This window comes from Urocitellus parryii, chromosome 15, assembly GCF_045843805.1.
Source record: "Urocitellus parryii isolate mUroPar1 chromosome 15, mUroPar1.hap1, whole genome shotgun sequence".
In the NCBI taxonomy this organism is placed as follows: Eukaryota; Metazoa; Chordata; class Mammalia; order Rodentia; family Sciuridae; genus Urocitellus; species Urocitellus parryii.
In genome coordinates, this window is record NC_135545.1 from 34,318,911 (window position 1) to 34,390,999 (window position 72,089).

At 43.8% G+C, this 72,089-nt stretch overlaps 1 protein-coding gene across 1 annotated transcript; it reads left to right on the forward strand.

The window, feature by feature from the left end:
- The first annotated feature begins 37,600 nt into the window (after nt 1–37,600).
- Nucleotides 37,601–44,728, forward strand: Gins3 (GINS complex subunit 3). Its single transcript, XM_026395708.2, has 3 exons — nt 37,601–37,967; nt 40,937–41,170; nt 43,378–44,728. Exons 1-3 carry the CDS (start codon nt 37,782–37,784, stop codon nt 43,606–43,608), a joined length of 651 nt encoding a protein of 216 aa, XP_026251493.1. The 5' UTR covers nt 37,601–37,781; the 3' UTR covers nt 43,609–44,728.
- The last annotated feature ends 27,361 nt before the right edge of the window (nt 44,729–72,089 follow it).

The window sequence follows — 72,089 nt, forward strand, 5'->3', positions numbered from 1 at the left end:
AAAATAAGTCTTAATGATGAGGAAAGAAGGGAATGATTGTCAAAATATGAATTCATAAAACATAGTCCCTGGGGCCTGTTTTGGCAGTAAAGATAATTAAGCTTACGTTTTAAAGGTCAGTTTTAACCAGCTCATGAGGCAAATGGCAATAGTCACATCATCCTGGTCCTCTGTGTCTATGGCAACGGACTTTCTGAGCCTTGATTAAACATACAAGTAGAAGTACTGCATCAGTCCCAGCACCAGCTACAAATCATCCACGTGAGAACAAAGTGGGCGAACCTTATACACCTTTTTAGGAGATTCTGGCCATTTACAGGGAAAACAAGACAAAGCTGCCTGCTAATGAGGCTGGAGCCCTGGTCCCCAGCTCCCTCTGCGGCTTGGTGTAAGAGAAGGATGGATCCCAAGTCAATTATTGGTTTTTGTTCATGGATTAGTCATAAATTGGAGAGCAAAGGTATCCAAAGAAGGTGATTACACTATTTTTTAGAAACATTATTTTTCTCATCACAGAAGTAAAAAAAAAAAAAAAACCAAGACATATTTATTGTGGAAAATTTCTAAAATTCAGACAAATATGAAGAAGAAAAAAGTTGGGCGCTGCGACTTGGGGGAGCTGAGTCAGGAATGAAAGCAAAAATAACCAAAATTGGGGCAGGGGTTATGGCTCAGAGGTAGAGCGCTTGCCTTGAACGTGTGAGGCACTGGGTTTGATTCTTAGCACCACATATGAATAAATGAATAAAAATAAAATAATGCCCATCAACAATTAAAAAACTTTAAAAAAAAAATAACCAAAATGGTTTAGGCCCCATAATGAAAGCACAAGTAACCGGGAGGGGAGCAGACTTTTAATGTATTTTATTCAGCAGCGCAGTCAGCCATCAGAGGGGCTCACTTTTTGGGTCGAAAATGGCCCCCCAGTTACAGGGGTCTGGGTTTTTACAGGTTACAGTGAGAGGTGACTTCATCACTTCAGCAGAATGTGTCAGTTTGGGCATTCAGGAAAAGGGTTGTAAAAATTTTAAACTTGTTCTTACTGGGAAAGGTTGGAGGGTCCAGAGCTCAGCCTTCAGTGCTTATCTTGCTCTCTGGGGGTCATTTTATTGTCACTGGGACAGGATTTATTGAGTGGCTTCATTGTCACTGGGAAAGAATTTACTAGGAAAGGATCAATATTCGCCCTCTTCCCAGGGACTGTCATTTTAGGATTGATGTCCGCCTCCTTCCTAAAGATTGTCTTGTCACTGGGAAGGATTTGTTGTTGGGGAAGGATCAGTGTTTTGCCACCTTCCTCTCTTCCTTCTCCGGGATCACAGAGTCTTGGGAAGTTGTCATTTTCCAAATCCTTCAGGGAGGATCACAGGTAGTTAAGGCCAGCCTGAGACCCTTGGCGAGATCCTGTCTTGAAATGAAATGGAAAGGGTTGGGGATGTAGCTCAGTGATAGAGTACCCCTGGGTTCAATCCCCAGTGCCAAAAAGAAAAGGTGGGGGAGGAAGAAGAGAAAGAGGAGGAGGAGGAGGAAAAGTACTTAAAATCCTAGTTGGGGCATTTCTTTCCTTTTTTCCATATACACATATATTTATTTCATAACATTAGATGTAATCATATAATTTTCTGTCCTGCTTTTTCCCCTTAATAATAGGTTATGGTCTTTTTTCTACATCTTTATTCTTCAAAAGTACAACTTTTAACAATGGAATAAAATTCTACCACCCAAACCTACCGTAAGTTATTCTTTTTTTGTTTGTTTGTTTTTTAGTTATTTATTTATTTATTTTCATGTGGTGCTGAGGATCGAAGCCAGTGCCTCTCGCATGCTAGGCAAGCGCTTTACCTCTGAACCACAACCCCAGCCCCCATAAGTTATTCTTATACTTTAATCTTGTTCAATGCTAAGTATGTTTGTTCTTTTTCTTTCTTTTCTCTCTCCTGGTGCTGGGCATTGAACCAGGGCGTTGTGCATGCTGATAGGTGCTCTACCCCTGAGCTGCACCCCAAGCCCCAAAGTTGGTTGTCTTTATAGCCTCTTAGCATTTCCTGTATAGACAATCTGATTTCTACAGAGGTGGGCTCTTGGCACCTGTGGCATTGATCTCACCCCACTTTGGGACCTCAGCTAAAGCTGAAAGAGAGGCCCATTTTATCATCCTGTTACACAAGTAAAGATAAATTGCAGGAAGTAACTAAGACAAATCAGTAGAAATAGGAATGTAATGGTACACTTCCACCCACTTATTCAGTCCTCATTGGATTAGGCAAAGGGGGGAAAGCAGGGTATTAAAGATAAGGAGAATATAATTACTATATATTCTGAATTCTGACCTTTGGAAAGAATAGGCTTTTTTTTTCAAATGGAAAAAGTTATAAGAGAGTCCATCGATGGATGAATGGGTGAACAAAATGTGGCATATATATAATGGAATAGTATTCAGCCAGGTGCAGTGATACATGTTCCAGCTACTTGGGAAGCTGAGGCAGGAGGATTACAAGTTAATATAGGCAACTTAGTGAGATCCTGTCTCAAAATAAAAAATAAAAAGGGCTGGGGATGTAGCTCAGAGGTACAGCACCAGCCTAACATGTACAAGGCTCAATCCTCAATACACACACACACACACACACACACACACAACACATGATCTGTCATGTAGAACAAGACTGATGGATCTGGAAGACACTATGCTAAACAAAATAAGACAATTGCAGAAGGACAAATGCTGTTCGACTCCACTTACATGACAAACAAGAAAACGGTGGTTGCCCAAGCCTGGGGGAGATGGGAATAAAGAATTGTTAATCCAGAAGATGAGAAGATCTGCTATTTGACAGTGTGCCCATAGATAATAATACTTTACTGAATACTTAAAAACCTGAGAGGGAACAAGGATGTGGGGGGGAAGGAACACTCATTCATTTCATACATCGATGATGGAATTGCAAATTGGTGCAGCCACTCTAAAAAGCAGTATGGAGATTCCTTAGAAAACTTGGAATGGAACAACCATTTGACCCAGCTATCCCACTCCTTGGTCTATACCCAAAGGACTTAAAATCAGCATACTACAGTGACACAGCCATATGAATGTCTACAGCAGCTCAATTCACAATAGCTAAACTGTGGGAAGTAATTTGCAATCTTCCTGCCTCAAACTCCCAACATGCTGGGATTATAGGCATGCACCACCATGCCTGGAAGTGTGGCGTTTTTTTTAGCAGATATATTAAGATATAATTCACATGCCAAAAAATTCACCCATGTAAAGTATACAATTCAGTAATTTTTACTAGATCCACATATTTGTTCGAACATCCCCATGATCAATGTTAGAATATTTTTATTGCCATTTCCCCCAATCCCACCCCATCCCCAGCCTCTGGCAACAATGGATCTGCTTTCTATAGCTAGAGATTTGCCTGTTCTGGGTATTTCATATCAATGAAATCATGGGGTCGGGGGAAGGTGGAATGGACAATGACAGCTTAGTAGGTACAAAAGATGGTGGGAAAGTTCTGGAACTAGATAGTGATGGTCACACAATGTCATGAATGTATTAACTCCACTGAATTATACACTTAAAAAGGCCCAAATAGTTAAGTTTAATATAATGGGTATTTTTCCCCCAATAAAATTTTATAAATCCAAACTAAGGAAAACCAGTATTCCTGAAGTCCTTGGACAGGATCATACCTAATTTGAGAATTAGTCATGAATACTTAAGTGGATTATTTTTGTCACATTGTAATTAAGAGAAACAGTAAATATTACCAGCCTAATAACATCCCAAACAGCAAATATTTAAGCATGTTTAATGAAAACAAGGATTAGGCATTTTGTTTTTTCAACAGCAACATATAATAATTCTAACTAAACAAACATATGGAGTTAAAAAACGTTTTAACTATAAACGTGAAATGTGTTGTTGGTGCATTTTAATGGACGCTTGCATGGCTAGGAAAGGCTTGGGATGTCCGATCATGAGGCTGGCTTCATGTGCTCTGTTTATTAACAGATTTAAAAAGAAAGATGCTCCTTCCGCTTTTCTAAGTCCTTCTAATGTCTCACTCAGCTGCATTAAGCCAGGTGGACCTCAGGCCCTGCTTCCTGGCTTCAGGTAAAGCTGTCCTCACCTCAAGTCCAAGCCCTTCTTCAGCCAATAGATGGGGAGAGCGGGTGGTCTCCTCCAGGGGCTGTCAGACCCCAAGGCAATAAGGTTCAGAGAACAGCATCAAACCTCAGAGCCAGCTCAGTGGGGCTACCAGGGCTGGGCTACACTCCTCTGTTTCCAAATGTAGGCACACTGGGACCCGCTTCCGGATGGTTGAGAACTTTTAAAAATGAAATTATTTGAGAATGCTGCAACCAAGCAGTAGGGCAGAGGTTTCTGATCTTGGCTGCACTTTTAGATCATCTGGGTCGTCTAAATCCCTCCACGCCCCCCGCCTTTCTCCCCAGACCAATTGGCACTGGGTGTGAGCCTCGGGCATCACTAGAGCCTTGACGCTCTCCAGGATCCACCGTGCAGAGGCTGGATGGGACGCCGGAGAAGCCTGACGATCGATGGAGAAGTTGGAAACGCCTTCCAGCTGCCAGCCTTGCGGCTTCTCCTCTCTGCAGGAACCACCTGCAGGAAGCCCCGCTGGCGAAGAACCCTTCAGCGGTTCCCTTATGAAAGCGCCGGGCAAGAGATGGATGGAAGAAATACTAGGGGGACGGAGAAACCTCGCTTCCATTCACCACCCACGGCGTCATTTCTTCCGCATTCAGCGCTCGCTCGTTCTTCCGTTCACTCAGCCGGTCCCTGATTCCCTCATTCGCGTCCTTCCCTCGGCCCCGCCAACCCAACGCCACACTGGAGCTTATTGCAACGGTTCCTTCCGCCGGTAGGTGGCGGTCTTGCTTGCAACATTCCGCACGCTTTTGCAAAAAGGGTGGCCTGGCGGGCTGGGGCTGGGGCACGGCGGTAGGGCACTTGCTAGCACGTGTGAGACACTGGGTTTCATTCTCAGCACCACATACAAATTAAAAGAAAAGAAAAGAAAAAAGATCCATCAGCAACCAATAAAATAAAATAAAATAAAGGTAAGCAGGATTTGGAGCTGTAGCTCAATGGCAGAGCACTTGCCTAGCACGAGTGAGGCACTGGGTTCTATCCTTACCACCACATAAAAATAAATAAATAAAATAAAGGTATTGTGTCCAACTACAACTAAAGAATAAATATACTTTTTAAATAATTCAGATAAAAAGTTTCAACGCTGATAATTAGTTGGCACAGAAACTGCCATTTGCAAACAAGAGAAAACGCTGCTCAATAGCAAACGGAGCTGATGGTTGTTTTTAGGAGGAAACGCTGGGGCGGGAGAGGGAAGGGGGCACGACACTGCTTGCTTTTTGTCAACCTATTGAGAATGTTAAAACTTTGATTAAAATCAATATGTGTTTTTCTTTCTTCTCTTAATTGGTGTCAGGTGACTTTTTTCATTTGTCTCACTTCCAACGAGGCAGAGTGGCAGCCTCCCCTTTGGCTCACGGAAATGAACTCTCAAAGCAGATTGGCCTTGCAAGAAAGGGTCTACCTGTGGCTGTCACCATGACTAGATGGCAGTGTTAGAACATTGTTTCTGTTGGGAACTTGTTATTCCAGACACACTCTGGCTTCCTTGCAGCATCTTATAGACCAGAGTGAACCCCCAAAGTATGAGTATAGCCCTTTTCAGCTCTAGTGCCTGCTTTCGCATTAGAGTTCAAAGGTAAGGTTTCATATGTTGGAAATTCTCTGTTGCTAGAAAAACAAATTCTCCAAAACCATTATTTTACAGAGGCTTACGGGTGTCAAGTGGCATAGAGAGGCAGCTGGGGATTAGATTTCAAATCTCTAGATAAGAGAAATAGATTAAGTTGGCAAAGATAAAACTTCACTTGGTAGACAGAATGTTTAAGCCCTATTTATGATAGATTTGAAAATGTTCTCAAAAGTTAGCATTTACCAAGTGTGATGGTGCATCCCTGGAATCCCAGCAACTCAGGAGGCTGAAACAGGAGGATTCCAAGTTCAAGGTCAGCTCCAGCAACTTAGCAAGGCCCTATCTCAAAATAAAAAGCAAAAGAGGGCTGGGATGCAGCTCCGTGGTAGCGTGTTCCAGGGTTCCATCCCCAGAACTATCAAAACCCAAATAAAAAAGTGTTTGTGAGCTTGAATTTTAAATGGAAGTTCAAGGACTTCAAGGCTTCAGAGAAGAAAACTGTAATCACAATGTACTTTGTTTGTTTGTTTTTTGAGACAGGGTCTTGCTCTGTTGCCCAGGCTGACCTCAAACTCCTGGGCTTGGGCAACCCTCCTGCCTCTGCCTCCTGAGCAACTAGGACGACATGAGCACGCACCAGGCTTGTCTGAAAATTGTGATCACAATGATTTTTGAAAGATGGCCAACATGCAACCCTTTCAATTTTCCACAAATGAGGGCTATTCCAAACCTGGAAGGGTGAAAATAGGCATGACTACTCAGGGCACATGTGAGTTCCCAGGAGCACCCGGTCCTGCGACTGCACAGCACTCATGAGGTCACCTCCTAGTGGTGAACAAGAGGAAATGCCTAGAGGGAGCGCAGCTGTCGAGGGCAGCAACCTGGACACCTGCTTTTCTCACTCAGCCGTTTTTCCAGAGAGAGAATTCTGTCCTACCTACCTGGCAGGGAGGGGCTAGTCTCCAGGCCTGGGGGCACCTTCTCTCCTCAAATCGCCTTTGAATTCCATTTTGCTGCCTCCCAGAAAACCACAGTGACATCTCTGTATTCTAGCCCTGATAGCAGGTGATAGAGAACCAGAGGGAGAAAGGACAGGGTTTGGATGTTTCCACCCTCGGTTTCCAGAAGTGGGGGCAGTTAGGGACTTGCCTGCATCATCTTGGATACCACAGCTGGAGCTAAAGGCAGCAGATCTGATGTTTAATTAGGAGTTTTTCCCACCACATCCCAGGTGACTAAGACCAGCCCAGAGGGACTGTGCACATTGGAAATTGCCTTGGAACTTCTTATGACCCAGTTCCCAGAGAATTCTTTTTTTGGCTACTGACAGACCTTAGTTCCTATGATTGGAAATTAAGAGAATGGCGAGTTTTCAAAAATAGTCTGTTGTTTTTATTTTTCCTCCTATGGCCTTAATGGGTCTAATAAAAGACCTTTTTCAGCATTGCCGTCTGATGCAGTTGATGAAAATGTAGCATTTAGATTAGACATTGTTTCAAAAGCAGAAGTCCCTCCATCTCCACTTTGAAGAACCACCACATTTTTCCAGGTTCGATTCTCTGCTCCTGTCCCTGACAAAGCCTCCCTCCAGTAACCCAGGCAACAGGACTATCTTCCTCCAGCCTCTAGAACTTCCTGTTGTTCAAAACTCCCTCTCCTTCTCTCTCTCCAACATTAAAAATTATATTGAAATTGCTTCCTTTCTCAGCCTAAAGCCTGAGTTCACTATTTTCTCCAGAAACAATCTGTGTTAGTCTCCCTCACATTTATATCATTATCATCTGAAACCTTTGCCATTCTAAGACATAAAAACATAACGTTCATTTTTCCCTTTCAGCAAGAGTTGATAAAAGTTCTTGTTTGTTTTGATACCAGGGATTGAACCCAGGGGCGTCTAAAACACTGAGCCACACCTCCTGCCCCCCCTCCCTTTTTTAATTTTTAATTTTGAGTCTCACTGAGTTGCTTAGGGCCTTGCTAAGATGCTGAAACTGGCTTTGAACTTGCAATCTTGATGCCTCCCAAGCCACTGGGATTATAGGCGTGTGTCACTGTGCCTGGCTGTAAGCTATTTTCTTTCATGAGACATTATAAAACCATTTTTGTTTTCTTTTCTGAAACTGCTGGTTCTTTTCCTTTGTCCATTTTCTCTTGATTTCATTGGACTTCTTAATTTATCAATAGGAGCCCTTTATCAAATAAATAGTTCTTTAAGACTGATCTTGCAGGGCTGGGATTGAGGCTCAGCGGTAGCGTGCTTGCCTAGCACGGGCGGGACCTGGGTTCGATCCTCAGCACCACAAAAAAATAAAGGCATTGTGTTAAAAAAAAAAAAATGATCTTGAAGTATTTCCCCCAATTTGCCATTCTATTCAAATGTTTCTGATAAAAGTACAATATCTTTTTTAAAACATTTTTATTAGTTACTGATGGACCTTTATTTATATATTTGTTTATATGTGGCGCTGAGAATTGAGACCAGTGCCCCACACATGCTAGATTCTTCAATTCAGAGCAATGTCAAGATTTTTCATATCTTTCATTTTTAGACAGTTTCCCACCCCTGGACTGGGCACCCCTGGAACTTTCTCTCTTCTTTCTTAAACTTTTTAACTGTATTATCCATTTGAAGTCGTCCTCTCCTAAGAGATGAGGTGAGTCTGTCAGACACCTACAACACCCACGTCAGTCTTGGGTGCAGCGCTAGGCACGTAGGGAAATTCTGAAAATACTATTGAAAAGGACAATTTCATTACTGGTAAGAATTAACACATGGGGCTGGGGATGTGGCTCAAGTGGTAGCGGGCTCGCCTGGCATGCGTGCGGCCCGGGTTCGATCCTCAGCACCACATACAAACAAAGAATTAACACAATGCTTTTAAATTGCATTAATTTATAAAGTCATTTCTCTCAGAAATCATATATTTTAAAATCTATTTTTTAATTAGCAAATTTTGTTCAAATTTATTTCTATTTTTATAATTTTTTTTGGGGGGTGGTATTGAGGATTGAACCCAGGGCCTTGGGCATGCAAGACAAGCACTCTACCAACTGAGCTATATCCCTAGCCTAAACATTTATTTATTTATTTATTTATTTATTTATTTTTATATGGTGCTGAGAATTGAACCCAGTGCCTCACACATGCTAGCCAAGTGCTCTACCACTGAGCTACAACCCTAGCCCTAACTGTGGTAAAATTACCTAATTTAACATTATTAAGTGTGTAGTTTGGTGACACTGAACACATTTGCATTATTGTGTAACCCTCACTACCATCCCTTTCTACAGCTTTTCGCATCTTGCAAGACTGAAACTCTTAAACTCATTAAACAATTCTGTTTCCTGCCTCCTGACAGGCCCTGGAAGCCTCTATTCCATTTTCTGGCTATAAATGTGTCTCCTCTGGGTGCCTTCTGTTTGTGGGATCGTGTTCTTCCTGCAGCTGACTTATTTCACTTAGCCCCGTGTTCTCAAGATTCATCCATGTTGTAGTATGAAACACAGCTTCCTTTTTAAGACTGAATAATATTCCCCTACATGTATAGACCACATTATTTATCCTCTCATGTGTTGATAGACACTTGAGTGCTTCCACCTTGTGGCGACTGTGTATAATGTTGCCATGAACATTGGAGTACAGTGTCTGTTCCAGTCCCTGCTGCCAGTCTTTTGGGTGTTTACTCAGAAGTAGAATTGCTGGATTCTCACCCACAACCCACGCAGACGGGATGAGCTGGGTTTTAAAAGCTGGCTGCAACATTCAGCTAAGAAAGCAGCGAAAGATCACGCCACAGAGAGAGGAGTTTTTAAACCGGGGTCAGCTTCCAAAGAGTACTGGAAAAGAGAGCGTGAGCCGGGAATCCCTTTATTTTGTAGCAGGAGCATCAGAGGGGGATAAGGTTTCCAGGGTGGAGTCTTGCTAGGAGATGTCTCCTGGTCAGCAGATTGATTGACATCTTGGGAGCCACACCCATCTCAGGTGCTGCGTGGAATCCTAGGCAGAGCTAGAGAGGGAGGCGCACCTGCATCCTGGGGTCAATCCCTGACAGGGACTTGGCAGAGCCAGGCCTGTCCCCTCAAGAGGCTACTATGCACAATACAATCTATACACAGCCCACGGGTAGCTCGTGTCACTGGATCACATGTGTAAGTTTTTTTGAGGAACTCTCATACTGGTTTTCATAACAGCGGCCCATTTTACATTCCCACTGTCATTGCCCGGGTTCCCCTTTCTCCATGGCCTCATCAACACTTGCTGTTTCCTGGGATTTGTGTTTGTTAGTTTGTTTTCCTGCTTGTTTGTTTGTTTCTAAGTAGGAAGTGGCATCTCATTGTGGTTGTGATTTTCGTGAGCACCTTTTCATGTGGGCAGTGGCTATTTGTACATCTTCTTTGGAGAATTCCTATTCAAGTCTCTGACCCATTTTTTAATTTAGTCATGTTTTTTGATTGTTGTCAAGTTATAGAGTCCTTGAAATATTCTGGATCTTAATCTCTTTTCAATAGTTTGGAAATATTCTCTCTCATCCCATGAGAGTTGTCTTTTCACTCTTATCATCAGTATCCTTTGCTGTATAAAAATTTTAAGTTCAACTACTTCAACTTATTATTATTATTATTATTATTATTATTATTATTATTATTATTTTGGTGCCAATGTTTTAGGTGTCATATCCAGAAACAACCTGTCAGTCTGACAATGTAAAACAGTCCCCCAAGCAACCTCTCATCCTAAAATATTAGAAGTTCTACATCATTTTCAAGCAGGAAATGCCAATATTTTGTTTTTTAAACCTGAGATGAATACCTAAAAATGATTTTGATTAGGAATTATATTGCAATTATTGGGGAGTTTGGATATTATCTTTGTGTTGTGCCTTAATGATTAATAAGACATTCTGGGCCCACCAATTACATAGGTTTTTCCAGAATATACGAAAGTATGTGTCCTGAGGCTGAGGCAGGAGGATCACAAATTCAAAGCCAGCCTCAGCAATTCAGCAAGACCCTGTCTCTAAAGAAAATATTTAAAAAGTTGGGGATGTGGCCCTGTGGTTAAGGGCCCCTGGGTTCAATCCCTGCTACCAAAAAAAGAAAAAAATATATATGTGTCCTGACTCTTCTAATCAATAAACTGGATCGACAGGCTCAGTATAGTCTGATTTCACTCCCAGGTGAAAGTCTTTCCTTCTCACAATCCTGGCTTAGGAACAGAAGGGTAGAAAGTCCTACAATTAAATAGGAGGAAAAATGTTGGGCTAGATCATCTCAGTAAAGATGGTTACTCCTGGAATTTTAAGAGGCTAACTAGTATTATAAATTTTATAAATTTTATCTGAAAGGCACTACTGGAACACAATTTATACTTCAGAAAACCAAGAAGGGTTGAGTGACTGACTCCAGGACAGGAAGGCAGGTCTGAAATACGTCCTGATGGCAAATTTGAGCTTATCCTTCTCTCAAGAACATCCAGTCCAATTTCCAGAACATTCTGCTTAATCCAAAAGGTATTTACTTTTGTTACTCATTTATAATATCCATAATGTATCTATGTCTACCCTATGACTTAAAGAAGTTTCTCTTACTTTCCCCCCAAACTTGAAAGCAGCACTTTTCTTTTGTGTGGGCTCATGTAAAAATGTCGAGGTCATATGAATTTTGAGAATTTAAAATATAGACACAGTCTCATATCACCAAAAATATTTGAAGAGCCAAAAATACATTTTTATTATATACTTGTTTGGAATTTTAAAAACTTTTAAAAACCATGTCTTTATATTAAAGTATATTTTGACCTTTCTCAAACTGTAGTTTTGCTGATGTATAGAATAGAGATTGTAATCAAATGTGTCAGTTATACCTAGAGATTCATTTTAGTGAGGAGTTCTGAGCAAACAGTGATAATGGCAATAACATTTCAAGTTATTACTTACGAGATTGGAGATGAAGATTATATTAATATTTTTCCTTTTATGTTGCAACTTAAAGAAAAACAAGCATAATATATTTTCGACCTATAGATGGCAATATTTGTACATCATCATCATCTTTCTTAAAGGAAGGTTATTAGTATTAATCTTTATGCAAAATTTTTTTTCACTTTTTATTATGGAAAATTTCAAGTGTACACTAAAGTAGAGAAAGTATTCTAAGGAACCGCTGTGTTCCTACCACTTCAACAGTTAGTTACCATGACCAGTTTCCTTTCATTAATCCTTGTCCCCTTCCCCTCCATCTTGGTAGTTTTGAAGCAAGTCTACTACAAAACCAAAATAGAAAAAGTTAAGATACCACGTACTGTAAAACTCCTCCAAAGAATTCTAGTGTCACCCATGGAATCCTAAAAAGTAAATAAATTGACAAAAAAGAAACAACCACCCTAAACCTCTCCTGCTCTAAAGATGAAAAGCATCGACGCCCCATCTCCATATGAAAACACTCAGGGCCTATCCCATAATATCAGAAGATTCAGACAGGTACAGTGTATGGGGGTCAAGTGGTTTATATAGGTAGAGTTATTTTAATTTTTAAAAGCGATTGACTACATTACAGAAGTGACAAAATGATGTGACAGAACATATGACATACACCTCTGTCCCTGGGGTTAAAAGAATAGAAGTTTTTGCAAGAGTGACAGTCTGGGTACATAGAGGGAATACGAATAAGCAAGGGGAATGGAAAACTACCGACTTGTTAGAACAAAGCGGTGACAGCGGCTGGCTCTAAAATTAGGAACAGAGCAAGAACCTTTCAGAGCACCACCCAACAATTCACAAAGGCTCAGTCCACCCAGCACCTTTGGGAAAGACCTTAACCGCTAAAAGAATACCTGGCAAGCCACTGCAGGTCAATGATCTGGTGGCTATTCACTTGCCCAAACCTTGCTGCTCACTGAATAAAAGGGCTGCTTCTCTCCAGAGGGCTGCTCTTAAAGGACAGCTCAAATGAAAGCCAAGGACACAGCCACTTGCATCTCTTTAAAGACCTTTCTGTTTATTTTCTGTACTTTGCGAAGCTGACTTCGCAGACAACCTCAAATCCAGCGCATGTAGCTCACATCTTTGTCATACCCGGCAAGCTTCCCTCCAAACTGGAAATTACATGATTACCCAAAGCAGCCTAGAGATATCACAAGAAGATGAATGCTTTTAGGCAGCTGGATAGTAGATTCTTTTTTTTAACCTATCTGCAGCAGAAACTTAGCCAGCTACTTAAAAAAAAAAAAAGATCCCCCATAACAACCTATAAGCAGAACAGTTTTTTTGTCCTGAAGATAAATAGAAGGCAAACTTATGAGCCTAAGACCTTGGTTTTAATCCAGCATCTGCCCGGAATCCAGCTGCCTCTGGGACTTATCTGTCATCTCAGTACATTCCTGTTTCTTTTAAACCACTGGGGGCTGGGAGGCTGGGTATTCTGAAACTGGAAAACAAGAGTCCTCTGATAAGACACTTAGTAACTTGGTATAAGGTACTTAGCATCACATGGGTTAGTTAACCACCACACTAAGTGCTATGTCCCCCCAAATCTCCTGTATTCATGCAGGAATATTCAGAAGTAAAATGATGGGCTTGTGAGAGCTGCACCCTAATCAGTCCATCCTAGTTTGAACAGACTGTTGGAAACCTAGGGTGGTGGGGCGTGGCTGGAAGAAGTGGGTCACTGGGTGTGCCCTGGAAAGGTACCTCTTCCCTGAGGCTCCTTCCTTCCCCTCCCTCTCCCTCACCTTCTCCCTCCCCACATCCTCTCTCTCTCTCCACTTCTTTTTCTTTCGGGCAGAGGGACCAGGGATTGAACTCAGGGGCACTTAACCACTGAGCCACATCCCCAGCCCTATTTTATATTTTATATTTAGACACAGGGTCTCATTGAGTCGCTTAGCTCCTCGCCATTGCTGAGGCTGGCTTTGAACTTAAGATCCAACTGTCTCAGCCTCCAGAGCCGCTGGGATTACAGGTGTGCACCACCCTGCCCAGCTTCTCTCCACTTCTTGATTCGACCATAAGCGGAGCTGCTTTCCTCCCCCATGCTTTATCACCATGATGTTCTTGACTCTCTTGGGTCCAGACCAATGGAGTTGGTGGTTTATGAACTGAGACCTCTGAAAAAAATGAGCCCCAAATAAACTTTTCCTCCTCTAAGTTGTTCTTGTTGGGTATGCTGGCCACAGTGACATAAAAGCTGACAAATACTAAATATCTAACTTAAACTCAGGGATTTATTTAGTCACTGAATAGCCCATAGACCCTGGAGCTATTCTTGATTACTTCTAAGTTAGAACTCTTAAATAATGACTAAAAGCCCTGTTTCACTTCCTCTTCTAGGAAACAGGGAAACGCTATTATGGACACTCCTCATCTTAAGATGGGGTTATGCCCTCATCAACCCATCATAAACTGAAAATATGGCAAGTCAAAATGCACTTACAACACCAACCCTACCAAACATCATAGCTTATTGGCACTGAAGGGCATCGTGATCATGTGGCTGACTGGGAGCTGTGGCTCACTGCCACGGCCTAGCGTTGTAAGAGAGTATCATTCTCATTCTGCATATCACAAGTCTAGGAAAAGATGCAAATTCAAAGTATGGTTTTTAACAAATGTATTCTGTTTTTGCACCATTGTGAAGTCAAAACATAGTCAAAGCATCATAAGTCGGGAACCATCTGTACTTGGATTGATTGGTTTATTTACTTTGGTACTGAGGATTGAACCCAGGGGTGCTTAACCATTTTGCCACATCCCCAGATCTTTCTAAATATTTTATTTAGAGACAGGGTCCCGCTGAGTTGCTAAGTGCTTTGCTAAGATGCTGAGGTTGGCTTTGAACTCATGATCCTCCTGTCTCAGCCTCCCTACCCTCTGGAATTACAGGCGTGCGCCACCATACCTGGCTTGTACTTGGGTTTTTGAAGATTTCTATCACAGCATGATAGCTGCCAAGCGAACAGAGTTAACCTAGTTGTCCATGTTTCTGATTAATTGGTACATGGTGGTATTAATGTGGAGATAGTTGCTGCAAAGAAATGAATGTGTGGATCACATCTACTTTCCAGACCACCCCAAACCAAGGAACCTGAAAGTATTCTTGCATAGTAAGGAAAAGGAGTCCCGACCAAAATGCTGGAACTCTGGGGTAATTAGTAGTTTCCATTATAAGACTCTAAAGGTGTAAAGTACGATGTAGCAGGCTAGGAAGGCAGCACACGGGACAACTTTCGGAATCCCTAAGCAAGGGAGGGACTGGTGAGAAGGATTTTTGTTGGTGGTAAATGAAAGCAGTTAGCCCCTCCCCTTGTCTTTCTTCAGGGAACGAAGATGATTTTCAAATTCCATTATGTCACCTATGATTCATTCCTTAACTTAAAGTTGTGGTCAGCATGGATCAGGGAAAGGCCATTACTGTGAAGGTTAGAACTTCTTGACTTCAACACAATGGACATTTTGAGTAAATAATCCCTCCTCGATGGGCAGCACATTGTAGACTGTTTAGCCACACTCCTGCCCAGAGGCCACTAGATGCCAGGGGCACCCGTCCCCAAGACGAGACAATCAAAAATGCCTCCAGATATCTCTGAGTCTCCTCTGGGGAGCAAATCACCCTCAGTGGAGCACCACTGGTGTACAGGTTCAGCCACTGAAGCAGGACTGTCGTCAAGTTGAAGCAGCTGGTTATATTCAACAAGATTTGGGACACCATCTGGTGTAGCCATTATGAAGATTAATGAAGAATCCATCTACCATGGCTCGTTTGGGAAATTTCTAAAAGTGAAATACAAGCTGATCATCCCACCAAGGTAAAAATAATCAGACTGTGGTATATTCGGTGTGTTTATAAATTGTAAGCAATTTTAGTTCAGTCAAGTTTCTTTTCTTTAAATCATTTTTATAGTGTAGATGACAGCTACAAAACTATAGGGTTTTTTAGATTTATACTTACATGAGAAACCAAAAACAGTCAAATTCCTCCAGACAGTGAGCAGGATGGTGGTGCCAGGGACTGGGGGAGGGGAGAATGGGTAGCTGTTTAATGGGTACAGAGTTTCTATTGTGTAAGATAAAAAGTTCTGGCGCTCAGTGGCCTGAATGTACTTAACACTACTGATCTCACAATGAGTGAGATGGTACATTATTTTTTTTTAATATTTTTTAGTTGTTGATGGACCTTTATTTTATTTATTTTTATGTGGTGCTGAGAATTGAACCCAGTGCCTCATGTATGCTAAGCAAGCACACTACCACTGAGCCACAACCATGGCCCCAAGATGGTACATTCTATGTGTATTTTACCATAATAAAAACAACAAGACAAAAGAGTTCTCCTCATTTTGTAGTAGAGGCAGGTGAACTTTCTCCACACACTTAAACATTCATCTTCTCTCCAGGGTGATAAACCCAGAGAAGGGCTCCGATTGGCCCAGCTTTGGACCTGCCCACGCCTGGACCAATCAGAGATGAACAGGATGAGGGCACCCTGATTTTCCCAGGCTTCAGGAGAGGAGCAAAAAGCAGATAGACGTGTGACCCACCGGATTAACTCTAGGTAGGACTACGGAGCCCACAAATGCCCAACTTCCATTAAAACCATGTACTGGCCAGGGCACAGAAGCATACTCCGAAAAAAGGCTGGGGAGAAGTTCAGGGAAACCGACTGAATAGTCCCATCATAAATATGCTCTAGAGTTTCTGTCTTCACTGTCTCCTATTATTGCTGTCACCATGTGGAAACTGAGCTGGTAACATGCACTCAAGGATGGGGACACCATCTGGTACAGTCATTATGAAGAGTTAAGACTTCTGCAAAGGGAAACCTATGATTTATAAAAACTATGGCTGTGTTGAGTGAGAGCCTGCATCGCATAAGCCTGCAAAGAGGTTGACAGAGCTGGCTTCATGCATCACGCTGTCAATCAAGGCTTCGGGTATTGAGTCCACCCCCATAGGGCTTTGGAATCCATGAACCTGAGTTCACAGCCCAGCTCTGCCACTTTGTAAGGTCACTTCATCCCCGGGGAGCCTCCAGGTCCTTGTGAAAATGAACCCAGATACAGACCCTGTATCTGGCAGAGGAATAAAGACACAGGCAAGTAATTGGAGGTCTCATCATGATGACAGCTGCAGCAAGAAGATGAGACTCACCCAGGTAGACTCCCACCTGCCGGTTCATAAAAACAGGCACGGCAGGCACGGTGGAGACCTGTATAAAGGGAAGAATACAGCCTGGCTCTGATACTAGGTTAATTGGCCTCCCCCTGTGGTAGCTGCTCCTCCATCCTCAGCATCACTGGCTCCCCGCTGCCCAGCCTTTGCTGGGGTCATTCCCCCCACCATCTCTCAACTGACTTTGGTTCTCCGTTATGCAACTTTTCACTACCTCCTTGCTTCTAGTTTATTCGTGGCCATCAATATCTGGTGGCCTCTTGGCAAATCTTTTCGGCTTCTGCATTTGCTACTGAATCTTCTTTTGAACTTCCAGGGAGTCAATCTGATGGCCCCAGTCAATCACTATAACCCTGATCAGGTGGAGCTTTTATGATGGCCCTCTTCTCAGGCAGATAATCTGTGGGTGGGCTGGTTTTCAGTCGGTCCCTCCTCTCTGGTTCAGGCACCAGTGGTGTGGGACTGGAGTTTCATGGTATAGACAGTGGTCAGCTCTGGCTGCTGCCTCTGCACAGGCTAGAACACTGCTATTTTCTAGGAGAGGAGGACTGAGTCTCCAACAGGTACCATCTTGACTAAATTCACTGCCCACAGATACAGTAGGCACTCGGCATGTGCTAGTTCTTATCCTGAGAGCAGCCCCGTGCTGTGTCCCAGCCACTGTACCAGGCACCAGGGAGACCCAGGTGGCAAAGATTAAGTCCCTGCCTCCTTGAGCTCACTAGTGAGCAAGGGAGGCACATTAAGTTAAAAGTTATGGGGGTGGGGAATAAAAATTCAGTAATTAGACAAAGAGGAATGAAGGGAAGGGATGGGGGATAGGAAAAAGAAAGACAGTGGAATGGATCTGCCTGACTTTCCTATGTACATACATGGAAATACCATAGTGAATCCCACCATCATGTACCTCCACAAGAATGGGGTCCTAATTAGAATAAGATATATTCCATGCTCCTATTAACTATGTCAAAATGAATGTTCATTGCCATACATAACCACAAAACAGAAAAATAAATAAAAATCACATTTATTTGTAACATTTCCCCAGAGAAAAATTAGATGGGGCCAGGCAAGGTCAGGAAGGGCATTGAATGCCCTAGGCATTTTCCTGTGGATCCAATCGGGTTTTACAATAAAGAAGAATATTTTAGTATACTCAGGACAACAGTGACCCAGAGCCAGTAATTAGAATGGTGGAATTGACAGACACACAGTCTACTAAAAAAGACCAAAAAGAATACAAGTAAGGGGAAGGAGAAGGCAGCAGGGGAGAAGAGCCCCTAAGAGTGGGATGTAGGGGGCTATTTGGGGTGGAAAATGATAGAAAAGATGGAACATTTTTTAAAAAATAGACTTTATATTTCAGATCAGTTTGAAGAGTTCATGGCAAAATTGAGTGGCAGGTACATATATTTCCCATATATTTCCACTCCTACATCCAGACAGCCCCCAGCAAAGTCCCACACCAGAGCGATACATTTCTACAATTGATGAACCTACATTGACACATCATTACCACGTAGAGTCCAGAGTTTTCATCAGGATTCATTTTTGGTCTTGTGCCTTCTATGTTTTCTGAAAATATATTCACCAATACAGTATCATGTGGAGTAGTTTCAAGACCCTAAAATTTTCTGTGCTCCATCCATTCATCTCAATCTCCCCCACACACACCCCACTGGAAACCAAGGCTCCTTTTCCTTTCTTTGTAGTTTTGCCTTTTCCCAGATGTTACATGGTTAGAACCAGATGGTATGGTTATTTCACTTTCAGATTGGCTGCTTGTTTCTGTGACCTGGTAGAGTGTAAGTGCCCATGGCCGTCCCAGTCCTAGTAGGTTTTGAGGGCTTCACAGGTGGTTGGAATTGGGGTGAACCGAGCAGGCATGAGCCTGGGGGTTAGCACCATGTGGGTCCTATCATAGTCATGGCAATGGGCAAGATCATCTAGGGATGGCAAGTAGACTAGAAAGGAAATGGAAAGAAAGGACAGTATGTCCCTGGGGGAGGGGGGAGAGAGAGAGAGAGAGAGAGAGAGAGAGAGAGAGAGAGAGAGAGAGAGAGAATGAGAGAGGGAAGGAGGGAGGGACGGAGGGAGAAGAAAACGTGTGGTCAGCAAGAGTCTAAAAACTAGTGGTAAAAGGTGAGAGGACCTGGAATTCAAGAGGAGAGAAAATATCAAGAAGAATGGAGGGGCTCAGTGGTAGAGTGCTTGCTTAGCAAATGTGAGGTGCTGGGTTTGATTCTCAGGCACCACATATAAAAATAAATCTAAAGAACAGAAGGTTTTTTTGTTGTTTTTTGAGCAGGGGTACTGGGGATTGAATTTAGGGGCACTCGACCCTTTAGCCACATCCCAGCCCTATTTTGTATTTTATTTAGAGACAGATTCTCATTGAGTTACTTAACCTCTCATTTTTGCTAAGGCTGGCTTTGAACTCGTGATCCTTCTGCCTCAGCCTCCTGAGCAGCTGGGATTACAGGTGTGTGCCTCTGCACCCAGCCTAAAAACAAATTTTTAAAAAGAGGCCCATTGGCAACTGAAAGAAGTTTAATAATAATAATAATAATAATAATAATAATAATAATAGACAAAGAGCATCAGGTGCTGCAGAAAAGCCAGCCCAGGTAAGATCTGAAAAGGCCCAAGATGTCCTGGGTAAGTTTAGTGGCTCCAGGGGAGCAGAGGCTAGACAGCAGGCTGCAGCAGGCAGGGAAGTGAGCGTGGAGCAAGGGTGGACTCCACTTCTGAGACATTTCACTCAGGTGAAAGGAGAGGAGTTAGCAATAGTTAAGGCCATAAGGAGTCAAGGGATAATTTTGAACTCATTGTTATATAGAGAGATGAAAAAAAAAATCAAAGTTCAGAGAGCCCTCCTCAGTTTTATAAAATCAGACATGTCAAGTTAATGGAGCTTCACAAGTGAGTCAGACCCCATTAGAGCACGTTATAGGAACCCGGCTGTGACTCAGATATGCTGACAAAGAGCCACGTGGTGCTATATATTACCAAGCGGTGCCTATGCATTGTCAAACCGTGATTTAAATGATTGCACAGTGGAACACGGCTGGTAGAACAGCCTAGAACTGTGGAGGTTACATTTCCCTTTGTGGAACTTTGGAGACCTGTATTTGATTTAAAAATGCCTTGAGATTTTTGAGCACCAATCCTTAAGTACAGAAAACCTACAACTTTCTTCATATCTAAGGAAAAAGTGACTCATAAATGCATTGGCTCACCTCCATAGAATGTTCTTTTCTGACTCAAGTAATTTTTCTTTTTCTTTCTTCCTAGTACTGGGGATGGAATCTAGGGATTCTTGACACCTGAGCCACATCTCCACTCCTTTTATTTTGAGACAGGCTCTCACTAAGTCGCCCAGGCTGGCCTTAAACTCGTGATCCTCCTGCCTCTGCCTCCTGAGTCACTGGAATTATAGGTATGTATTATCACACCTGGCTTTAAGTAATTAAAAAAAAAGATGGTAGTTAAGAAAATTGAAGAGCAAGACAATGAAACACAACCAACTTGAATCCTGGGTCAACCTCTTATGAGCTATGAGAGTTGGACAAGTTCCTAATTCATAAAATAAGAAAAATAATAGTACCAACCACAGGCACTTATTAGGCAGATGAAATGAGGTCGTGCATATGTGGTGCTTGGCATAGTATGTGGCACCTCATTTGGGTTCAGTGAGCATGAGCCAAAATTGAGCTCTCTGGGGCCAGCAGGTGGACCCTGGTAGGAAGAGAACCACAGGCAAAGAGGCTGAAGGTAACAGTGACTGAGACTCAGCTGGAGAGGAGAGGATGTGGGGAGGAACCCAACAGGAAGTGAGGTAGGGAACATGGGAGCAAGTTATATAGATCTTCCATCAGGAAAAACAATAAAGTAAGACACTAAATGATATCGGTGCTTTATACCTACATATTATACATAGCATGTATTTGAATATACATATACACACATATTATATGCTGCCACTGGAGTCTTTCCTATGTTTTGCTAAACCTTTGACAGAGGTCTTATCTGAGCCACTGTGTACTAAGAGAAAAACTCAACCTCAGGTCTCTGAAAGCTGAAGACAATAGCTTTGGCATGGCTTGATCCTGTACCTCCAGAGGGTCCCAGCCTCGCTGGCCCCATCTCCTAGGTCTGCTTGTCTCTGTGGGCTCCAGGGCTGGCAAGTGTTCCCCTGTGCATGGCCAGCAGTTCAGTTACCTTGACCTTCACAGCATCCCACACTGGAAGAGCATGTTCCTTATCCCAGGTTTGGTCTGATTTAAGTCACACAGCCATCTCTGTACCTCCAACACTGCTGAGGGGGCAGGTTTGTTGATATTCTGACTGGCAGGTCTAAGTTCCTAGCCCCTTCAGGTCAGCCTCACGGAATCCACACGGACTAAATGGAGAAGATGGTTCCCTAAGGAAAAATCAACCATGAGTACATCCTGATTAAGCAAAATGACACAAGTCCTCCATTGCCTCCATCCGTCTTCAAGGTTGGGAGGCACTTCAAAATACGTTATTGATTTGAGAAATTAAAGTCTTAATAAACTCTTGTGCATATATTTAAAAGACCCCACCCGGTGTGGTAATCCCGGTGAGTTGGGAGGCTGAGGCAGAAGGATCACAAGTTCAAAGCCAGCCTCAACAAAGGCGAGGCACTGGGCTGGGGATGTGGCTCAAGCGGTAGCGCGCTCGCCTGGCATGCGTGCGGCCCGGGTTCGATCCTCAGCACCACATACAAACAAAGATGTTGTGTCTGCCGATAACTAAAAAATAAATATTAAAAAAATTCTCTCTCTCTCTCTCTTAAAAAAAAAAAAAAAAAAAAGGCGAGGCACTAAGCAATTCAGTAAGACCCTCTCTAAATAAAATACAAAATAGGGCTTGGGATTTGGATCAGTGGTTGAGTGCTCCTGAGTTCAATCCCTGGTACCTCCCCACCAAAAAAAGGTCCCAAACCCCTAAGGTAGAATTTTTAAACTTAGCACAATTGACATTTTAAGATGGGTGATTCCTGACTATGGCAGTCAGTCCTGTGCCTTGCAGGAGCTTTAGCAGCATCCCTCCCCTCTGCCTGCACAGCTGGCTACCTTCTCCCTCTGTGTAGCAACCACCAATGTCTTCAGACCTTAGCAAATATCTAATATCTTGGGGAACAAAGCCCCCACCCACCCACCCATTGAGAATCACTGCTAGGCTGGGTGATTTTTCCAGTTGTTGTTGTTGTTGTTGTTTTTAAATAATTACACAGAGAGAATACAGTTTTATCAGGTGATTCCAACCATGGAAGGTTTTTCAGAAGTTCATCTAGTTTGGGGAGAGTTGAAGATAGAAATCCTGCAAAGTTGTTCAAGTGAAAAGAGGGTGTCACAAGAACTCAGTGAATCCCCATGAAATCCATAGAATGCTGAATCAGCAAGTCCCCAGGCAGCACCCCGCCCCACCCCCCCAGCCCCCTTCTCAGTCCAGCTCTGTCTCTGTTTCTCCATTCCAGGGTCCAGTGCCAGCTGCAACTGCTCTTGGTGTCTGTTAGTGCAAATATCCAAGGGAGGAATCTGATTGGTCTGGCTTATCTTTCTAAGCCACGCCCATGAGTCCTGCTGTGCTTAGAACAAGGGTCAGCTGGCCAAGTCAGCTGCATCCTGGGCTGAAGGAAAAAGGAATCCTGTGCCTCAGAACAAGGACTGAAACCAGGGAATCTTCGGTGTGTGGGACGTGCTCTGATGCACAGGCATCCCAAAGTACATCTGTATGATGGACAGCTGCAACAAAACATGGGTAACCAATTGTCCTAGGGTTTAAAACTAACTAGGTTTGATTGTTTTGTTGTTGTTTTAGATTTAAAGGTTTTTTTTTTATAATGTTAAAATATACATAACATGGAAGTTCCTACTCTGACCATAACATGGAAGTTCCTACTCTGATGGCTGTCACCACCAGCCATCTCTAGAACATTTTCATCTTTCCAAACTGAAATATTTTTGTCCCAATTCAATTCTCCTCCCTCCCCAGGTTCTGGCAACCACTATCCAACTTTCTGTCTCTATGAACCTGGATACTCCCAGTATGTCACATAAGTGGAATTGGACAGTGTGATTTCACTTAGAATAATGTCCCCACATTTCAACCACATTGAAATATGTGTCAGAATGTCCTCATTTTTGAAGGACAAACAATACTCCATGTTTGTGTGTTTATTTCTTGGTAGACACTTGGGTTAGTTCTACCATTTGATTATTGTGGGTAGAACTGACTCATTTTTTTCCATATTTTAATTGGTGCACTATAGTTTTATATAACAGTAGGATTCATTGTTACATATTTGTATATGCACAGAATATAACAATATAATTTGGCCAGTATCATTCAGCAGAGTTTCCCTTTCCCATTCCTCCTTCCTCAAAATATATTATTTTTTAACACAGAAATTCCTGTGTCCCCCCCAAAAAAAGAAACTCTCAGTGCAGGGCAAACTAGAATAGTTGATCACTCTAGACACAGATCTAGCTGGTGCCCCAGAAACCAGAATCCCAGTGCAAGGAGGCAGTGAAGGGAGTTCTGTCTGCATAGAGCATGATTTTGGTGTTCCAGAAAAGGTGACCCTTTTGCACAATCTCTGAGGTCAGAGCAGGCTAAAGAGAGGAGGCTGTCAGAGGTCCTCAACAGACCATTCAATTCACAGTGACAGAATCCATTACCTAGCCAGGTGTGGTGATGCATCCCTGTGATTCCAGAGGCTCTGGAGGCTGAGGCAGGAGGATTGTGAGTTCAAAGCCAGCCTCAGCAATTTAGTGAGGCTCTAAGCAACTCAGTGAGACCCTCTCTTTAAAAATATTTTTAAAAAACGGGGCTGAAATTAAGGTTTTTGTTTCTCTTTTAAAAGAAAATGGAGACAAAAAAACACAATTAAAAATACAATTTAAAAAGAAAAAAAAAACAACGGGGCTGAGATTGTGACTCAGCACCTGGCACATGTGACAACCTGGGTTCAATCCTTAGCACCACATATAAATAAAAGTAAATAAGTAAGTAAATAAATGAATAAATAAATAAATAAAGGTATTGGTCAACTACAGCTAAAAATATATATTTTTAAATTATATATATGGGCTGAGGTTGTGGCTCAGTGGTTAAGCACCCCTGGGTTCAATCCTTGGTAAATAAAAAAGAAGAAGAAGAATCCATTGCCCAAATGGGACACCAAAGGTAACACTCTCTATATATGCACATGCATGTGTGCATGGACACACATACACACACACACACACACACTCTCTCTCTCTCTCTCTCTCTCTCTCTCTCTCTCTCTCTCTCTCTCTCCAACGCCTAAACCTGGCCTTATTCATAAATACCAAAGTGCATCAAAGATCTGGCTCCTACAAAACTGAGGGGGGTTTTCATTAAAAGGAAACTTTATTTAAAAAAATCATGCATATTCAGTAAATCCAATATCTATTTCTTCCCTGTGTTTTGTGCATTATTTCTTGAATGTGCTAGCTGCCAAAGGTACCACTTTTTAATATATTTTTTTCACACTGCATTATTTGCAAGAAAACAGAATGCTCAGTTTCTGGCATTCGGGTGGTTTTCTGGTATCACTGTCAGTTGAACGGGCAGGGCTTCTGTTTTTCACGGTCTGTAATGCGGCATGTTGTGTGATAAGATCGGGAACAGTAGGTTTTGGGGAGGTGTAATGTTCTATTTGCATGAGTTTCCCAACTGCTAGTGCTGACAGACTTGAACATCTTTCAGGTCTGAAATATTTTAGATCTTTGGTGGCATTGGAGATGGGTGGAGGGAAAGGAAACTTTTTAAAAATAAAAGTACATGATCTGTTTATTATGAAACCACGTCATACTTTTTGTTCTTTAAATCTTGGATTTGAAATTTCAACGATATGATACTGTCTTTGGTTTACTGGTATTGTGCAGAATTTTAAAGGTGTATTTTAGATGCTTCAGTTACATTTTCTATTTTCATTAGATAAAAATCTCTGTTTCAGGGCTGAGGTTGTAGCTCAACGGTAGAGCGCTCACCTAGCATATGCAAGGCCCTGGGTTTGATCTTGAGCACCACATAAAAATAAATAAATAAAATAAAAAGGTATTGTGTCCAACTTCAACTAAAAAAAATAAATATTAAAAGAAAAAGGAAAAAAAAAAAACTCTGTTTCACCAGGCGAGCACTTACTTATAATCCCAAGCGACTCGGGAGGCTGAGACAGTAGGATCACAAGTTCAAAGTCAGCCTCCGAAATGACGAGGTGCTAAGCAACTCAGTGAGCCCCTGTCTCTAAATAAAACACAACATAGGGCTGGGGATGTGGCTCAGTGGTCGAGTGCCCCTGAGTTCAATCCCCAGTACCATAAAAAAAGAGGCTCTGTGTCCTAAAACTTATAATGTCTTGCCAACACATATTAGGTGAACTGGATAAACTATAAGGAAGTCAAAAGAACTCATAATGGTGAGATGATATCAATCATCATAAACAAAGTAAAGAGGCAATGGAGTCTCATTCTGAAGCTCAAGCTGGTATCTTCCCTCCAAGGATCAGGATTGTCAAAGGGGTGTTTCTGGTTCCTTGGGAAGCGTGGGTCCGCCTGGCCTTCAGCAACCCTCCAACTCAACATGTTAAAACATGAGAACACCCACGTGGCTGGGAATGACTGAAAAGTTCAAATTGTAAGTAATGATATTTCAGAAGGTCAAAGCTCCCCTGGTGCTGAGCCATGGTGGCCTGAAGCAGGGTCACAAAGCTGTCTACACACCCAGAAGCCCAAGGTTGGGAAGGGGTGCCTTGTCAGTTCATGGGGTGCAGTGAGGCCAAAATACACCCAGACTTATAAATTAGGACACTCAGGTGGCCTTCCCAGGGGTGTGCATGGGCCTGGCCCTTGTCCAAGAATCCATTCCCCTTCCTTAGAGTAAAAGCCCTGATTTCCCCCAATGAAGGGCTTAGAATTTTTTTTTTTTTTTTTTTTTTTTTTTGTACTGAGGATCAAACCCAGAGGCACTCTTCCACCAAGCTACACTCTTAGCCCTTTTAGTTTTATTTTGAGATGGTCTCACTAAGTTGCCCAGGTTGGTCTAGGAACTTATCCTCCTACCTCAGCCTCCCTGGTTACTGGTATTACAGGCATGCACCACGGTGCCCAGCAGAACATAGGATCTTTTTTTAAAAAAATATTTTATTAGTTGTTAATAATCTTTATTTATTTTTATATGGTGCTGAGGATTGAACCCAGGGCCTCACACATGCTAGGCAAGCGCTCCACCCCTGAGCCCCAGCCCCAGCACCCAGCATAGGATCTGTATGCAAACTGGTGGTTTGTGAGCTCTCATTTTTGGTTTCCCTACCAAAAAAAAATTGTTCAAATTTCATATTTACTTTTAAATCTCTTGGAATTTTTCATGTAAAAAGTAATACATGAACGGATTGAAAAAAGTCAAACCAAGCAAAAGATAAACAGTTCAAGTAAGTCTCCCTCATCTCTTGACCTCAGCCTCCTACTTCTCTTCTGAACAGGAAATCACCATTCCCATTTTTTATTAATCTCTTTCTAGAAGTATTCTATACAAATACAGGCATATTTATAAATACAGAACCCCCATCTTCACACACACAAACATGGCAGCATGCTACACACATTGTTTGGTGCCCTACTCTTCCCCATTAAAATTTTAAAGATATTTGTTTGTTCACTCATGTTCTCGGTTCCCCCCAATAGCAACATCTTGCAAAATAATTGTACAATATCACAAGCAGGGTGTTCACGTTGATACAATTCATCTGCCCTGTTTTGAACATACATTTGTCTATTTTCCTATTGATGTACATTTGAGTAGTCTTCAGGTTGAAGATTTTTTCAATAGTGCTTATACATATCTTCTGGTGAATGTACTTTTGGATTTCCTTGGGGACCGGGATTGCCAAGTCATGGGGTAGGTATCCCATGGCTCTGGCAGAGCTGCCAACAGTTTCCCGAGGTGGGCGAACTGTTTTACGCCTTCACTGTTGGAGTTACACTTGATTCACAGCCTGGCCAACACTTTTCTATCCCCTTCATTTTATCCATTCTGGTGGGTGGTACTATATTTTGGTTTTAATTTACATTTCTTTCATGACTAATGATGTTGGAAACATTTTTTAATTTTCCGCAGACTTTTTTTCCCCTAGCTTTTGATTGTGAAAATTTTCACAGACAGAAAAGTTGAAAAAATTATAGAATGAACACTCAGATGCCCAGTATCTAAGGTCTAACAGTTGCTAACCTTTTGTTTTGTGTGTGTGTGTGTGTGTGTGTGTGTGTGTAATTGTTTTGCTGGCCTGCTGTAAGTTTTAATTATAAAATGACACTTGATACACAATGACACCAGGAAGTATTTTCCAGGAATGGGCATTTTCTACACAACCACATAAGTGTGGTCATGTCTAACACAATGAATAGTCATGTCCTAAAATTTTTATCTGATAGTCTGTGCTTGAATCTCCCCCATTTGTCCTCAAAGTATTTATAATCTTTTTTTTTTTTTTTTTTTTTTTTGAGCCAGAGGCAAAGAAACCTGACTCACTGCATTTGATTCTCAGAGTTCTTTAAACAGACCCACCCCCAAGGATGACATCAATTTTTTTTTTCTTTTGGGAAGGGTCAAATTCTGTTCCAGTTGTCTGTATGAAGAATTTTTTTTAAAAAATACTCCAAAACTTAAGTGGTTTAAAACATCAATTTGATTTTACTTCACGACTTCGTGAATCACTAATTCTAGCAGGGCACAATCCAGTGATCCTTTTGCTCCACGTGACATTGATGGGGTCACTTGTTCAGATTTAGCTGTCAGATGGATGTGTCTGAAGGGTCCAAGATGATGTCATTCTAATGTCTCACACCTTGGCTGAGATGGCAGGAAGAGATCCTCTGGGCTTGCTCATCAGAGAATTCCTGTAGCCTCCCTGGCATGATGGCTTCAGAGCAGAATGCTTTCTTATGTGATGATCACAGCTTTAAGGATGAGTGTTTGGCTGGATAGGACAGGAACCGCACTGTTTTTGAGGACCTAGCTGCAGAACTCATGAGACTCATTTCTGTTGTCCTCTGTTATTTGAAGCAATCACAGAGCCCACCCAGATTCAAAGAATTAGCAGCTGTGTTTTTAAAACTGCCGTCTCCACCTTTGGACCACAAATAATTTGCCTTTCTCTCACATGCAAAATAAACGTCTTTTCCCAAGAATCCTTGCTATGGTTTAGATAAGTATCCTCAAAGGCCCAAGTGTCAAAAGCTTGGTCCCAAGGGAAAGGGAAAATACTGGGGAATGAAGTTGGCTAAATTATATTGTTATATCATGTGCACATGCAAATATGTAAACAAATCCCACCATTATGGACAAGTATAATGCACCAATAAAGAAATGTGGAAAAAATTTAAATTAAAAAATAAAAGACAATCATTGACTAACAAAGAAACCAACCAACCTTGGTTCCTGGCCTTTGACACTACTGGGAGGTAGGACCACCTGGAGGTCTTAGGTCACTGGGGCATGCCCTGGAGGGGATAGTGGGACCCGCCCTTCCTCTTCCTCTCTTTCAAGTCCTGGCCCTGAGGTGAGCAGCTCTGCTCCAACAGGGGCTCCTGCCATGATGTGCTGCCACCACAGGTTGCCACCAGTGGCATCCTTGAGCTGCTGGATTAACCAACCAGGAAGTCCTGGACTCTCCTGTTGTGGAGCTTGGAAATTCCCATGTTGTTTAAGCAGATTTGATTGGACTTTCCTGTTCCTTGTCATATAAAGACATGATGATCAGGTGACACTGGAGCCATTCATCAGGATACGCAAGGTTAAAAGAACAGCTGGTTTGAAAGGAGGGAAGTTCTGTCCTGAGCTTCACAATCTTGCAACTTGCTCAAGGGTGATCCTTAGACTTGGATCAACATTTTTGGGTCCACTGTGTAAATCCTGCTCACACTAAGACCCTCTTAAACCCCTCTTATGTCCAGGTCAGAAGTCACCATACGTTCTAAGCTCCTTAACGTTTAGGATGTGACTCTATTGATTGTTTTAGCACCTGGTGTCCTGCTTCCTCCATTGGCACTGGCTGACCTGTTTCACAGGCCAGAAGTATTCAAACTCATCTCTGCACTGGAATCTGCAGCCCAGGGCATCTAACAGGTACAAATGATGGCCATCCTCCTCTGTTTTTCCCAAGCTAATGCCTCTGCTCACCACCCCACCCCTTTGGACTAAGAGGAGCTCTGGCTATCAGGCCATGGATTAAAATATATAATAGATTAGCACCAAAAGATGAAACTACGGGAAACTATAGTAAGAAAGGTATTTTCGTGAAACTGGAAATGCAGAAAGAGAAAAGTTGACTTAACAAGTACCTCTGTTACAATGATGTAATAGGTGCCTCTTTGCCAAGTGATGAGGGTGACACACAAACGATCTCTCTGAATAAATAAGATGGGTTTACAGTGTCTGTTAGTGCAGCTGAAGACTGTGGGAAGAAGCTAAAATGGGTGCTACCCACACGTAAGGTCGCATTGTGCCCATCAATTTATTTTGATCCCATGGAAGGCGTTTCGGAGCAGGGCTCAAGAAATAGCTCAACCAAAAGAACATTCAAATTATATAAAAATGAACTTCAGTGATTTCAACCCATTAACCTTACATAATACAATTTCAAACATGGTACTGTAATTTTGAAATACCCAAAAAAAAAAAAAAACCCAAATACAGTAATTTGATCTCATAGGTGATAAATTTTTTGCGGGAAAAAAAAAAGCTGAATTGGCAAACAATAACTTATCACCTACAAGTACATTTAGTACCTTGAATCAGAGGGGCACCTAGGCATCCAGGCCTGGAGCAGTGAGGATAGTTATTTAACAAATGTTCGCCTTGTGCTTGCTAAATGCCAGGTATTGTTGGGGAGCTGAGGATTCAGGAGTGAACAAACTTCTGAATGATGGTGATAAGAATGTTTATGGAGCCTGTACTGTGGGCCAGCCCTGAGCAAGCGGCTGCTTGGGATATATTGGCTGATTTGTTCCACCCTCACAACTCTGTGAGCTCTTACCATTATCCCCATCTTTCAGATATAGGAACTCCTGAGAGTAAACCTACCCAAAGTCATAAAGCCAATTAAAGCGGCAGAAATTGGACTCTATGAGTTCCATAAGTAACACAGCACTTGAGTGGAAAGGGCTGCTAGAAATGTTTCACAGGGAGGGAATTAACCCATTTTAATTTGTATTCAGGGGTGAGAGTGTGGCTCAGTGGCAGATGGCTTGCCTAGCATGCAAGCACTGGGTTTGATTCCCAAGACTGGGGGGGGGGGAGAAAAAAAAGACATTTATAGCCAGGTGCCATTAGTGCATGCCTACAATCCCAGCAACTTGGGAGGCTGAGGTAGGAGGATGGCAAGTTCAAAGCCAGCCTCAGCAACTTTGTGAGGCCCTAAGCAACTTAGGGAGATCCTGTCTCAAAATAAAACATTTTTTTTAAAAGGGTTGGGGATGTGGCTTAGTGGTTAAGCACCACTGGGCTCAATCCCTGGTACCAAAAAAAAAAAAAAAAAAAGGACATTTACTTGATTTGTTCAAGCATTGCACATTTCCAGTTGGTGTAAAGGTAAAATTCTGTATGGTTCTGTCAAAACTTCAACAAAATCTTCAACAAAACTACTGGAGCTCAGTCAATGAGCTTTCATCATGACATTATTAATGACAAGTTCATGAATGTAGGAAATTACATGTGACTTAGCCTGAACCCTGGCAAACTATTTTTAACAACTTTAATTCAATATCTTCAGGGTTTTTCTTTTGTACTTTATAACCATTAAAAAAAAATCTACATACCACCTGGACTATTAATTACTTAAAACTGATTCATTGGGCTTACTTGATGTTTTCAGGGAAGTTTAATATCACTGCTATAATTAAAGGGCCTCTAAATCATTCAATAAATATGTATGAAGTGTCTGACACACACAAGCAATAGGGATACAGCAGTGAAAAGCAGACTGAGAGGCACCCCCACTCCGGTGGAGCTAATGTTCTAGTAGGGGTAACAAATATTAACCAGTAAATACATCAAATGCACGTGGTCAGTGCTGCAAGGAAAGAGGGAGTGTCTCAGTCTGTTTTGCGCTGCTGTAACAGAATAGCACCGACTGGGTATATAGAAAGAACAGAAATTCATTGTCTCAGAGTTCTGGAGGCTAAAAGTCCAAGAACAAGGTCCAGTAACTGAAGAGGGCCTTCCTGTTGCTCCCCCATGAAGCAGAAAGCAGAGGGCCATGAAAGGGGTAAGCTCTGTGTCCTTGTGGGCAGAAAAGAAGAAGATAAGCAAAACTTATCTCAGGATTCCTTTTATCCTCCTGACTCCATTCATGAGGGCAAAACCCTTGTGACCAAAACACCTCCCACTAGGCCCCACCCCCAACACTGCTGCACTGGGGATTAAGTTTCCAACTGTGTTTCTTTCTTTCTTTTTTTTTTTCATTCCATTTTCCTTTATTTGGCATCTCAAAAACTGCATTAATACATGATTGTTCAAATAGTAGGCACTCACCGAAAGCAAGTTGGGTATAAATAGGAAATTAACAGAAGCAACATAGAAATCTACAATTCACAGGTTTTTTTTTTTTTTTTTTGTAACATAGGATTTTTGCTTCACAAGAATATTTTTCCATGCCATTTCCATCTTTATCATACCCCTAAGCTGAACCGTGTTGCTTGGATATTGGCTTCTGCAACAGAAGAAAATAGGAAAACTATCTGGACTTTTGCTCCAGCCAAGGGAATGGGAGAAGATCAGGGGCAGGAGCGGGAATCTGTTCTGATACTTATTTAATTTGGCACAGCCCATGGACACGGACTGGAGCTGGGTCTTGTAAGGCAGATATTCAAATCAGTTGAGAGCACAGAAGGCAAACTCCATCTTTGACTTCAGCTGGAGGGGCGGAGTTCTGGGCCTGGAGGGTTGGTGTGTGCAGGTGGAGAGGTCCCCTCTCCATCGCGGTAGCCGTCCAGCGGGAATTCTGACACCAGAGCTGGCACTCCGTGTGCTTCTGACTCCCCTCTGCTCTCCTCACTTGGTTCTCATCCAAAGCCTGATCCAGCACATGCAGAGCTACGGCTTGGCCTCGAATTCTCTTCTGTGGACCCGTTGGACCCCCTGCTTGCGGGATGGTTCACGTGAACCTTCTTCAACCTGGCCCAAACCGGGAGTTTTTCCTGGGACCTCCATGTGGTTTATGATCCAGTTGGAGAAAGGCCTAAAGCAGTGGTGGTTTTGACTGTGTAAACCAGGGCTCTGCGAGCGCCCGCCGTCCCCAAGGTCCGTCCCTGCGCGTCCAAGGCTGAGGTCCTTCGTGCTGCGCTGCAGAGCTGCACACTCAGCATGACATCTAGGAGTTACTGCGCAGCCTCCTCCCCTCCACTCGTTCCTGAAGAATTACTATTCATTTTTATTGATTTTCAAAAATGTGCAGTAAGGCAAAATGCAGTTTCCAAGAGCTTCTAGAGTGGTGAAGCTTTTACTAGGTCACAACCTCGTTAATTTACGTCCAGTTCTCATTCCTCCTTACTGAGCATAGCCCTACACTTGTGACCCAAGATTTCAGCCTGACTTTATGGCCTGCTTGCAAGTTACTCCCAGGGAGGAGGCCAGGGAGGAAAGGCTCCGTTAACCCTTCGGGCTACTGAGGGTTTTCAGTAACTTCCATCATGAAAACCTAATGCTGTGAAGGACCCCCAGGCAAACCGTTCTCCATTCCTATGCATCCCAGAGTCCCTGTCCCAGAGCGGCTGATTTCAGTGTCAAATCTCAGAAGATAATTCTCAAGCCCTCCATCCAATTTCCAAGCTTGTACTGTAAGCACCACTTCTCCAGTCTGGTGAGGTTTCACTGCCAACTTACATTCTGAAGGCTTTTACCGCTCATTCCTCTAAAAGGCCTCTTGATGCATCCAAATTCCAAAAATGGATGGGGTTCTTACCCAGGGCTGAGGACTAGGAATGCTGGGAGAAGAAGCACACTTCTTTCCCTGAAGGAGCCCTATTTGGACAGGTCAGTGACTCAGTGGGTGCCTGCTGCCCTGGAACCCTGCAGGAGCATAGACAGGGACCAGATAGTAAGAAACTTCCTGGAAGAGGAAGATCTGGTGAGTCCTAAAGTTCACCTAGTTAAACAGGGTAGGGTAGAGCATCTCCAACACTGCTGCACTGGGGATTAAGTCTCCAACTGTGTATTTTCTAACTTCCTTTCTTATTTCTTTTCTTTCTTTCTTTCTTTTTTTTTTTTTTTTTGGTACCAGGAATTGAATCCAGGGGCACTCAACCTTGGAGCCACATTCCTAGACCTTTTAAAAATATTTGATTTGGAGACAAGACCTCACTAAGGTGCTTAGGGCCTCTGAGCCTGGCTTTAAACTCACAATCCTCCTGCCTCAGCCTCCTGAGCAGCTGGGATTACAGGTTTGCATCACCATCACAACTCTGTGAGCTCTAATCATTATCCCCATCTTTCAGATATAGGAACTCCTGAGAGTAAACCTACCCAAGGTCACGAAGCCAATTAAAGTGGCAGAAATTGGACTCTATGAATTCCATAAGTAATATGTGAATTCTGGGGGACACATTCCCACCATAGCAGGGGCATACCAAGTCTGAGTGGGGAATAGTTAAAATTTTAGACAGGGAAGGCCTCCTTGAGAGAGTGGCTCTTGAGAAAAACGTGAAAGAAGCAAGTCATGTGGAAATCTAAGAGAAAGGCAATCCAGAGAGTGGATACAGACCAGGCAAAGCTCTGAGGGGTGAGGGGTGAGTGTGCTGGGGTATCCAAGGAATGATGGGGAGGCGGGATCCTGGGCAGAAGCAAAAAGACCAGTTGGGGAAGCTAATGCAAAACTCTAAGCAAGAGATGATGGTGGTTTGGGGGCGAGTGATGAGAAATGGCCAGATTCTGGAAATGGTGTGAAGACAGAGCCAGTATTTGCTAATGGGCCAGGGACAGAGGGTAAGAGTGGAAAAGGGGATCACGCAAAGCCCCAGAGGTGCAAGTTGGAGTCCAGTGTATTCTATATTCTTTCTCCCCCACCCCAGAAGTCCTCCCTACTCCTTGGATTTAGATTTATATCACTTGCAGCCCAACTTCCCTACTCAGTAAAGGACATTTGGTATTAGAAAGAGTAGATTTAGGGCTAGGATATAATTCAGTGGGAGAGAGTTTGTGTGTGTGTGTGTGTGTGTGTGTGTGTGTGTGTGTGTGTGCGCGCGTGCCCGCGCGTGCACACACACAGAAAGAACAGATTTTAAACTGGTTTAAAAATTTCTGAGGCTATGACTTTTTTTTTTGAGATGGGACTACAGCAAGTTGCCCAAGCTGACCTAGACTCTCCATCTCCCTGTCTCAGCTTCCCAAGTGGCTGAGAATATAGATGTGGGCCACCAGGCCCAGCTGAGACTGTGACTTCTAAGACTGGGGCATAAAACATAATACATCTCCTGTCATGTCCTCCAAAACACTTGTTCGATGTTCTAAAATATTATCACTTTATGGTTCTGCAGACTTCTAATGATAATACTGGAAAAATAATTCTATTTTTCAGGTATCCAGCAGAAACCTTTCAGAATGCAGTACTGAAATTCTGTACATTATAAACATACTCAATGTACTCTGAATGTTACAAGTTTGCTGAAATTCTGCTTCATGGAATTCCATTGTATTGATCAGAGAAGCATTCCCGTCTCTTATGACTTAAGCCTTAGACAGATCCACACTTGATAAACTATGTGCCACTTTTATCAAATGAATGGATGAGTTTAGCACCATAAACTCAAACTTCACTAAATTTATTTATTTGTTTGTTTGTATGTTTGTTTTTGTGGTGCTGGGGATCAAACCCAGGGCCTCACATGTACTAGCCAGACACACTACCACTGAGCCACATCCCCAGCCCTAATTTTATTTTTATAGTTTATTCATTTATTAGTTCAAGGAAAGAGAGAATAAATAGAGTAACAGTATACAAGCAATGAATGATAGTTTCATGATGAGTAAAGATATTAAATAAGAAAACCAAGGCCATCTGATTTTATCTTAAATACTGGCCTGTTACTTTAGCATTGAATTTAGAGCCAGTATTCTGGTTTCTGTACAAAAGTAATGCCTTTCTTTGACATTGGTAACTCACTAAGCATCTATCTTAATGGTTCCTACATTAAAAAAATACCTTATTGTCCTCAGCAGTAAATAACCTACATTGCATTCAATTAGACAAATTAGTTTATATTTCTATTCCAAACTATATCCACTACTATACGTCCATCCATACCATGCACACATTCTATAATCAGAGAAATTCTATGCTATCAGTATGAGTTACATTTACTTTTACATTGGATAGTGTAGTCAACTGAATGTTTTTTAAAAATATTAAGAAAGAAATCTTCATATAACTACTTCTGAATAGATGATTCCCAAATTCTAACACTTCCAAGCTGGTTCCTCTACAGGGCTGCAAATCTTTTGACTAGTATCTTCTAGACTCATGCATCCCAACCTAAATGCATCCTCAAACTGCCCCTATTCCCATATTCTGAGTATCTATTTGTGACATCTCCATCCACCTGGTCAGCCATGTTCAAAGTTTGAATCTTCAACGCCTGTCTATCCTTCACCTCCTATAACAAATCATTGGCCAGATATTACCCCTGAACAGTGCCCAAACTGACTTTCCAACATCTACCCTTTCCCTTCTTCCCCTCACAACCACAATTTTCTCTTTAAAGCTCAAATATGTTATTACTTGCTCAAAATCTTTTTTAAAAATATTATTTTTTCCCTCCCTCCTTCCATGGAATAGCCTAAATGCCTTAGAATCAAAACAAGCCTTTCCACAATTTGGCCAACTCCCCACTGCACTGTTTTGACTGTACCTGGGATTTAACTGGTGGAGGTGAACAAGTGATGACACAGTGGTCAGGAACACTGAAAGAAATTTTATTACTCAGTTTTCAGAGGAAGGGCTGTTCTCTACCACATGGGCCACATGGGGAAGTAGCAGGGTCAGTGAGTAGGCAGAGGGAAGGAGGGAAAGCATAGCTCTGGTGAGCCTTTGTTGTGGTTTCTGTGGGAAGAAATGGAGACAGGCTTGAGTAAACTTAGAATCAGATGGTTTGATCAGATTGTCAGTGGGCAGCAGAGTGGTCTCTAATTGTCCTGTACAGGATTCTGGGGTGATTTACCATGGTGCTTTAGGGAAGGGAGATATTGGCTTGGTGAGTGAATTAGATAAAGGAAGTGACTGGTTTGTATAACAAAGACATGTTCAAAGACACTTGTTTGCCATCTCTAGGAATTAGCTGACTTTGGAGGGGTGATTCCTCTCTGGTTCTCCAATCCCCAAGATGTCAAAGCATCATGAAATACAAAAGATAGTCCCAAGATGGTAACAGCATCCAGGCTTCTGAGGCTAGCTCAGTGTAGCCTGCAGTGCTTGGGCCCAAGGGGATGCTCTTGCTAGACTGGCCTTTCCCTCCTAAATTAGGGCAGCAGTAGCCGAATCTTGGCTCCCCTCCATGGTGCTGAGTGAGCCCAAAGTGTGTCCACTGGAGACTGCAAGTATAGATGAATGGAATATTGCATGGTAGTTTGCGGATGACAGTTTTGATCTGAAAGTCAACCCAACAATAGGTGCATCTTTCATGATCAAAACTGTCCAGTTGCAAAATGAGCTATATAAATTCCTAACCTGGACTACAGCTGACAAGAACTATTGTGCCTTGGTACCAATATACCACAGGGGGTCAACCGAAGTATAATTGTTGATATCACACAAGAAGAGATATTTCAACATGAAGGGATTGTGAGAGCTTCGACAGCATGGCCCATCTCATATTATGGGTTTGAGAATATAGAGGCAGGCTGGGGATCCTGCCACCAGGTATCACCTAGCACTTGAGCCTTCTTCCTGCAAAAAGGACTTTCAGAAATTGACCAGTTCTCTTCTGTCTTTGAAGACTGCAGCAATGATATTCCAGTCTGTGAAGTTCTCTTATGTAAAGAATCTCTGACATGCAAAGGAACGACATCAGTGGTTTTTGACCTTGTTGAAAAGGAATGTATATAATTCTATGGATGGGAGGATTACATTTTTGAGCAGGTAATCAGGATTTTATGTAGTATTCATAAAAGAAAAAAAAAGCACTTTCATGATTCTTGAGGGGAGAAAAGGGCCTTTTGAGAGTGTAATTTCCCTGGTTTCTCATTACCACTCTAGAAGAAATTGTATTATTTAAAATGTTGTAGGTATTGTTAGCAGAAGGATAGCAATCATTACCTGAAGCTAACCTGGGTTATTTATAAGACTCAAGGAAATCATTTCATCCTGACTTCTGTAAAGCACATTTCATCTAATACAGATGCCCCTTTGATTTATGATAGTAACCGCCCAATAAATCCACTGTAAATTTAAAATATCATCAAGTTGAAAATGCATTTAATACACCTAACCTACTTAATGCCCAACGCTAAGCTCCACACCAGGAAAACTTCCGGGGGGCCCGCCCTCCACGGCGCCAGCCCCTCGGTCTCTCGGACCAATCCACAGATTTTGTCGATTGCTTCTGCCTGGGCAGTGTTCCCGGCGCGGCAGCCCCGCCCTGATCGACTGCTCGGGTCTGGCCCGCCCCCGGGCGCGGGAAAATAAGTTTTTGTTGAGTTTTTATCCGGGCGGCGGCTGCAGTGATCTGCTCAACCCGAACCATTCCTCAGCGTCCTCGGCCTCTCCTTCTTCCTGGTCCCCCTCGAACCACACGAGTGCAGCCGAGGGGCCCAGCTCGCCGCCATGTCCGAAGCTTATTTCCGGGTGGAGTCGGGTGCGCTGGGACCCGAGGAGAACTTTCTTTCCTTGGACGACATCCTGATGTCCCACGAGAAGCTGCCGGTGCGCACCGAGACGCCCATACCTCGCCTGGGCGCTTTCTTCCTGGAGCGGAGCGCGGGCGCGGAGCGGGACCACGAGCTGCCCCAGGTGAGAGCCGCCGGGGACCCGCCAGAGCCTCGCGCGAACCGCCGCTGCGGGTGGGTCCCGCCAAGCGCCTGCGCGTCAGGGTCGCGTCGCGTGGGCCTCCGCGCACTGCAGCAGCGCGCGGGGAACGGGAGCCGCCCGGGGCCGGGCGCGCCTCCGACCCTCCGGTACCACGTGACCCGACCCGCACTGGCCCCCTCCTCCCAGCTGGGGGACCGGTGGGAGCCCCCGACGGCACCCGCAGCCCTTCCCGAGGCCTACGGGGTGCTAGCGTGGGCGGGGTCGGTGACCTGTCATCCTCCTCCGACCTCGTAGGTTGGTGTTGTCAGCCCAACAGAAAGGTTGGGTGGCTCGGCCAGGGCCCCCCAGTAAGCGGTGAGCTGGGATTCCAACCAGGGCCCTGTGGCTGCACACCCAGGTTCGTCCCAGGACAGTGACTTGTAATGGCTATTTTTCATTTCCTGTTTAACCTGTTTTGTTTAGAAGGATGTTTTTGTTTGGGCTGTTTTAGTTTTTATGAAAGTAAAAATTTTTAAGTGAAATAGTAACTATATATATCTTATATATTAGATGTATATATACACATACATATATATATATATATATTAGATGTATATATATACATCTAATATATATATAATTAATACATATATTAGATACATAGTATATACGTATATGTATATATACATGTAATGTAATATATATATATACACACACACACACTATATATATATATATATATATATCTGCTTTCCCACATAGGGCCTGTGTACATTTTTAGTGATGTCTTCAAAATTCACCTCTATATATTTTTAATATCTTTATTTATCTGTTTTTATGTGGTGCCAACCATTGAACCCAGTGCCTCACACATGTTAGGCAAGCACTCTACCACTGAGCCACAACCCCAGCCCAACCTTCATACTTTTAAATGATATTCTTAAACTCATCTTTGTGATTTGTAAAAATGCAGACATTATTGACATCCCATTACAGTACATTGTACTTATTGTGTTAACTGGTAAACACGGAGATATGCTGCCATAACTTTATTCATATTTACTTAGTTTTTAACCTAATGTCCTTTTTCTATTTCAGGTTTCTTTCTATGGTACCACATTGCATTTAGTAATCATGTCTTCTTAGGCTCCTTCTTAGCAGTAACAACTTTGAGATTTTACTTGTGTTTTTTTTTGTTGTTGTTGTTGTTGTTGTTGTTTGTTTGATACTGTGCATTGAACCCAGGGGCACTTTACCACTGAGCTACATCCTTAGCTCTCAGAATTGCTTAGGGTGTCTCTAAGTTGCTGAGGCTGACCTTGAACTTGTGGTCCTCCTGGCCTCACTTGCTGGGATTATAGGCATGCACCACTGCCTTGCCTGCTGTTGCCCTTTAGTTAGTGTATGCGTGACATTTTTTTCTGTCCTGTTTTCAACACTTCTGTGTCTTTATATTTAAGGCATGTCTCTTCAAAGCAGCATATAATTAGGTCTTTTCATTGAGTTTGGCAATTTTTAATTGATGTATTTAATCCATTTACTTTTAATTATTGATATGCTTGTGTTTATTTTTACCTTCCTATTGACCCTTCCCTTCTGGGATTCAAATTACTTGCATGTTAGATTTTTTCTTTTTCTTTTTTCTCACCATATTTTATGTGTGTTTGTTGTGCTCTTGTCTATATTTTTTCCTGCATGGAACTTCCATTTGATGATTTTTTTAATATCTTTATTTTACATTTATATGGTGCCGAGAATTGAACCCAGTACCTTGCGCATGCTACCACTTGAGCCACATCCCCAGCCCCTTGATGATTTTTTTAAAATTTTTTTTACTTATAGATGGACACAATATCTTTATTTTATTTATTTATTTTTATGTGGTACTGAGCATCGAATCCAGGACCTCACTCATGCAAGGCAAGCACTCTACCACTGAGCTACAACCCCAGCCCTCCATTTGATTTTTAAGTCCTATTTTAAAGTTGGTGTCTGATTACCCTGCTATTTGGTGTCAAATGTTTGGAGTTGCTCTTGGCCCCTCCATCCTGGCTGCTTTAGCAGATTTGAATTCAGACACAAACGTGTCTTCAGCCAGTGGTATTTTGTCAGAGCTCTGCTTACACCACCCACCTTCTCAAAGCTGCTCCCACCCTTTGCTGCAGTTCTCCCTAGTAAGAATTTTATACTTGTGTTGCTTCCTTTAAACTAATTATGTTTATCTTTGGTTTTTTTTTTTTTAATGAGATTTCTCTTAAAACTCAAGTTGATCTCATAGAAGTTGAGAATAGAATGGTGGTTACCAGAAGCTAAGGAGAGGATGGGGAGGTAAGGCTGGGGAGAACTTGATCAGTGAGTACTAAATTCTAGTAGGAAGTGCTTGTGTGCTATTACATAGTAGAATGACGATAAATAATGATATATAATGTACGTGTTTAAAAAGCTAGAAGAAAGGACCAGGTGTGGTGGCTCATGCCTGTAATCCCAGCTACCAGGAGGATCACAAGTTAAAGGCCAACCTGGGCAACTTAGCAAGACCTTGTCAAAATAAAATAAAGAGGGGCTGGGGTTATAGCTCAGATGGTAGAGTGCTTGCCTTGCATGCACAAGGCCCTAGGTTCAATCTCAGCACACACACCCCCGAAAAAAATAAAGTAAAATAAAAAGGACTGGGGATGTAGCTCAGAGGTAGAATGTTCCTGGGTTCAGTCACCAGTACCACAAATAAGTAAATAAATTTAATAAAAATAGATGAGACTTCAACCCACGCAGTTCATTTCTTCATTCACAACCAGGTCTTCTGCATATGACAGTCACACACACACACACACACACACACACACACACACCCACCCACCCACCCCAAAGAGAACCCACAGTGTTGCCGAGGCTCTATGTATTTTTTTTTTTTTTTTTGTCAGACATATTTACCATGCTGTTTGTTTTTAAAATCTACCTCTTGTCTGATGCAGGGCTCGAAGATTGAACTACCCTTGTGGCTGGCAAAAGGACTTTTTGACAACAAGAGGCGCATCCTTTCCGTGGAACTTCCCAAGATCTACCAACAGGCCTGGAGGACTGTGTTTAGTGCAGATGCCAATGTGGTAGACCTCCACAAAATGGGGCCTCATTTCTATGGATTTGGTTCCCAACTCCTGCATTTTGACAGTCCTGAGAATGCAGATATTTCTCAGTCTCTTCTGCAGGTAAATAACTGGTGTGAAGGCCTAGGATGCTACACTGGTCTCAGGAGCCAGCCAAATATCACTTTAGTTTTTTATTATTCCACTTTGGCCTATAATTACAGCATACCTGCTGTGTGTGTGTGTGTGTGTGTGTGTGTGTGTGTGTGTGTGTGTGTGAGAGTATGAGAATATACCTGTCTTCTGTAACATGTATCATTCTTTACAGTAAGATTTTTTTCTGTGATCCCAGCAGTTCAGGAGGCTGAGATAGGAGGATCGTGAGTTCAAAGCCAGCCTCAGCAAAAGCGAGGTGCTGAGCAACTCCGGGAAACTCTACCTCTAAATAAAATACAAAGTAGAACTGGGGATGTGGCTTAGTGATTCTGTGCCCAAGTTCAATCCCTGTATATACCCCCCCCCCAAAAAAAAATATGTCTTAGCTTTTTGAAATGTATAATTCATTATTGTTATCTGTAGTCACCCTACTGTGTAATAGAACTCCAGAACTTCCTCCTAACTATAATATTTTTAAAACATGACTTTTCAACTGCACTTGATATTTGCCTATAATTGGAACTAACAGCAAATCTAGGGAATGAGGAAAAGGTAATGGTGAGTTACAAGCACTTAGATACACGATTCCAGCCCAGTTGCAGGTCTGCTCTAGGGGTTTCTAGTGGAAATACTTGAATGACTTGGTTATTTGTTCCCTTCCGTTGTTCTGTGGTTAGGACTTGGCTCTGCCATGAACTAATTGTGTGACTTGGTCAAGTGACTTGACCTCTCCAAGCATCAGTTCTGGAGATTAATAATAGTACCATGTAGTACCATTTAACACATGCAGTAAATAGTAACTATGCTATTTTTCATGAACAAAACCATGTTGTGTATATTATCATTCTTTGTAGTTTATTTTAACCCTTCATAATTTTATTATTTTTTATGTTAATATTAGAAGAAACATTTCCACCTGTTGGGATATAAGCAGTTGAAAGACTTTACTTCCTCATTTTTATTTTTATGAGAGCTGTTAACAGGTTTGCTCCCTGGGCTATGCTGACATCCTCCATCAGGCTTAAGGGTTCTTTGGCCCACCAACTACTAGTCCTACTTTTAATGTAAATAATAAAGAAAAATGTTGCTGTCCATTCAGAAAAAGGAAGTCTATATAGAGACTATAAGCTTGAACTCAAGCTTATGGAATTCTTTTGAGCAGAAAGATAAAAACAAGGAAAACCCATTTGTCTTGCAGTGTTTGCAGGACATGTGCTTAAATTGGAGTCTTACCCTTCTTTAGTGAGCTGGGTGTTTTCTTTTCCCATCATTACTTTCAAGTGCTTTAGAGTTGCTTATAGATAGGGTGACTTCACCCTGACACAGTTGAAGAGACTGGAGCAGGGACTTGTGGTTTGTGCTCAGAGCCCAATTTAAAATGACACCGCTAGAGCTCGAGGGTCTCCATCCTGATTTCAGACGGAGAATGATAGAAACCACATTCAGGGCTGGGGTTGTGGCTCATTGGCAGAGCGCTTGCCTTGCACATGTGAGGCACTGGGTTTGATCCTCAGCACTACATTTAAAAAATAAATAAAATAAAGATATTGTGTCCATGTATAACTTGAAAAAAAATATTAAAAAAAAAAGAAACCACATTCAATTAAAAATGCTTGCAGTTGAAAGCTGTTGGCATGTGACTGCAGTACATTATTAGAGCCTTTGTTAACAATGACAATTATGAGTAATGCTCTTTTTTTGGTACCAGGCATTGAACCCAGGAGTTCTTAATCACTGAACCACAAGCTAGCCCTTTTAAATTTTTTTTTTATTTTGGGGGGATAGGGTCTTACTAAATTGCTTAGGGCCTCACTATTTTGCTGAGGCTGGCTTTGAACATGCAATCTTCCTGCCTCATCCTCCTGAGCTTCTGGGATTATAGGCGGGCATCACCAAACTGGGCTGAGTAATGCTTTTTGAAAAGCTGGGTGCTTTACAGATATTACTTCATTGGTTTTCATAACAATTTTCCCAATAATCCATTTCACAGTTGAGGAAATCAAGGCTTGATAATGTGCAGTAGCTTATTTGAGTGGTAGACAGCCACTCAGGCCTCTTTCTGAGTCCTGACAACAAATTCTTTCATGCCATACAAACGTTCCAGGATAAAAATGGATCTGGTTTTATGGAACATGAGATCAATCCTGATTTTTCCCTGTTCACTTCTTCTGCAGACGTTTATTGGACGTTTTCGCCGCATCATGGACTCCTCCCAGAACGCTTACAACGAAGACACTTCGGCACTGGTAGCCAAGCTAGATGAGATGGAGAGGGGCTTATTTCAAACAGGCCAGAAAGGACTGAATGACTTCCAGGGTTGGGAGAAAGGACAGGCTTCTCAGATCACAGCTTCCAGCCTTGTTCAGAATTATAAGAAGAGAAAATTCACTAACATGGAAGACTGAAGGCCAGAAGAACCCAGGATTGTTATTGGTGGATTTATCTCGTTTATGTCCTTGATAAGACCTAGCTGACCTTGTACAGGATCAGATTGTATCCCGTTTCATAACTTACGTCCTGCAGTAGTTTCAGGAGTCAGGATTAACTGGTTGGGAAAGGATGCGCTGGCCCTGTGTGTCCTCTAGGCCTGTCCCACCCAGCCTGGGCCTTTTGACCCAAGAACCATAGCCAAAGAGAAATCAAAGTCTGTGCTAAATAAGGATCAATGACATACATCACAGTCAAGTTGGAGCTGGGATTTCTTGTGTTGGGGAGTTTGGGCAGCATGAGATGTCCCTTTCACTACCTGCAAAGGGCAGGTACAAAGTGGGTCATCTTTGCCTGTTCACATCATGTTCTCTTGACTGTATTTGCCTCATCTTCCTCGTGGTTGAACAAAAGATAGCACCCCCATGATGTTGGCCCAACTCGTAAATATCTCCTGCTGCCTGCCTGCAGGGAATTAGCCCAATTTCCAAAACACTCACCCAGTAGAGAGCAAAAGGGGAAGACAGGTGAATGGCACAGCAGAGAAGAGAAGGTGTTGTTTTTGTCCTCTGGTATCGGGGCTTTATGGACTGGAATCATCACTCTGCTGCCAAGCTAGAGGGGACATAGTTAAACTGAGCTCGTGTTTGTCTCTGATCTTTGGAGCACCCGCGCACTTATTCCATTCCTGTCTAGAAAGGCTGTCAGGGAGTTGACCAGCCTTTGTTACATCTGGAAATTGGGACCAGAAGATTGCAGATTGTGAAGACCCCTGCTTAAAAAACATGGCAAAGGTTAAGGGGCAAGTTGTTTTTGCTACATTATTAAGTGGAGGATCCCTGACCATTTAAGGGGAACTGTTTAAGCAAGCTTGAAACTCTTCCCGGGAGAGCAAGGAGGAACTCAGGCTGAGTAGGAAACAGTATTTCCTGGGACCCATGGACTGTCCAGTGGGCAGTTTTCTCCACACCACTGCTCCCTTTCCAGTCTCCCACCACTAATGAACACTGTCTTATTGTTGGATGTTTTAAAGGAATTGGGGTATCCAGATTGTGCAAATATCTTGATGCAAATTTAGAATGACAAGTGTTTTTTTAAATGCCTGTTTTAAGATGGAATTGATGTTTTTACAATTTGACTTTGGTGCTAAATAAGTGATCAGCTTTGCCTGTGAATACATTCTGTACGAGTGCTATTTCTGTCACTGGTGCTACAGATGATCAGCAAAGTCACCCGAGAATTTTGCCTTTGATCATATTTGACAATAATGCCCAAATAAACCCATGTTTTAGCAACTGCTCTTTTGTTTGTACATCCTCTAAATAGGAGGTATGTTATCTGTCAGAACGTGCATCTCCTGAGAAGACAAGTTCCACTGCTAGTGCACCAAGTATAGTAGTTAGGGCCCCAGAAGCGGTTCAGAGAAGAGCCCTTCACTCTGCTTTTGGCATCATTATCACAGACAGCTTTGTATTTAAAGACAATCCTAAAGCTGCTGCCATTTTTACCCCTTTCTTAAAAAAAAGGGGGGGGGCTACATGCTAAAAATATGAGGGCATGCATGTATAGAATTTATTCCATTTTAAATTTTGCACAAATTACATCACATGTAACTTTTGTGCCCATTTTTGTTGCACATCTGCCTGCAAATTTGTCAGATTAGCTCTCTTCCTGGTAATTCTCCCCAAGTCAGTTTTATTGGATTCCTTCAAGAAGGTGATTTTTTTTTTTTCCCCAAAAGAGTATAATTTGAATCAGCTACCAAATTTCTGCTGAAATCCAGGGAGTACATGTGTGCCCTTTCCCCTTAAGGGCTCTGTTCCCAGATAGCTGTGGCCTTAATGGTAGATACAACCTGTGTGCAGGTTTTTCCTAGGGACAATCTGGCCTGCAGGGAGAAGTGGGGCTAGGCTTGGTCTTCCCTTTGGATTTCTCCTGTTCTCCTTGACCTCTGGACTCTGGGCAGCTTCAGGCATAGTCCTTGGATCACCATCTGAATGCTCTTGACTCCCCAGCTTGGATTGCCAGCTTGGCTCTCCCTCCAGACCTAGACTTGTAACCAACCACTTGCTTAATGTTTTGACTTTAGCACCTGCCCAGCTTGGCAGAGATGGCTCTATTTGTTTAAAAACCTGTCCTGACCCCAGTGGTCTGAGATCACTTTTCTTACTGCTTCTATAGCAGAGATCATTTGTTTCTTATTTTAAGTTAAAATTCCACCTCTGGGGCTGGGGTTGTGGCTCAGTGGTAGAGCACTCGCCTAGCACATGGGAGGGCCTGGGTTTGATCCTCAGCACCACATAAAAATAAATAGAAATAAAGGTATTAAAAAAAAAATTCCACCTCCCTAAGAGAATTTTGAACACCTTACAGGGCTTCTCATTAGGCTTCCAGCACCCCTGGGCCTAAGATGTTTCTGGAATACTGTGTGAAGTATTAAAACTGGAATGCAGAACTCAAGGTCAGGTACACTCTGAATCTCTTCTGTTTTACCATCCTTCAAGAGATCTGCTTTATGTTTATGCTTGAAACAGTTGTGTTTAGGTAAAAATATTATATTGTAGACAGATCTTAGTAAAAGAGGCCAGATGTGTTTCTCAAAGTAGATATTTATGTATTTAAGAGGAAAATCTATGCTTCAAGAAACTTGTGGAACAAAATGTAGGATATATACTTAACTATAAGAATTATTATGATCTGGCAAAGTTAGACTTAATTTTTAATGTTGCGTTCCCATGGGACCAATTAAGACAATTAAATGCTCTAACCCTAAAGAAAGATGTTTAAAAGTTGGAATTTTATTAACTAAGATTTACTATTACCCTTTTGAACAGCATGATATCTCCCGTCCTGAAGAGCAGAGAATAAAATGTATACTGAATCAAGGGCCAAGTCTGAGAAAATGTAGAATTCACCCTCTTACTGAAAGCAAATGACAATCACAGGTGACAGGCCCGGTCTGTTTTGGTTTGAACTTGGTCTTGTGACTTTTTCCAGACTTCTGCCTAGTTAATCAGAGGAAGCTCAGTGCAACCAGACACAATCACTAGCCCAGCAGCAGCCTTATTCTAGGATAGAAGCATCCTCCCTCCCAGCTACACTAACTTGGTGTCCGCCTCGTGGTCCAGGAAAAGGTGAAATGGGACCACCCGCAGAAGCAGAGGTCTCCCTTCGGTGCCCGCTTTTCTAAGATCAGAATCAGATGAACTAAAGGGATGTCATTCCATTAAACTCTTTATGTGGAAATAATTTTAGATTTATGGATAGTTGTGAAGATGGAATCGAGTTCCCATATTTCCTTCACTCAGCTTTCTCTCACATCTTCCATAATCCTGGTACATTTATCAAAACTAAGATTGGTACAAGACGTGAACTTAAAAGCACAGACTTAATGCAGACCTCACCCCATGTTGTCCACTAATAATACTAATAATGTCCTTTCCTGTTTCAGAATGCAATCCCAAATCCCACAGTGCACTTAATGGGCAGTCAATTTTTAAAGGAATTCACTATCAAGGTCTTGGCTCCATTTCAGAAGTTCAGCTTCCTAGAGGGGCTTTGTTGCACTGGGGTGAGTACCCAGGGCCAGCTCAGGGCCTATCACAGATTGCATAGGATCAAGTTGCTGGTGAACTCATCTGGAAGGGAGAGAAGGTGTTTGTCACCTCAATTCACTTTTTCCCTAGTATTTGCATCTAATAGAAAAGGACTTCTTGGATTCTACTTAAAACTTAGCTTCTCATTCCCGTTCCCCCATCTCATAACAGTAACTTGATTGTCTCCCTCTTTCCCTCTGGCACCCGGTAGCTAATTTTCTTTGTGTCTAAATGAGTTTAAAATGAGCACGATTTTTATATACAACATTATTAACAAGTGTCAGCACAGCTCTGAGAATAGTGCCTGGGAACTGCGTGTGTTTCAGAATTCATAGGGGAGCAGAGATCCAGCTCATCTTGCAAACGCCCATGGATGGCTAATTACCCAGAAAAAAAAATCTTTATGACATTTTCTGCCATTTTACCCTTGAGAGGGAAGATTATTGACTTCCTCGTGACTTGCATGTCTCCCTTTGTACAACTAAAACTCTTCCCCAAGAGCATTTTTTCCTTTGGGCACAAGAAAAAAGCAAATGAGTAGCTAAGGAATATATGGATTCTGTTCAATACAGGAAGGAGGCAGGCGAGAGATAGAGGGTGTGATTATTGAAGAAAAAGGATGGTGGAAATTTGTTTGGGGCTCAAAGAAAGACTGCAGAGAGAACCCAATCTTCAGAGCCACATTGCCAGAGGCACTGGAGGAGAGAAATAGCAATAGTTGTTCCCAGAGAGTGGCCTTATCTTAATGGGTCCAAGAGGGCCTGGCACTCTGCTATCTCTTTGTTCAGGAGCAGAACATTTTAAAAACTGTTTCAAAGGACACTGTCATTTTCTAATTTAGCACTTTGTAGACACTCTTAATTTCTTAATCCAAGATTCCAGGTAAATATTAAATAATGTGCTTTTTTTTTTCCCCCAAATAATTGAGCAGTCCGGGAAACATTTTCTTAGGTTTAAAGCCAGCTCTGAACTTGATCAACATTTCAGAGGATCCAATCAGCTGAATTTCTGGGTCACTCCAAAGATTTTGATAGAGGAAGAGGGAGCCACAGAGCATGATGTATCCTGTTGGTGTACGGCCAGAGTGAGGATCAAGTTGTTCTCCAACTTTTAAGACTTTTAAAAATGAAACCAATAAAAAAATTGAAAACCTCGCTCCACTGAAATACTATTATTTCCATAGACTGGTTATGATTTTTGGGGGGTGGGGTACTGGGGATTGAACTCAGGGGCACTCGACCACTGAGCCACATCCCCAGCCCTATTTTGTATGTTATTTAGAGACAGGGCCTCACTGAGTTGCTTAGCCCCTTGCTTTTTCTGAGATTGGCTTTGAACTCTCCATCTGCCTGCCTCAGCCTCCTGAGCTGCTGGGATTACAGGTGTGTGCCATCGTTCCCGGCCTTGTAGTATTTTTTGATGAATAGAAAAGTTATTAAACCTATCTTTTACAAAAGAAGGAAAGAAAAAATAGGCACAAAGAGTTAATGTGACTTCCCATACACAGTGTTACTAGTAATAGTTTTTATTGAGAGCTCCTTCTATTCCAGGTGTTAAGATAACAACTTTATATTATCTCATTTAATCTTCACAACAACCCTGAGAGGTAAATCACTGTTACCCCCATTTTTAGAGAAAGAGAGTCAGTGAAGTTAAATAAGTGTCAAAGTCACACCATAACCAGCGCTATACCCAGGTGAGGCCGATTCTGAAGGTCAAGCTCTCCCCTACCCCACTATATTGTGCAGTTAGCAGCAGAGCCAGGCCCAGGGCAGCCCTTTCCCAGACACCCTTTCGATGCAGTCTTGGTCCTTCTACCAAAAAAAATCATGACACCACTCCTAAGTGTCTCCTTTGGAAAAATTGGCCCAAGCTATGCCTATGTCACATACCCATTATCTGCTATATAAATAGGACTCCACTTTTTGTTTCAAAACACAGTTCATGCCATTGTCAATTCATGCTCATTCCTGAGATTGCAGGTTGCTATTTCTGAAGTTCTTTTGCATGGCATTTTGCCTCAGGGGCCTTGGCCTGTTTAATCTGGGTATCTCAATTGGCAGAACACTGAGCAGCCCTCTGGGTTTGATTGAATGTGTCTAATCTGCAACTCCGGCTGTTGCCAGCACTCCTCTGCCTCCCTCTACCTCCCCGCTTTCTGCCTTGCCCAAAACAAATGAGGAATGACTGACAGTTGGCCTGGAAGAAGAGATGGAGGCAGGAAGCAGAGCCCTGCAGGGCACCGGCCTCTTCTGTGGACTTCACTGGGAGCACAGACTAATCCCATTCACTGATTCCTCCATCCGCCCTCCAGGAGGATCTACCCTGTGCCAGCACCGGGTGGGGCCCACCGTGAGGGGTGGAATGGCCGGGCACCCCCCTTCCCTGGTGCAGTTCACATTCTATAGGGTGAGACAGATGGGAAACTGGATTGCCAAAGGATGTGCGAAATGAATTAAAGGGCGTGTGAAGGGGAACAGTTGGGGGACCTTCTTTAAATGGCGAGTTCAGGTAAGGTTTCTCTGAGGAGGGATGCAGAGCTGGCTGGCTGAAGAGGGACGTGGTTCCGGACAGTGAGAGTGGCCAGTGCCAACATCCTAGGGCAGGAAAAGGTGAGAGGTCTGTAGCTTGGCCTGTTCTCAGAATTGAAAGCTGACCTGGGTAGCAGGAGTTTGGATGAGACGGACAGATGAGGTGGGGAAAGGAAGCAGAGACCAGATTCCCTGAGGGATGAATGTGGAAGACTGGGCCCTACACTTGGAGCCATGTTATGAGATCATCAGAAGCAGGAGCCTAGCAGAAGCCATACTGATGTCCTTGAGAGCCACTAGCAGGGGTCACCTTTCTAAATCAGTATGTGCCTATCAGAGACAGCCTCCAGGGTAATAACAGCATTGAAGCAAAAACCTACACCAGTTCTCAAAATATGGTCCCCAGACCAGCCCCACCTGCGAATGTTAGAACCACACCCCAGACCTGCTGAATCCCCAGAGCACAAAGCACAAGGTAGTTGCTACATTACACCCCCAATTGCAAGCTTCCCAGTTCCAGAATGTGCCTTAGTGTTAAGATGCAAGGGTTTGTGGGGCAGGAGGACATCTGGTCACGCCCACCCTGGCTCAGAGCAAGGACAGGGCCTGACTCACGTGGATTTAGCTGACTCCGAGGTGCAAAAGTAGAGACAGCAGTGCGACTCTTCGACTCATCTGAGCTCCACTCAGTGAAACTTCTCACTTGGCCTCCTTGTGCCCTGGGTAAGGTGTGAAAGGAATTTACATTTGCTGCAGCAGGTTAGCAGCCTTTAAGTGCTTTTGAGTTTATACAAGAAAGAAAAGGAGAAGGGCAATGAGCTTATCTTCAGCCTCAGCTAACTTAAGACCAGCTGCAGAGGATGTGACCAAATTATCTGCAAAGAAAACCCACCTTGGGGCTGAGAATAAGCCTGCCGCCAACCCCCAGGGGTCCTTTTGAAAAGAAAGTTCTCCGCTGGAGAACAGCGCTCACAATAAAGCCGCCTCCACAGCTGTGCAGAGCCTCAGGCCTCGACACTTTAATTGCTCTGATAGAAACAAGTTAATGGGGTTTTAATAAAAATAGAACCCAAATAGGCGTTCAGTTCCCTATTTTTTTTGCAACCAGAGATGCAGCTCTGTTCCACAGGTCTCAGAGTGGTCTCCTTCATGCATCAGGGCCCTGTTGAGAATTACGTTAAGAAGATGAGCTTATGGATTCAGTATTGGAGACCTCAACAAAAAGCAGCAGAAAGCTATCAATTACAGCTGCTCTATCTCAGATCCAGGCAAAAAGAGCTCAAATCATATCCCCCAATCACTGTGGGCAGTAAAAGTTTAGGGTAGGGGGAACGGTGGGTTCTGCTTCCCTATGTGATGGGATTGATGGAATCTATGAGCTGCTTCTCAAGCCAATTTGAATCTTCAAAACATAAATATGCCCTCTGATAGGATGAGCTGGGTGGTAACTGCAGGCTAGGAGGATGTGGTTGGAGGAGGTGGGTCATTGGGGACATGCTTTGGGGAGTATGTTTTGTCTCTGCTTCCCGGTGCTGATGCTGATGCTGAGGAGCTGCCTTCCTTCACCACATCCTTCCACCATGATGCTCTGCCTCACCTCAGGCCAAAGGAATGGAGTCAGCTATCTGGGCTGAGACCTCGGAAATTGTGAGCCCCCAACAAAACTTTCTGCTCTAAAATTGTCTTTCGGGGTGTGTGTGTGTGTGTGTGTGTGCGCGCGCGCAAAATCAAAATCAGGGCCTCATTTGTGCTAAGCATGTGCTCTACTACTGAGCTACACTGCGGCCCTAAAGGTAGCTTTTTTATTTTAAAAACTCGTTTATATTTGTAGTGTGTACTTTTAAAGATCACATAAATAATACATGCTTACACAGACTTATGAAAGATTCAAATAATCCAGAACCAAACAAAGTCCCAGCTGGGAATGAAGGGAGCTCCGAGATAGAGTGCTTGCCCAGCATGCATGAGGCCCTGGGTTCTATCCCCAACCTTGCAAAAGATAAAAAATTAAGTCTCCTTCATCATCACCTACCACATGCAGCTCCTAGCACCGGGTTGGTGGTAACACTGTCAACAGCAGGTGGTTTCCTTCCAGTCTCCTTCGATGCCCTCTTACACCCAAGCCCTCTATGTTTGTTGGCTCTTATATATTCTGTTCTTTAATTTCACTTTTTATCTGTTTGTCTTCGCTGAGATCTAGCTGCCTGCTTTGGTTGCTAACAGCCACAGAGTTTCTTATAGAATAGAGATAGCATAGTTTACTTTCCCACTCCCCTCAGTGCAGTGCCGACTGTTCCTGGGCTTGCCTTCATTCTCTTGGGCAAGGATTTCTGCAGAACAGACTCCTGGGACTAGAATGGATGGCTCAAAGGTCCATACATTTCAAAAATCTGATGGCTATTACCAAACTATCCTCCCAAAGACTAACTTTTTCTTAAAAAAAAAAAAAAAGTTTCTTTCAAAAGTAATTCATATTCTTGCAAACATGTGAAAAACACACACAAAAAAAAGAATAGGAAAGAAATTTTTAAACACTTATAATTTCATCACTGACTATACTTTGAGACCTTTTACAAAATATGGCCATTATGTAAACTCTAATAACCTGCTTTTTTGCAGTTGTATGAAGTATAATCATGAAGTTGTTTTCAAGTCATTAAAGACTCTTCTATGGTGATTTTCTCTGTTGTCAACATGATTTGGAGCAAGAAGAGGAAAGCTTCTATGGAAGAAAGGAAGCTAAAATATTTTGTGTGTGTGTGTGTGTGTGTGTGCTAAAGGCAACATTGACAACCCGTGAAATTGTTCATGTGGAAGAATTATCCTACCACCCTGGTTCCCGGATATCTTTGGGAACCTGATAAAACTGACCTCTTCCCAACAATATGTATGAACACACAATTTGTTTATAATTTCAGGGGTCCATTCTCCATCCAAAGATGCTCAGGGGCAAAACTCCCTGTCTCCAATATCACCTTACATGATTGCGCTGAAGGCCCCTTGGTGGTAGGAACGTAGTGTTTAACCCAAAGAACAGTGAAGGGCCCGGGTCCTGATTCAGATCCTGCTTGAGGTTCACTCTGTCCCTCGGCCTTGGCCTCATTTGTAAAATCTAGAGAATTATAAGCAAGTTTTGTAGGTGGTAAGATTTAAATGAGTTCATATGCATAAAATGTTTGGAACAGGGTCTGGCACATGGTAAGTGGTAATTAAATGTCGGTTCTTATTATTTCTAGCATTTTGTTTTTGTAGCATTTCAACATTATCTCTACACATCTGTGATTACTTCTGAGGAATAAATTCCTAGAGGTAGAATAGCAGGGTTGAATTATTAACATATTTATAAGATTTTACCTTGTTTGTTTGTGTTGGGTGGATTTTGTTTGTTTGTTTCAGGTTTTGTTTTTGGATCCCCCCCCCCCAGGGCTGAAGACTAATTTTTGGACACATAATGCCAAACTCCTCCCTGAAGTTTCAGATTCAAAAATTATCCTAGGACTGGGTTTATAATGATCAACAAAATGAACAAAAATCCTTGCCCCTCCTGGAGGTTTTCATAAGAAAAGAATAGACGGAAAACAAAGGAAATAAGTGATCTTTGATGAGGTGAGCAGGTGAGAACATGTCATGGAGGGCCTAGCAGGCTGAATCAAATTACATTTTGGGAGAAGTTTTAATTTTCTAACTTCAGGTTTAAGAAAGATGAGTAGATATTCAAGAAGACAATTAAAAGAAACTGAAATTATGTTTTCCTTGTTCATTGTATATTTAAAACCACTAAAAGGAAGTGACAACTCTCAAATGTCCCCCAAGAAAGTCAATCAGGCTCCTTGTTTCTTAGTAAGACATGAATATTTCAAATACTCAAGTCTGACCCTTTCTTCTGCCCCCACCCCCAAAACAGTAAGGACAAGAGTAAAAGGAAAAGACACAAGCTTGTTGTGTGGGTTATGGGCCACGTTCCCACAGAGTTGCTTGCCAGGTGGGCATTGTCAAGGGACTTTAGGTCAGAGATGACAGTGCCCAGGACTTTACTCCCTCTCTCCTATGCCTCACAACCACAAAGCCTCCTCCCAGAGACACATTCAGGGGCAGAAAGGCCAGCTCAGAGTTCACAGTTCAGGGCACAGAAGTGGCAAACCACAGGTTCATCTTGGAGACCACAGTGGCTAAAATAAGTAGCCTGGAAGTTCCACCCGCTTCCCCAAAATGCAGAACCTGCACCCTGAATAAAGCAGGACTCCCTGGGGCTGGAAGGAGCAGCTGAAGTGGGGAGGAGAGAGGGGAAGGGAGTTGGTGTGGAATGAGGCTGGTGACTGTGACTGTTGACAGGGCGTCCCAGGCCAGCCCTGGGCCGATGACACACCGCCCCCACCTTGTTCAGTGCTCCCATTTGCTGCTTCACTTGTCAGCAATATGTCACAGATCACCTACTGTGTACAGGCATGGGGCCAGTCCCCAAGGAGAGGATGTAAAGAAATACACTGGGAGGAGCTGCCGGCTCCTCAGGGAGGGGGGACATTTTGCACCCGGAGCCTTGGCTGAGTGCCCCACAAGGCTTCCTGCCGCAGTCTGGCTGGGCACAATTCAGGAGCCACTTGTCAAAAGAAACTAACTTTATTTTTAGAACTACAAACGCCAAACAAAACAGCTCCAAAAGAAGAACCCTCAGAGCCCAACTGCCACCACCGGCTTCCACACGCCTCCCACCCCCACACCAGCCTCTCCACCTCCCACAATCCTCCTGCTCTTGAGGCCGATTGGCTGGGTCATGTGGGCGGAGCCAAAGAAGTCCCCCAATGAGCAGCTCTGTGGTCTGAAAGGCAGGGAAACAGCCCAATGAGCATCACCGCAGAGGAGCCAATCAGCTAGATGTTGCTGGGGCTGCTGTGAGCCAATCATCAGCCAGCAGCTGGAAGTTTACTGGCAGCTGGAAGTTTGCTGGGGCCCCTTTGGCTGTGGCTCTCAACAGCTTCCTTCCATTCTCCAAGAGAATGCTTCTTCTCCCCCATCCTTCCCTCCTTTCCTCCCTCCCTCTTTACTTCTTCCTTCTTTCTCTTCTTTTTTTGCAGATGGTACCATTCTAGCTCTACCTAATTCCCCCCACCCCCCAGTACTGCAGATTGAATCCACTGAGTTATTCACGAGCCCCTTTTAAATTTTATTTTGAGACAGTGTCTTGCTTAATTGCCCAAGCTGACCTCAAATCTCGATCCTCCTGACTCAGCCTCCAGAGACACTGGGATTGTAAGGGTGTGACCTTATGCCTGGCTCCATTTCTCAGTAGAAATAACAAATGCTTGTTGAAAAAAACAAAGCTCTATGAAAACATTCCAATAAAAATGGCAAATCCTCAACATTTCTATTCCTTGCTCTCTGTCTCCTGACATACCCGCTGTTTGCAATTTAGTTTTTACTTAGCAGATAAGACATTTTTTCCATGCCTACACTTATTGTTGTCGATAGGTGTTTTTTGATTTGGGGTTTGTTTTGTTGTTGTTGTTTTGACAAAAAAAAGGGAATGTGAACTCCTGTTTAGTTGGCTGCTGCTTTCCCAGCTCCTGGCTGGAGTTGTGGCTCAGTGGTAGAGTGCTTGCCTGGCAAGTGTGAGGCACTGGGTTCAATCCTCAGCGTTGCATATAAATTAATAAATAATGAAAATTCCATTTACAAAAAAAAATTTAAAAAAGAAAATATTTGTCAAGCAAATGAATTATAAATTCTAAAATTTGTCTAATTCAAAAATATGGCATGGATAACCATCCATATCGTCTACCTACCTCGTGCTCTTTATACCTGTGTAGTATTCCATGGAATGACCAAAGTTTTTCAATCCTGTTGCCAGACATTAGGCTGCCTCCATGTTTTCAGTATTGGAAGTCATTACAACTACATCCTTGTACACGTATATTTCTGTAGGCAAATGTAACAGATGAGTGGCCTCGACAGATGCCCACATCCTATTCCTCAGAACATGCACATTTCCATCCTCCTGGCGAAGAGGACTTGCAGGTGTGGTTGAATTAAGGCTCTTGAGATGGGGAGATTATCCTGGATTATGGGGTGGGCCTAATGTAATCCTAAAGACCCTCGTAAGGGGCAGGCGAGAGGGTGATAAGCAGGCAGACAAGGAGATGAGGAAGCAGAAGGAAGACATGCCTGTCTTCTCGCTATGGAAGAAGCCAGGGCTGGAGCTCCGCTGCTGGAAAGGCTGCAAGCCAAGCAATACAGATGCTGGAGAAGCTGGAAAAGGCCTGGAAACAGATTCTGCCCTGGGGCCTCCAGGAGGAATGCAGTCCTGCCGACCCATTTTGGACTTCTGACCTGGAAGATAATAAACTGTTGTATTAAGCCACCCAGTTTGGCTATTTGGTATTAACAGGCATAGGAAATTAATAGAGACCCAGAGATGGAGTTGCTGGCCGTCTTCGCCATTTCAGGCCGCTATAACAAAATATGATAGACTGGGCGGCTTGTAAACAGCAGAAAGGTATTTCCTGTAGTTCTGGAGCCTGGGAAGTCCAAGATCAAGAAGCCAGCAGAGCAGAGCATGGTGTCACACGCCTGTGATCTCAGCTACTCCAGAAGCTGAGGCAAGAGGGTCGCACAGGTTCAAGGCCACCCCGGGCAACTAATGAGACTGGGTCTCAAAATAAAAAAAATTTTAAAAAGGCTGGGGATGGGGATGTGGCTCAGAGGTCAAAGGCCCCCAGCTCAATCTCCAGTATGGAGCAAAAAAAAAAAAGCCATCAGGTTAGTTGTCTGGCAAGAGCTGGGTTCCTGGTCATGGAGGGTGCTACCTCGCTGTCTCCACATATGGTGGAAGGGTGAGCTAGCTCTCTCCTTAAAAGGGCACTGATCCCAATCATGAGGGATCTGCTCTCAAGACCCAATCACTTCCCCAAAAGTTCCACCTCCTAATGCCACCACCTTGGGGAGTAGATTTCAACATATGAATGTGAACCAGGCGACCCACAGCACTGATTCAAGAGAGAGACTCGTCTTCTCAGTTCATCATCTCTCAGAGACACATCACTTCCCTCCTGGGTTTTTTTTTTTTTTTTTTTGTACTGGAGATTGAACCGGGCAGGGGAGAGAGGTTACTCCTGAGCCTCATCCCCAGACCTTTTATTTTTTTATTTTGAGACAGGATCTCACTAAGTTGCTGAAGCTGGCCTTGAACTTGCAATCCTCCTTCCCAGTCTCCAGAACTGTAGGAAATACCTTTCTGCTGTTTACAAGCTGCCCAGTCTATAGTATTTTGTAATTCCTGAATCACAGGGATTACAGGGCTGAACCACCAAGCTCCACCCTCAGGACGTTTTCTAAAAGCCTATCACCTCTCTAGACCCTGCTGACCCATGCAGATCAAGCATCCTATTATAAGGTTTGATCAGTGTGTTCAGGAGCCTCACAAGAAATGAACCGCACATCGGCACCTTCTCCAGCCATGGCTCAGCTGTCCTGTTCATCCCTGTCCGGCTTATCCCCCACTCCTAAATTTCACATTGTCTCAGTAAATACAAAGAAATTAGAACCCCTGGCATTAGGCTACTTGGTAAGTTCTTTGCTATCATTTCAGTTCCAAGAGCTTTTGGAGAACGGAGAGCAGGTGGCCTCTTAAGGGACAGAAAGGCAACATCATCAATAACACAGAGGGTAAAAGCCTTCATACCAGAAATGGCTCAGCTTCGGAGCTTTTAGTAGCTGAGAGGCGATCTATATGGGAAAGCTTCACAGGAGAGCCCAGTGCAGAGCAAGGACTGGATTTATGTTGGGGATTTTATTTTGTCATAGTGACAGGGCAACCAAGCCATGGAAATGTCATCCTGGATGCTGCAGGTCTCCTCAAATCAGGCAGAGAAGAGGAGCCCACAGGCCACACGCCCCTGGGCAGACACCTCATCAGTTCCCGGGGACCCTGCCCAGCAAAAGCAGAGCAAGCTTCCAAGGGTGGACAATTGTCTAGGGCAGAAAGTTCAACAAATCTGAAGCAAGCTAGAGTTTGGAAAGTGTGGATTCCATCCCAGCTCCTCCTTTTACAGACAGGACACCCAGTCTGGATTGCAAGGATCTCAGAGTTCTCTAAGTTTTGGTCTGTGGAGTTGCCCTGTGGAAAGACTTCGTGGGCATTTTTTCCCCTGGCCAATGGCAGGTGTGTGGGGCTAGGCAGGGAGAACCCTGCCCAACAAGGCTCCCACACCCTCCTCCAGAGGCACTGGATTCCTGTCCTGTGGCTGTGGAAACAAAGTACCACAAACCAGGCAGCTTAAAAGAGCAGAAATATATTCCCCCACAGTCTGGAAGCTAGAATCTGCAATCACCATGTTGGCAGGACCACACTCCCCCTGAAAGTGCCAGGGAACAGCTTTCCCCACCCCCTCCAGCGCCTGGGAGCTCCTGGCAGGCCTTGGCAGCCGTGGCTCCTCCAATCTCTGCCTCACGTCCACCTGGCTCTCTTCTCCCTGTCTGTCCCTGCACCATCTCCCTGCTCTGTGGGCTTATTTCTGTGTCCAAATTTCCCCTCTTATAGGGAAATGAGTTGCATTTAACGAGGGCCCACTAATGATCTTAACTTGATGACATCTGTGAAGACCCTGTTTCCAAACAAAGGCTCATTCACAGGTCCCAGGGTTAAGATTTCAACATACATTTTAAGCACACAATTCACCCTATAATGGCACCTTTCACCAGGTGACAGGCCCTCGGGGCGCTGGTCCCTTTAGCCAGGTCCTGACTGAGCCTCAAGGGCACCTGGACAGGCAGCCCTCACACCTGGTATCCCTGGACCACAAGTCCAGAGTGCATTTGAAGGAGGCTGGCCACCCATGGGACTGGCATGAGCATTGCCGGGACAGGGCTCTGTCCCCAGCTTCCTACCCAGCAAGCCCTGGAGTTGCCCTGTCAGGATTCAGTTAGCGAAGGTACATATTACTTATTCATGCTCCCTGCAGGGTCTCTCTCACCCCCAGCTTCACCTTGCAACTCTCAGTCCCGGAGAACAAGGATGAGCCATTTCTAAGGCTCCCCGCCTAGAGAGCCCATCTGGGGTGCTTTCTGGTTTCCGGGCGTTGCCACTGGCCTGCTTGTTCTGAACTTGCTAAGACTTCTCAGTTCAGTAAAGGACTGCGGACACACCCAAGTCCATTACCTGGAATCTACCAAGAGCCATTTTTGTGCTGTTTGCCTGGGGCTACTCAAGTTTGGAGGTTCCAAGGAGAACCATGTTCTGCCAACCCCTTTCATCCTTGACTGGAAGCGTTTCCCAAGCCCATTGTTCAAGTAAATAGAAAAAAAAAAAAACTGCAGCCAAGTCTTTACCTTAGGCAGTTCTAGAAATGGCACCTGAGAGGAGTATGGATGGGCCTTCACCAAGGGCTTTGCCTGCCGGAAAGACCACAGCCATTAAAGCGTGAATGTTCCTCGCTGTCCTAGGCTTGCTAAAGAGGGCTCTGCTCTTTCCTTCCAGACCCTCTCCAGAAGGCACTGCCTTTGATGGACACATTCTAAGACAGCACTATCCCAAGGGACCAAGCTTCATGGCAGCACATGTTGTGGCAGGTGGCAGCAGGTCTGCCTTGCCAACTGGTCCACTGAGTGCACTGTGAGCGGCGCCTTCTGGAATTGGGCTCCTGACTCGGGTGCAGAGGCCGGGCCGGTGTGCATGGGGGAGGGGAACCTTGCTGCAAAGCGTGGGCATCTCATGGAGCTGTAGGGTGTTAGTGGGTAGTGACTTGAGTAGAAGTGGCTGAGATGAGGGTTCCCAGACCCCCCTCATGTTCTTCAGAGACCTGAGCCCTCAGTGGAATTCCACTGGGGAGGGCCCTTTGGAGAGAGAACCAGCAAGAACTGGCTCCCCGGAAAGAATAACTCAGTGGAGAAAACAGGAGAGGAACAGAGGATCCTATCCTCCCCAACTGGCCCTCCCTCAGGTGTTGCCGCAGCAGGACAAGTGCTCTTTCATGGGCTCCTTCCCCTCTTTGAGTACCCCATGCCCTCTGGTCTGCAGCCTCCCTCCCTGCACAGGATAAGCAAGCAAGTCCCTTATTCTCAGTCTCATTTTCTCATCTGTCAATAGCATCCCATTAGTCCCTGTCTCCTAGTGTGATTGTGAGGGTCTGTAGGAGATGACAGAGGTGGGGAGTTAGCATAGCACCTGGAGCTAGTTAAATATCTGGTCCATGACAGTTGTTATTTTAATTTTCTTCTTGTTGTAGAATCATTACCTTCTGCTAGAATATAAACTTCTTCAGGGCAAGGCAGACACCAGACTCTTCCACTCATTTCCTTTTGGAATGGAAGAGGTGGTGTTCAGACTTGGCCATTTATCTATTCAGTCATCCAGTGACTAAGGACTGAGCTCTATACTGAGGTCTGCATGGGGTGATGGAGGTATCGTGCCCATCATGGCAGACAAGGCCCCTGACCTCATGGAGCTCACGGGCTGGGGAGGATGGCACTCTAAAGCGACACACAGGCCCTGGGCTGCCAGCTCACTGAAGGGCCAGAAAGGAGGACATAGCAAATCAGTGGCCGGCAGTCCCAAGGCTGGGACCTCCCATCCCGCCGCCCCTTCTGGGACCATCACTTCCTGCTTCCTTCAGATTTAGGTCCAGTTTCCTTCTTTCCTTCACTGGATGCTGGCTGGTCCCTGAAGTCCAGACTGGGTTGCCTAGAACACTTTGTTGAACTCCCTGCCTGACTTCAGGCTTATGAACCACAATAACATCAAAGTGGCAATGAGCACAAATAATATTTTGAACGATCCACAATAACCCCTTATGATATATAAAGATATTTTACTGGAGTCAAGATGCCCATGCTGGATGCTGGAGCTGGGGCTCAGTGGGAGAGCGCTTACCTAGCATGTGTGAGGCCCTGGGTTCAACTCAGCACTGCATATAAATAAATGAATAAAATAAAGGTCCATCAAATAAATAAATAAAGGTCCATCAAATAAATAAAGATATACATAAAGGTCCATCAACATCTAAAAAATTTTTCTAAAAACCTTAAAAGAAAAAAAAAGATGCTCACATTGGCAATATCACTGTGGTTTGTTGCCTATGGTGATAACTGAAGGAAATTTGCTATGGTCTGGATTTTGAATGTCCCCCCAAAGGCCCATGCATTAAAGCATGTGTTCCTAGGGTGGTGCTTTTGGGAGATGGTGAGACTGTTAAGAGATGGGATCTGGTGGGAGGTCTTCAGGTCATGGGGGCATGCCCTTGAAGGGGATTGCAGACCCCATCCCCTCCTCATTCTCTAGCTTCCTGGGCACGAGGGGAGCAATTCTGCTCTGCCATGCACCCCTGCCATGAAGCACATCCTTGCCCCAGGCCCAGAAGCAACGAGGCCAGCCCATGATGCATTGGCACCTCCGAAACTATGAGCCAAAATAAATTTCTTTCTCTGTGTCTTTTTTTGTTTTTATTTCTTTCTTTGTTTTTTGCAGTATTGGAATGGAACCCAAGGGCACTTTAGCATCGAGCTACATCTTTAGCCCTTTCTATTTTTTATCTTGCAACAGGTCTTGCTAAGTTGCCAAGGGCCCACTAAATTGCTAAAGCTGGCCTCAAACTTGCGACCCTCCTGCATCAGCCTCCCAAGATGCTGGGATTCCAGGCATGAAGCAACACCCAGCTATAAATCTTTTCTCTTTACAAATTGATTATGTCAGGTATTTAGTTATAGCAACAGGAAGTTGAGTAACACAAACATACTTAGCTGCAGTTTGAAGTTACTGAAAAGAAAACTCTTTTCTGCCCAGAGTTTTAAATTGTATTTTTTCCTCTTCTTCTTCTTATTCAACTATGGTAAGGTCAACAGATCAGGAGACCACTGCCTTGGGAAAGATAGTTGATGGCTCACACATTCACGAGGAGGAGGAACACCAGGCTACTCCATGCAGGGCCACATGGGAAGCACAGGGTGGGTCAGGAGGCAGAGAAAGCAAAAGGAAAACTGGGCAAAAGCTTCTACTGTGGTTTCAGTGGGCGTGGGTAAGACAGAGTCAGAGGCCTAGGACTGACTCCTCTGCACAATTTCTGTGGGTATAGGGTGTGGGGGTCAGCTCTGTTTTCTGGTACTGGCTCTGGGGTATGAGGGCAGGGGAATAGTGGCCCAGGATGTAGGAGGCTGATGCAGGTGGCACTTGTGTGGTAAGGGCTGTGGATCGCCTGGGTGAGTCGTTTACTGTCTCTGGGAACTGGCTCGCCCAGGGAGAGCAGACTTCCCAGGCTCAGCAAGGCCTCAGCTGTCAAGACACTTGAAACCCATGGTGAACCCACCCATCCACCATGGATTCTCAGACCTCTGAATTTTAACCCCGGCCCCCAGATTAAGAAACCTGAGAAAGCCCCCCACTGAGGATAGCCGAATTAAAACCTGAGTCGGAGGTCCCAGTTCCTTCCAGGGTCAGCTGTATGACATCAATGAGTCACACAGGGACAGCAAACAGGGACTGTGGGCACTGGGATGTGTCTGCTCACAGAGGCCAGCTGCTTTCAGGTCCAGCTCCAGCCAGTGGCTACACTGTGTTGCCAAATCTCCTAAACTTTCAGGAGAACCCAGAGAGAGACAGCATGTGTGTGTGCAGGAGCCTGTACACACACAATTCTTTTTAAAAGAATTAATATTGTATAAATAAACACACATATCTCTGGGTTGCAACAGGTTTGGGGGCACCATCCAGCTGCCTCTGCCTTTGTTTGTCCCTGTCCCAGTCTGTCCTGCTCCCCCAGGGTCCTTCTCATCCACAGAATATCTCTTTTCTTGCTGCAGGAGACGCTCCCCAGATTCTGGGCTTCATTTCTTTTGCTTGTGGAATTAAACCTGGGATATGCTCCAGGTATGGTTTCCCATGATCATATTCTATTAATTTATTTTTGCTGTACGAGAGATGGAACCCAGGACCTTACACATGCTAGGCAAGTGATCTACCACTGAGCTGTACCCCCAACTCCCCAGGACTGTATTCCAGGTAGCAAGAAGAGGCTGCAGGATAATACAGTGCAAAGATATTTTTCCCTCAAAATTCTGAGAGCTTTGGGGGCTGGGGTGTGGCTCAGTGGTAGAGCACTTGCCTAGCAAGTATGAGGCACTGGGTTTGACTCTCAGCACCACATACAAATAAAATAAAGGCTCATCAACATCTAAAATAGTTTTTTTTTTTTTTGAAAAAAAAAAACTTTGTGAGCTTTGAAATTCAGCCCCCAGCTTTGCCACCTTTTAGCCTTTGGACCTTGCACTAGTCCCTGATGATCTACAATCTTCACTTTCTTACTTGCACAATAGGCTAATGATAATCCCTACCGCCCAGGCTGTTATCCCCACTCAAGAAGAGGCTGTGGGGCGAGCTGGCCTGAGCTGCTGAGTGCTGTAGGCCTGAGTTAGGAGAGCCTTGTCTCCAAGGCCCCACAGTGCCCCGCCAGGGTCCCCACTGTGGTCAATCCCTCTTGACTGATGGGAATGAACCTGGAGTCACTTGCCCTGGGTGCCAGGGCCTAAGCAGAATTGAACCAGGCAGATGATCTGGTCCCTAAGCCTCCTGAGCTACCTCATTTCAAAGCTCTTCACATTACAATGGGGAAATGAAGAACCAGAGAAAGACAAGCACCTGCTCAAGGTCACATAAAAACTAAGACCAAAGCCAGTTTCCTCCCAGCCCTGGAATCCAGAGATGGGTTTTGTGGCTGGTGGTGAGCAGAGCGAGTCCCTGTCCCTACAAGTGGACTCCTGTAGGAATGGGAAACCTCAGGGGAGCTCCTATCTCCCCAGGCTGAGAACATCCTCTGACAAAGTCACCTGTGCAGCTCTGAGGCCCAGTGGCAGGTGAAGGAATGAGTCCCCTCTAAGCACCCTGACTGGAACCCCTTGAGCCCCCAGAGCAAAAGCAAGAGAGATAGAGGAAGGGGAATAGGTGGATTTGAGGCTTCATCATGAAATTAAAAATCTTGATTCAGCCCCAGGCTTGTTCAAGAGAGGAGTCTTGATTTTGTTGAAGCAAGCAGTGATTGCAGGATGGGAAATGGGGAGGAAGGAGGCACAGGAAGACAGCCACTGCTCTTCAGGAAGGCCATAGTGCTGGAGAGACAGTACTGGGGGGACAGTGATGGGCATCCACAGTGTGCTGCGGAGCCTCAGTTCCCCTCACTAGCTCAGTTCTGCCTTCCCGGTCCTGGACCAGCTCACTATGATGTGAGCAGGCAGGCCAAGACTATGCTCTGCCTCAGTAACAAAAACACAAACAATGCAATACAACACGATCAAGAGATTTGAATGGAAGAATTGAATAAAAGAATATCAACAAATGGCCAATACGGACAAGTTATTATTCATCAGAGAAATATGCATTTAAACTATAATGAAAAGCTGCCGTGTCTTTACCAGAAAGGCTCAAATTCAAAAGACTGACAAGAACTAAGCGTTGGCAAGAATGTGGAGCTACGGGTATTCTCCTAACTTACTGATGGGAATGTAGAACGGTTATGGTACCCTTGTGGGAGAAATTAAAGCAGGACAAATTGGATTGAGACACCCAAAAATATTAGACAAAGAGTACATGATACACCAGGCTTCAGTCCCATCTACCTTAGAGAACTTTAGACTCTGTGCAGACTTAGATCCTTTTCCCAGCATAATATGAAACCCCACCAGGCCCAAACTCACGATGTCCCATAGTTTAATGGTGAACGCTCTGCTTTTCATTAAAGCAGAACATTCCATCCTATAGATAGCCACCAGGTCTTCTTGCCTCTAACTTCCTTCCTTTCCCTAAAATTGCTTGGTTCCCATCCTTTCCTCTTCTTAGAACTGCTTTCTGTATATCTTCCATCCCTTATAAAGCAGCTTGCTACCTTACCTATATCCTTCTAAATTCTTGAAAAACAACTAATTTAATCCCGCTCCCCAGTTGTTGTTTTGCCTTTAAAACTTGCTTGAAATCTTGTAAGACCATTTGAATCTTTTTTCCCTAGTTGCAGCTCTGATCAGTCTAAATAAACTTTCTTAATCAGTTTATGCCAGTTTCTTTTAAGGATCAACACCTTAGTAAACTAATGACACGTAAAGTAGACATCAATAAAGATGTTTAGAAAAACTAATTATTCACCAACCCTACGACCTGGCAATTCTTCTTAGCTAATTAGCCAAAACAAAAATTAAAATAAATATTCACCAAAAAAAATTGTATAAGGGGGCAGGGGTTGTGGCTCAGTGGTGGAGTGCTTGCCTGACATGTGTGAAGCACTGGGTTCTATTCTTAGCACCTCATATAAATAAATAAAGTGTATTGACAACTAAAAAATATTTTTAAAGAAATCATATAAGGACATCCATAGCAGCTTTATTCATAATAACCAACCTTGGAAAGGGTCCAGGTGTCCATTAACAGAAGAATGAATAAACAAACTGTGATATAGCTATATAATGGAATACTATTCAACATAAAAAGTACACTCAATGATACAGAAAACAACAATGATGAATCTCACAAAAACTACATTACATGAAAAGAAGCTAAACCAAAAAGAATACATTCTACTTATGTGAACTTATAAGACAGGCTAAATTAATGCACAGGACAGCTCACTCGAAAAACAAATAATTACTTAGGCCAAAATGTTAATAGTTTACACAGGTATTAATGCAATATGATTCCTGCCCAGTGTTAGAATGTCAAACTGAACAAATTCAATGCAAAGTAACTATGACTCTCTTAAGGTAGCCAAATGTCTCATCATCTAATTAGTGATGAGCATGAGTGGATGAATGAGATTCCTACTGTCCCTACCTTGCAGTCCAGCAAAATCACAGCCAAGGGAACAGGTTGTGAGGAGAAAAAGAAAAGAAAAATGCTGAGGTTGAGAAAATTTGACCAAATTAATATATGGTGGAAAAAAATCAGAACAGGGGTTGAATTTGCGAGAAGTTGCCTGAGAATGTGAATGAAGGAATTTTCTGGGGTGATGGCAATTTCGTGTATTTGGATAGCAATTTAAGTCACATTAGTGTATATTTCTGTCAAAACACAGCAAATGTATACTTAGGATTTTTTGCCTATCATTTATGTAAAGTTTACATTAAAAGAAAAAAATTTTTAAACATTACATTTTAAGTTAAGATGTGAATAATGGAGTTTTGAGGGAAGTGCCTGCCATTTATTTTGAGATGCATTAAAAATAAGATGGATTGGTGAATGAATGTATATGTAGATAAATAGACAGACAGACATACCTGGCTAACAGTTCTTTGCATTCGTTTCTTCTCTTCAAACAACCCATTTGTTTTCTGTCTCCCAAATGGATCTTCAGTGCCAGGTGTGGTGGTGTACGCCTGTAATCCCAGTGGCTCCGGAGGCTGAGACAGGAGGATCACAAGTTCAAAGCCAGCCTCAGCAAGAGAGGTGCTAAGCAATTCAGTGAGACTCTATCTCTAAATTAAACACAAAATAGGGCTGGGCAGTGGCTCAGTGGTCAAGTGCCCTGAGTTCAATCCTCACTCCCCCCACACACACACCCAGGGAGCGGGGGAACCCAATCAAATGGATCTTCAAGGACTAATCCATTGAGGGGCCACTCTAAAAGGCAAGGACAGTCATCCCTCAGGCAGATGACTGGTTCCAGGATCCCTGCAGATACCAAAGCCCAAGAAGTCCCTTACATTCAATGGCATAGAATTTGCATACAATCTACATAATGTTCTCTTATATTTTAAATCCTCCCTAGATTACTTATAATACCTAATACAGTATCAATGACCTGTGAATAGTTGTTTTACTGTGTTGTTTAGGGAATGATGAAAGGTAAAAAGAGTCTTTACATATGTAACACAGACTCAATTAAAAAAAAAAAAAAAAAAAGGTTTGACCTGTATTTGGTTGAATCCACAGATGTGGCTATCAAGGCCTGATTATATGATTATGTGACTCCCCCACTTAACCCCTGCTGTGATTTGTTTGGGTAGAGTTGGGGTGTGTTGCCCAAGGTTTACGGGCTAGAGCTTGGTGCCCACAGTGGTGGGGGTAAGAGGTGGTGGGACCTTTAAGAAGGCGGAGCCTAGTGAAAGGTGATTAGGTCATCAGAGGTGCTGCCTTCAGGAGGGATGGACGCTGGTCTCAGAGTTAGACAGCTCCTCTGAGAATGGTTCTTACTAAAGAAGGAGGCTGACCCCTGAGTCCCTGGCCTCCTACCCACGAGGGATCTCTTCCTCTACACACTCCCCATTGTGATGCCGTCCCCCAGGACGCCCTCCCAGAGCCAGCAGTGCTTTGCTCTTGGGCCTGCAGAACTGTGAGCTCAAGGAAACTGTTTTAATAGAGAACACAAAATATACAATCTTTCAATAGCTTCCCATGGCCAGCCAGATCACCCTCTGAGCCCATCAGTCCAGGCTGTTCACATGGCCACCCCCCCACCCCCCATCCCTCCCCCCCAACCCCCCAACCCCCCCTCCTCCCCCACCCCCCACCCCCCCCATCTTGCACATCCTCTTCTCTTTGCCTGAACTGCCTTCCCACCTTCTCCACCTGGTAAATCCTGTTCCAAGTGTTAGTCTCCTCACCTGTGAAGCTTCCCTTGCCTTCCTTGGCAGAGCCTAAGACCAGCCCTCTGCGCCCCCACAGAGCCCTCTTCAAATTGGCCCCCACAGAGCCCTCTTCAAATTGTCTGTCTGTACCGCTTTTTCCCCTCAGACACGGAGCTGCTCGAATCTGGGCTTCATTCTCATTCCTTCTGAAATCTCATGAACCTAGAACACTGTCTGGCACAGCGCAAACCTCCATCCATGTTTGTTGAATGCCAATGTCTAGAAACAGATCCACCCTAGAGTCTACTTGCAAATTCAAGTCAAGTCGTGCCGGAGGGTGAGCAACAGTGAAATCTAAGATTTAACAAATCATTGCATTAACATTTTAAGTACTCAAGTTATATGCCATTTTTTAAATTATGATAAATTGTTTTATGAACATAATTATTAGCCTGGGTCTTGTTTTCTCTTTTTGCATAGAGTTCTGCTCATTTTAGAGTTCTCTTCTGTGAATGGCTTTAACAAGTTCATGTAAGTTCATTTAGCAGGTTCATAAAGCCAGACTTGCCTGAAGCTTTTCCTGAAGGATCTGATTCTTTTTACTGAATGACTTTTTTTTTGGTGGTGGTGCTGAGGATCAAACCCAGGAACTCATGTATGCCAGGCAAGTACTCTACCACTGAGCTACATCCCCAGGCCTAAACTTTATTTTTAACAATAATTTAATTCTTATTTTATTATTAAAATTATACATTTGTACTGGGCTCAATGGTGCATGCTTGTAATAGTCCCAGTGACTTGGGAGACAGGAGGATTCCAAGTTCAAGACCAGCCTCAGCAATTTAGCAAGACCCTGTCTCAAAATATAAAAAGGGCTGAGGGTGAAGCTCAATGGTAGAGTAGTCCCAGGGTTCAATCCCCAATTAAAAAACAAACAAACAAACAAACTCCATACTTTTGTAAATTAAAAAAACTGGAAAATAAAACAGATAAAAGAACTATAAAGACGAAACTAAAACTTCCCTTTAAGTCTACCACTCAGATAAAGCCACTCAGCATTCGGTGACCTGAATGCACCAGTAGAAGCCAAGCTGCCTCTTCTTTGGGCGATCTGGTATGTTAGATTTTTCAGGATTTCAGACTGGCCCTGCCTGACGCCTGCAGCTGACCACAACAGAGAGCCGAGGAGCAGACACCCCAGTCACAAATCATGGGTCTTAATCTTGAAACCCACAGGGCTTTGTGAGCCTGTGTTCAAAGAAGAAAACCAGCATCAGGAAGTATCTGCAGAGTGATCAGCCCAGCAAACGGATTTTAAAAGCACACCCGTTTCTGAAAACAGGATTATTAAATTAGCAAAAGGGAGAACACATTAGACCCACAGAGCTGGGCTTGCAAATGTCTTTTTAGAATAATTAACTGCAGGCAGCAGGGACTGAGTGGTGGCAGGGCTGCCAACTGGTGGGTGGCCCTGGGCTGTGCAGAAGAGGGCTTGGGGAAGGGGCTGTCCCAATGAAAGCAGGCCTTTCTATCCACAGGAGAAGGCTCTCCAGCAGAGTGGTTAAGAGGACTCACTTAGAGATCGGGGCTGGAGCCTCTGCTCCCCCATGGATCAGCTGTAACATCGTTAGCAAGCTTCTTGCCGCCCCACACCTTGGTTTCTCCTCTATAAAATGGGGATAACCTAAATTCCGACTTGATAGGATTGTGGTGACAAATTTCAGTGGATGAACAGTCCGCGTGAGCATTCAAGGCCTGTGGCGATTTATTGGGGTTGGTTGCTCCTATGATAAACCAGAGGGAAGAAGGGCAGGCATGCATTCGGGAGAGTCATAGCTGATTGCAAAGTAGGATGTCACTGAGCACCAGCAAGGTCATGGAAATGATTCGGGACAGTAGGACTAGCCTTGCTGACTCACACTATAGGTGAGAAATCACGAATGAGTTTCAAAACAGTCGATGCCTCTGGAAATAGATTGCTCCTGGGCTGGGGGTGCAGCTCAGTGGTACACCCCCTTGCCTGTCATGCATGAGGCCCTGGGTTCCACTCCCAGCATGGGGGAAAAATTGCTTCTGGTTAACTACTTAGATGTAGTTGCAATAATTCTGCCTCATAAACCACCCCTATCCTTACCCCCAACAGATACCAACTGCCCACTGTCCTCATTAGTACTGGGTACAATGACCAGCACTGAGGGCTCATGGCTTCCTGGACACTGATCACACAGATATCTCCCTGCCAACAGGGTGTGGGGGCCCTTTAAGCTGTGTTCCCAATTCTGGAGAAGGCCTTGATGCAGATCCAGCTGTGCCTCCAGGAAGGGCATCTGCAGAACAAATGTCAATTGTTCTGGGCCCATGAACAGTTGGGGTGATTGATTGGAAATTAATCAACAGAGAAAGCAATGATTCTGAGCGGGAGGAAGCGGGAGATGGTGAGGGCTGGGGAAGCTCATCCCTTCCATTCTCAGGGTCTTGGGGTGGAGGAGAAGGAGAGAAGACTCTGGAAGGTCAGGACTCTTCCCAGAGGCAGCTGAAGGATCTCCAGCAAGGCGCTTGGTCTGACTCCTCACAGTGGACACTCGCTTGGGAATCATTAGGGAATCATTAAAGACACAGGATCATGTGTGCACCAGTCCTACCCAACCAGGTCCCAAGGTCATGACTCAAGGACTTTGTGTGTCACAGGGTCTCCAGATGATTCTAGAGAAGTTGGCCAGTCACTCAGAACATGGGGGAGTAGGACTGAGGGTCGGGAGGAGATGGAGCTGTGTGCTCTCTGGTTTTATGTGTAACAACTACTGTGCGCCTTAAATCCCAAGAAAAGGGGGCAGGCAAGTTCAACTGGAAGGGCAATTTCTGTGATTTTTCAAAGTTTTCATTTTCCTTTTCCAGAATTCCATGGCCCTAACCATGGTTTTAAGCACCTGCTAAGTGCAGCCCTTGCTCGTTCTATAGACATGGAAACTGAGATGAAGGGGACCCAGCTCCTGCCCTTTACCCAGTTAATGCCTAGGGGCCAAGCACTTCTACCCGTCCAGCCCTTGGCTCCTCCTCCCTTCCAGATGCCCTTCCGGGCAGGAGTGTGGGGTCTAACTGGTGTACTTTTTTTTTTCAGTGTTTACTGTCCCTCATCCTGTGCTGGATGCTTGACACATAACTCCCTCGTTATGTGTCATATGACTCAATGAGGTAAAGAAGAAAATAATGCACAGAGAGATTAAGCCACCTACTCAATGCCACACAGATCCAAAGCTGTGGGCTCCCTCGGTCTCCTGGGGTTCTGCCCCCAGTCTGGACTCTAGATCTAAGTGCCGCTTCCCACTCCCGGGGGAGGGATGGGGAAGGGAGAGAGAAGAAGAAAATAATCCTTACTGGTTATGCTTTTAGCTTAAAAAAAGCCAACGCCAGTGTGTTCAGCCGCGAGGACTCAAATCACTGTTTTCACATATAGTATGCACACGTGCCCTCCTCTCATGCACACCTGCACACACTTCCTGTCCACACCCCTACGGCGCCACACACACACCAGAGTGAAGGGATGTCTGTGATCCTGGTGTTTGCCGCCACTGCCACTTTGTCAAGGAAGCGGTTGTCAGCTGGCTTGGCAAGGAGGCCGCCAGGCTCCCCAGGTGGTTCTTGGGGGGTGGTGGGCAGGGGACAAGCTGTGCCACACCAGGAAAGGCTGTGAAGGGAAGGGGACAGCAGGGAGTGAGGCTTGGTGGGGTGGAGGGAGCTGCCCTTAGGCCTCTCTGGGGACACAGTGAGGTCACAGCTTCTGGCAGGCAGCATCTGGGCTCTGCGGGAGGTGAGTAATGGGCCAGAAATAATGGACCAGGGCGAGGCAGGGGACAGCTGGCAGAGAGAGCCACCTGGCCTTGAAGGCAGCAGACCCAGGAGGATTCCACCCTTACCGCCTGCCTCCGCGGGCTGGGGGCCTCCCTCACAGCAACTGTTTCCCAAAAAATGTAAGCCAGGGGCCCCCATCCTAGTGACCAACCACGGCGAGGGACAAAGCAGGACAAGAGTGTGTTGTCAACAGGAAGGTATGACCCAGAGGTCGGGTTAGACTTTAGGGGAGGAGAAAAAATCATTTTCCTCCTCTGATTGGAGTCTTATAAATTGGACCCACAAAAGACAAATTAACAAAAGAGAAACAAATAGTGCATTTGCTGTAGGCATCAAGCAACCTATGGAAGAACTCTGTAAAGAGGAGCTCAAAGGGATTGTATGGCATCTGGTGATAGAAAAAAAATAAATAATCATTAGGTTCAAGGTGTACACTGGTGGCTCCTGGCCCCTTGGTCTTCAAAATTAGCAACATCAGGCTAAAGGTTTTCTCTTGGGAAGCATGGACCTGTCACAATGTTCAGACTACCTTCTTGACATTAATGTTTCTTTTCTTTTCTTTCTTTCTTTTTTTTTTTTTTTTTTTTTGTATTGGGAATTGAACCCAGGGAGCTTAACCACTGAGCTTCATCCCCAATCCTTTTTATTTTTTATTTTGAGATAGGGGTCTTGCTAAGTTGCTTATAGCCTTTCTGAGTTGCTGAGGCTGGCCTCAAACTTGCAATCTTCCTGCTTCAGCCTCCTGAGGCACTAAGTAAAGGTCCTTTCTTTTATGAAATAATAGTGATTAATAGATGATTTTTTGTGTGTATGTGGCAAAATATTCACTCTGCTGGTTGGGGTTGCTCAAACCTTGCACATTCCAAAGAAAGGAATAACCTTTGACTTCTCCTCAAGATTACTCCTGTGTTCTTGGAATATCACTGTCTTTGCATGTCTTCAGCCTTGAGTTCCAGT

Excerpts from the sequence above, each read along its gene's own strand:
- Gins3 (XM_026395708.2), top strand. The coding sequence starts at position 37,782 with ATGTCCGAAGCTTATTTCCGGGTGGAGTCGGGTGCGCTGGGACCCGAG. Across the intron at positions 37,968-40,936 it reads GGGACCACGAGCTGCCCCAG|GGCTCGAAGATTGAACTACC; the intron begins GTGAGAGCCGCC and ends TGTCTGATGCAG. Across the intron at positions 41,171-43,377 it reads TTTCTCAGTCTCTTCTGCAG|ACGTTTATTGGACGTTTTCG; the intron begins GTAAATAACTGG and ends CTTCTTCTGCAG.